The 71,918-nt window shown below is 41.7% G+C and overlaps 2 protein-coding genes across 4 annotated transcripts; both read right to left on the bottom strand.

The window, feature by feature from the left end:
- Positions 1-41,795: 41,795 nt before the first annotated feature.
- LHX9 (LIM homeobox 9) lies at positions 41,796-61,359 on the bottom strand. 3 transcript variants are annotated; one of them, XM_059414071.1, is made up of 6 exons: positions 61,332-61,359; positions 56,019-56,137; positions 53,820-54,022; positions 52,330-52,685; positions 46,308-46,510; positions 44,758-45,015 (listed from the first exon to the last, which is right to left on the bottom strand). In XM_059414071.1, the coding sequence occupies exons 1-6, from the start codon at positions 61,357-61,359 to the stop codon at positions 44,758-44,760; spliced, it is 1,167 nt and encodes a 388-aa protein (XP_059270054.1). The 3 variants fall into 3 exon arrangements, with proteins under 3 accessions (XP_059270055.1, XP_059270054.1, XP_059270053.1); XM_059414072.1 differs by lacking the exons at positions 44,758-45,015; positions 61,332-61,359 and adding an exon at positions 41,796-42,085 and having other exon boundaries at positions 56,019-56,192; XM_059414070.1 differs by lacking the exon at positions 61,332-61,359 and having other exon boundaries at positions 56,019-56,192.
- Positions 61,360-66,603: 5,244 nt separating this feature from the next.
- C10H1orf53 (chromosome 10 C1orf53 homolog) lies at positions 66,604-71,486 on the bottom strand. Its single transcript, XM_059414069.1, has 3 exons — positions 71,169-71,486; positions 68,109-68,210; positions 66,604-66,824 (listed from the first exon to the last, which is right to left on the bottom strand). Exons 1-3 carry the CDS (start codon positions 71,430-71,432, stop codon positions 66,753-66,755), a joined length of 438 nt encoding a protein of 145 aa, XP_059270052.1. The 5' UTR covers positions 71,433-71,486; the 3' UTR covers positions 66,604-66,752.
- Positions 71,487-71,918: the final 432 nt, after the last annotated feature.

The following is a 71,918-nucleotide window of genomic DNA, read 5'->3' as shown; positions in this document are numbered from 1 at the left end:
CTGTTCCGGAGTCTTTTCATGAAAGCTTCTATCACGACTACAAGAGAGCACTCCTTTCCAAACCACTGTTAAGAAAAAGGTTATTCATGAGAAACTTCTCATACTTTATTTAAAGTTTTCATGGGATTATAAATAACTTCAGAACAAGAATGCTTCAAAAGAACACATTCCTGTTTAACTCTAATTGGAAGAAACTCTATTGAAATATTTCTCACCATTTCATCCATTTTGATGCAGTGAAATTCAAGGGCAAGTATATGGGCTTAGGAGTTCAAACTCAGAATCTAGCTCTCTACCACGCAATCTGGGATAAGTTACTTAAGCTCTAGAACCTTAGTTTCTTTACCTGTAAGTTGGGAGATAATGAGACCAATTTTATATATTGGCTAAGAGGAGTAAATAAAATAATACTGGCAAAGCAGCAATCACAGTGCCTGACATACAGCATGCATTAACAACTAGAATTAACATTATAAATTTAATGAAAATATTGCATAGTTACAATGATTTAGGTTAGACTTTCAAAATTGTAAAAGATACTTATAAGAGAATACTCTTAAGGACTCTAGGTTAGGTCTATCAATTTATTCATAGATTTCTTTATATCATTATCACCATTATGACTTTCATGTAAAAAATGTATAAAATAAAAACAAAACTATTCATGTAAACTGACTCTTAAATCAAAATGGTTCATATTAGAAGGGATCATATGGACAGAAATATATTCAGTAATTCAAGTTAAATGTCACTGTCAGGCAGGTACTCCAGAAGCAGACGCTGCCCTGAGATGAAAAAGAATATGACAGGGATAAAATGGGGAAGCACTCCCAGAAGAAACCAGTAACAGAGAGAGGAGGCTAGATAGGAAAAGGAAGAAGTGAAGCAAGGAGCCACTTCAAGACAAATCCCAGCCTTCCTGGGTCCTGTAAGGAAGCTCTAGAGTACAAATTACATACCAGGATTGTGTTTATACTTGCTCACAGCAAGAATGCTGGACTTGGCACCCTTTTGTCTTTAGCAAAGAGCTGTAGATTGGAAGTGGGAAGAGTGCAGAATGTAAACTCCAAGCACTTCAGACCCTGTGGCAAATAGATCAAGCAGCTCCAGTAGGCCAAAGGCAGTCCTCCAGAGAGAATGGCAGGTAGGTTATAAAAACCTCAAACACACAGAAGTAGGGGGAGGGTGGTGGGAAGAGGCAGCACTCAGCAACAGTTCAAGGGATAAAGGTAATCTGAGTGGAGCACTGATAGTTTCCACTACCTTCACACACCTTACAATACACCAATTAACCCAATTTCTTTTTTTTTTTTTTTTTAAGATTTTATTTATTTATTTGATAGAGAGAGAGAGAGATCACAAGCAGGCAGAGAGGTAGGGGGATGCAGGCTCCCTGCTGAGCAGAGAGCCCAATACGGGGCTCGATCCCAGGACCCTGAAATCATGACCTGAGCCGAAGGCAGAGGCTTAACCCACTGAGCCAACCAGGCAGCCCAAACCTAATTTCATAAGAGAAAATATTTGCAAATTCATGAGATTAAATGTTTAGAAGTAAAATAAAGAAATAAATTAGCATATGTCTCCGAGCTGCCTGCTTTGCAGTCTTTCAGGAATGCCTTCACTTAAAGAAAAGGCTAAAAATTAAGCAAGTCCCTGAACTCACTCTGGCCCCAATTTGCCCCACTCTGTTTCCATTCCATTCAAAAAATGTAAGTCAAAGTATACTATAAAGCTCCAGTGGTTGACCATAGAGATTTCAATTCTAATGCACTTTGCAGTTTATAAGTCATTATCAATGTGTTATCTCACTATCAACAACACCATGAAATAGGAATAACAAGTACTAAAAACTACCTCACTCTCCACCTTATGAATGAAAAACTGAGGCTTAGAAGTTGAATGGCATGCCCAAGGTCATACAACAAATGGAAGAACTGGAATTCAATCCCAAATTTGCTAATTCCAGTGCTCTGTCCATCAGTTGTCTCAGCTGTCATCAGTTGTCTATGGAAGTAGCCAAAGTGCCCCTTGATAGATAAATGGATAAAGAAGAGGTGTACACACACACACACACACACACACACACACACACACACAGAGGAATATTATTCAGCCATAAAAAAGAATGAACTCTTACCATTTGCGAAAGCATGGTTGGAACTGGAGAGTATAATGATAAGTGAAATAAATCAGAGAAAAACAAATACCATATGATCTCACTCATATGTGGAATCTAAGAAACAAAACAAATGAGAAAAGGAGAAACAAGGAGACACAAACCAAGAAACAGACTCTTAACTATAGAGAATAATCTGGTGGTTATCAGAGGGGAGTAGGAGGAGATAAGGGAAATAAGGGATAAGGATTAAAGAGCATACTTATCATAATAAAAAAATTAATACAATAATAATAATTTTTTAAAAATAAATCATCCTGTCCTCTTAAGGGAGCATGTCCATGAAGAGTACAATGCTAAAAATTTGAGATAAACTTGGTTTTCACCTCTCAATGAATGAATTCTTTCTATAAGAAGTTACTACTCATGGTTTTCAGATGACAATTCCTGATAAGGAGAGTGCTAAGGGATTTTTGATACACATTTCTACAGAGTGAGATAAACATCTCTACATAATCAATCCTAAGCCACATTTTCATCTCAGCAAACAACAAAGTTTGCCACTTTCAACAGAATGCCATGGTTCTACATCCTTCTACTGTTATAGACATTAGTACTCTGATTTTTCAGATACTAAATACTTGTTATAAAATTTATAAGAATAGATTTAAAAAAAAATCCATTCAATCTAACCACCTAGTTAAACACTAAGGTGCATTTACATGTGACTTAAAGTAACTTCTCACTGAGAATTGGGCTCCTAGATGGTCAGATTCCTGTCCTGGCCATCTGTGTGTCCCTGGTGCCCAGCACTGGGTTTTGACCCCAAATGCTCATTGGTTGAGTGGACAAATAAATTAATGAGAGCCAAAAAAATACAATTATAACATGTTTCTTCAATAATTTTCTTTAGTTGAGAAATTAGAACAGATAGTATCTCTGCAATTCCTTTTAGTTAAATGGTCTTAATTTTGCTGAACATACTTATATAATAAACACCAGAACTCTAAAGTGGACAGGGGGTTGGGAGTGAGGGCCAATATCATGCACATTATGATCCAAACCCAGGCCTGTTTGTATGTTCATTTTCAAGGAAAGGAATAATTTTGTTTTAGCTAAGTTCCCATTAGACGTCAACTTTTTTATTTTACCAATGTTTTATTTTGAAAATTTTTAAACCTATAAAGGTGTTGAAATAATATAATGAACCTTCCTATATTGCTCACCTAGAGTTACCAGTTTTTACCATATTGGTATTTTTGTTGTACTTCTTTCTCAAATACCTGTGTGCATTATATACATATAACATACACATATTATATATATTAATAAATATCTATCATATATATTTCAATTTTTTCTCAACTATTTGAAAATAAGTTACAAACATAATAAGCCAATCTAAATTACTCAGCATGTATCTTCTAAGACCAAGGATATTCTCCTTCATAACCTTTTATCATATCATATCATCATACTAAATAAATGTAATATTACACAATAACACTTTAAAATATGAACCCACATTCAAATTTCTTCAATTGTCATCAAAATGTTCTTTATAGCTGTGCTGTGTGTGTGTGTGTACAGGTGTGTGTATGTGGTGTCCAGAATACAATCAAGGAATACACCTAACTTTCAGCTAACGTGTCTCTTTTTTAAAGACTTCTTTGGGGGTGCCTAGTTGGCTCAGTAATTCAAGCAACCAACTCTTGGTTTCTGTTCAGGTCATTATCTCAGGGTTGAGAGATCGGGTCCTACATCCAGCTCCATGCTCAGCTCAGAGTCTGCTTGAGATTCTCTTCCTCTCTCCCTACCCCTTTCCCATGCATGTGCACATGCACAAATAAAATCCTTTAAAAAATAAAGACTTTACCTATAATAGTTTCCCTGTCTCATATTGTCTTTTATGATATTGATGTTTTTGAAGAATCCAGCTAATTGTCTTGCAGATGTCAAAAGTTTAATGATCTGGACTTCTCTGATTTTACTTCATGATTATATTCAGGTTGTGCATTCTTTGAAAGAGTACTACACAGGTGATGGAATGTCCTTTCCAGGGCATCACATCAGGAGACATGTGATGTGAATTTATCCTATCACTGATGACCATACATTTGATGTCTTCTTTAATATGGTATCTGCCAGATTTATCCACTGTAAAGGTACCTTTTTCCTGTTTGTATTTAATACATAATCTGTAGGCAATAACTTAAGGTGACGTGACTATCTTGTTCCATCACAAATGTTTACCTAATGAGTTTTATACCCCATTGATAATCCTTGCATGACTTGATTATATAGGTGGTTGTGGAGTAGTGATTTTTTTTAAGTTCTATTATTCCTTTTACATTTATAAACCAGTGTTGTTCTGAAGAGAATTCCCATTCGCTCTCTTAAAAATATCCTTATGCATTCACACATTCTTGTTTATTTATGGTTATCATACATGCCTTTTATTTTCTTTAGGGATGTTCTTTATGGATGTCTTATATTTGTCTTGTTGGATACTTTCCATGCAGCTCCTGTGTCCTTTTGACAAACACCCATCATTCTTTGTGTACTCTCTTGCTCTCTGAAACAAACAACAGAATGTTCCAGACTTACACTGTATTTTTCCTTGCCCCAGGAATGAAATCAGCATGGAATCTCAATGGAGCCTATTTCCTTTAAGAGTGCAGAATGGAATTTGGAAACCAAGATCTGCTGATTTGCTTACTGCTATAATTTAACGTCTTAAAAACAGAGAAGGTTTCTAGCTTATTTTCTGTCACCAGTGCGTAAGCACATGATCCTGCTCAGTGTAGGTGCTCAATAAACACATGTTGAATGTCGACGTCCTGTGAAATGCATGCACTTACAGAAATTACTTTGTATTTTTTAAGGGTATTAGAATTTGGAATATCTTTCATCCACAGGGTCTCCACTCACATTTTATTATGTCATATTGGATATCCCAGACTTGGGCTTGGAATGGAATCTTAAACAAACTTATTATTTTCGTTTAGGAAAACTGACCTAGTCATAAGTGCACTCTCATTTTTAGGTGTCATTTTTGATAAGGATAACTATAACTGTGTGTGTGTGTGTGTGTGTGTGTCCATTCATGCAGAGGACCACATATGCAGCATATGTGCAGCAAAAAGAAATTTGAGATTTAGTGTTAAATGTTTTTCCCCCAAATTTACAAGTCCTATAATTTCAAGGTTGCCCACTCCTTAGTTGTTTGCTGATTCTCAGTGTGTCCAGACACAAGTGGAAGAAGGGTATCCATACCTCTTCACTATGAGAGGAGCTGAGTTTTTTACACTGTATTTGGATGGCACTGCAGACGCTGTGATTTGGACTCTACTTCTACCAAACATTGAGTTTTAAAATAGGAATTAGGCATCTTTCTTGCTCACCCTACTTATTTTTTTTTCCTGAACTAACATTAGTTCCAAGGAGGTGAATTAAATGGCTTACTAGATTTTTTTTTCCTCTTCTTTCAAAAGCTACAATTTTCCGAAATGGCAGCCTGCCAGTAAGAGTAGAGTCGTGCGGCGCCTCTCTTGTGAATTTAATCTGTGGCTGCTGGCTAAAAGCTGAAAGGGCCATTTTTCAAGCAGCACTTAGGTTTTAGGAGCCAAGAGGGTCCTAAAATCTAAAGTGTCTCTACTTTTACTGGGGGGAAAAAAAGTTAATTTTTTTTTGAAACCAGGAGAGAGTCAATGTTTTCACTAGTTTTTCTCTTTCACAGCCATCGTAATTAAGAAAACCGTTTACCCAAGAGCTCTTCCTAGCACACATTGGCATACAATATATTTTCCTGAAAGCATCAGTAGTGTAGAAGCCACCTTCACTATTCCTATCTGAAACCTGGATAGGGATGTTTCAAATATGCATCTTTTATGATTTTGTTTATGTAATTAACATTTTCTATCCATCTTCAGTAAATAAATTTAATACACAGTTACATGCTTATATGGGCCTTTATTTGTAAGCCAATGAACTAGACATTGCTCATATTATAAAAGCATTTTGTTTACATAAGGAAAGGTGCAGCACGTTATGCTACAGCAACATATTTTAAATAATTTTTTTGCTATAATTTATCACCCATAACACTGAAGGCAACCCCCTAGGACTTCCATACCTAATGAAAGGAGAAAAGGAACTTCAACATTTTCTAAAGAAAACAAAGAGAGGACTCTAATTCTAGGTGAAATACTCTAATAGCAGAATTATTTGAAGAAATCATTGAACAAATATGTGATTTATAAATAAATTCCAATAAGTCTTCCTTGGCAGCTTAGGTATTCCTGGTGCTGATTCCAGGCATTGCCTGGTCAGAGATGGCTCAGGGTTAAAAAGCCCTCATTCTTTTTGCTGAGGAACTTTTCTCTCTGGGTTCAAGTTTCTGTTATCAGAAATGGCCCCTTCTAAAAGGATAGATCCCAGGACAGCTTTTTCTTGACCTTCACCTCTTCATACACGCTTAAAATAATTCTAACAGTCAATAGTCAGAATAAATTTATTGATTGTCAACAGGACGCACTGTGCTCGCACCAGGTTGCCTGTTACTTTGATGCCTTTTTTTTTTTTTTAAACTGCCACTAGAAAAACTAGCCTCTCTCTTTGCTTTAGCCAGCTGCACTTTGCAGTTGCTAGAAGTCAAACACCACTCATTTAAGGAAAGTTTAGTTTGAGTCTTAATTATAATCTACAGCAGCACTTGACTAAAGGTGAAATTTTTCATCACAATTTGTTAAAAAGGAGATAATGTTCATTAATTATATTCAGTCCATTTAGATCCATAAAAACAATCTAATGCATGGTATAGGTAGATGATTTAAAGGAAATTACTTAATGAAAACTCAGTTGGTTCATTTTCTGTGAGGTATAGAAATTATATGAAACAAGCATTCTAGGGACTGAATAAGGAATGTCTAGGAATTATGCCAAATGAAATGTTGTCATTAATGCCCAAAATATTTGATAAGTTATTCATTTGACATCCTTTGTAAGAAAAGCATAGTTAAAAATTAAAATGTCCACTCATGGTTAATTGCTAACTGATAACCTATTGATAAGAGATTGATTAATGAATAATGGGCTACCATGCACTCCACTAAAAATAGCTCACTATAAATTGACTTTTTCAAGATACATTTTCTATTAAAAAATGCAATTTGTTAACCAGTATGTATCACATGATCTCATGTCTGATATTACCTATATGTATATATAATTATGATATATATTTTTTAAATACGAAATCAAGTCTACAACCAATACATATATGTATGCATACTTTCCATACACACACACACACACACACACACGCACGCACATATAATGAACATGTATCAATTTTACACTCAGAGGAAAAAAGCATTTTTTAAATAAAGAGGACTCTTTAGTGATATGGTAAAATACTGACAAAGTACAAAACTTAGAGAAAAAAGTCACAAAGCAGCCTTATCGTGGTGATCCCAACATTATTAAAGAAATGTGCATACTCTCATGCATTCAAAGGAAGCATATATAGTTGCATGGAGAAAAAAAAAAAAAAACTGAAATAGTCACCAAAATGTGGAAAGTGCCTATTTTTTGAAGGTAGAGTATGGTCGTTTTCTTTTTCCTTCTGTTATTTTCTTCATTATCCTTTTCTTTATATATTCCATCCTTTAGCAAATAGCAACTATTTTTCAATCAAGCACTTTTTAAAAGAAAAAGACTGTACATAAGAGAATTTATTGAAGTACTGTTTGTAACAGTACTTGGAAATATGGAAATATTTCCAAATGGAAAGATACACACAGACAGTTAACATTGCTTACCCTGAATGTGGGTGGGGATGGGGACAGAAAGATAGGAATGAAGAAGTGTAGAGCTTATATAATGCATATGAGTGTGTGTCTGTGCATAGTGTGTATACAGGTATGTATGTGAGTAACAGAAGACAGGAATGCCTTGAGGCCATCCTCAGGTATTGTCTTGGATTATCTTCCTAAATTAAAAAATTAAGAACCATGCTGTTGCCATTCTCTTGCTTCAAGGATCAACTCTGCCAGGAAGTTGTATTTCTATACCAGTTACCTACCTCAGTTGTTTCTCTTGGCCTTAAATCCTTCTGCTGTGGCTTCTCCCTTTTTCCCATCTCCCTGTCACTGAGGTCTCAACTGTCCAAATCTTGGCACCAAAAGCCTTTCCCATTATAAAATGTTTATTATGACAATTTTGTACCACATGGACTCTACCATCTTATAAATTACCACATGTTACCTCTTCCACCTACTTTGGATTTTAACATTAGTTTCCAGTTCATCATTTCCCAAACTGTATTCCATAGAACGCTAGTATATTGAAAGATGTGGAAGATGTTTCTTTAATATGAATGGTGAATATGTCTACTATTTGGTTAACAGACAGTATTTCTTAACACACAGGACTAGAGGAAAGAGAACTGTCCTGGGATCCACCTCTAGCTTTATTATAATTTTCCAGATGATCATAGGCATCCTTCTCTCTCTTCAGTCTCCAGTTGTTCACTACAAAATAACAACTTAAACAAGAGCATCTCTGAGGTCATATCCAACCACGAATCTACAAACATTCAAGTAATGTCCAGGATGAGAGTCTTTAAGTTATTTTCAGATAAAGAAACTTTTTCAAAAAGCTAGTTCCCACAAAGCTGCAACAGAGTGCACTAAGTATCAAATAAGAAATCTGATTTTTTAAAGAATACATCCTTGCAGTTAAGTAACCAAAAGAAATCTGAAAAAGGAGTAACCAAAGCAAAATTTTGTTTCCCTTTAGATATTTACATTAGTCTGTGAACTTACACATAATAAATAATAGATGCTTGGTCAAACTCCTAAATTTTCTGAGAATTGTGATGTTTTAAAACAGCATTTCTTTCTTAATCTCATATATTAATACTATATTCAATTTTGTATCCTAAATACCAATTTGAAAAGATCTATCCAGATTTATTCACTCATTCGTTTCTGAATTAGAAATGTGAAGGTATCAGAACTGAGTTTAACTCATAAGTTCTTATGCTTGGGAAACTCCATTAAATCCTCTCCACTTTAAGGGTGCCTGGGTGGCTCAGTCATTAGGCATCTGCCTTCAGCTCAGGTCATGGTCCCAGGGTCCTGGGATCAAGTCCTGCATTGGGCTCCCTTCTTTGGCAGGAAACCTGCTTCTCTCTCTCCCACTCCCTCTGATTGAGTTCCCTCTCTCGCTGTGTATCTCTCTGTCAAATAAATGAATAAAATCTTAAAAAAAAAAAATCCTCTCCACTTTAATTTCTTCTTTGGCAGGAGAAACAAGGTCAATACCTGGCACACAGTGGCTGAGCAGTAATTGGCACTTTTTAAAAAGATGTTTCTTTAAAGAAAAATGAAGAGATTCAGACATACATAATTATGTGAAAGTCTCTCTGAACTTGTACAGAATTTGTTGACCCAGTGATTTTCAAACATATTTATAAGTAATAACTTTTCTTTAGTGCATCTCTATTAATACTTATATGTAACACAAATATTTCTTGGGTATTCTAAACCTACCTTGAAATAAAACACAGTTATGATTTTATCACTTAAACTGCCATTTAATCTCTTTCAATGAGATTTTAATGTCTTATATTTTAGAGTCAACGTAGGACTGATAATATAATGTGTACTCAATGAATATTTGTTAAATTAATCTTAAAAGAACATATAAGGAATATGGGCAGGCTTAAGTTTTAGCAGATGTGGTACTCAATATGCTAGCATCTAAACTGGCCCAAGAATATTTGCAAAGAACAAAGAAGATGTTTCTGAGGCTACTGAGACTGCCAAGGGAGCCCAGATTGACTGACCCCTTCTGTGTTTGCCATTTAGTCAGTAGGGATATGCTGCAGGACACAGTGACTTCCCATTCAGCAAGACCAACTATATAATTTGTAGGGTCCAGAGGAAGATGAAAATGCAGATCCTTTGCTCAGAAATTATTAAGAAAACAGTAAAAGCAGAGCATCAGACCAACAGTAAGATGCAGTGTGAGGCGCAGTGTGTTTATACAGATGACATGCCCATGAATGCCCAAGTTTGAGAGGAAAGTCAAAGAGAATAATAGAAACTGGGAAACTGTTCAGTGAGGAAATGATAGTGTACTAACTAAGAAGAATCTGGAGAGTCCTTTACCTAGGACTGGTTTCCTTCTGAATCCTTTCTCCAGACCATAAGGCAGGCAGAAATACTTGAGGTCCTCATGGAAAAGGGAAAAGAGAAGTTCAATCCACGAATGAATGTACACTCTCTGCTTATTCAAAGTGTCACAAGAAGGCTAGCTGATCCCACGGTGACCACTGTTCATGTAAGGAAGGAGGGTGGTCAGTATAAAGATGGAGGGAGGTAGTTTGGGATTCAGAAGGAGCATTTGTAGGAACAACAATGTTGCTACAGTGAAGCAGTTTCTTTTTAATATAGATAGGAGCTTATAAACATATAAATGAAAAAGAAATTTTAAAAGAACACTATGGGGGCGCCTGGGTGGCTCAGTAGGTTAAGCCTCTGCATTCAGCTCAGGTCATCATGGATGGAGCCCCGCATCGGGCTCTCTGCTCAGTGGGGAGCCTGCTTCCCCCTCTCTCTCTGCCTGCCTCTCTGCCTATTTGTGATCTTTCTCTCTGTCAAATAAATAAATAAATAAAGAGCTTTTAAAAAAATAAATAAATAAAATAAAATAATAATAATAATAATAATAAATAAAAAACACTATGTATCTTGGAACACTCAAAAAATAAAATAAAATTTTTAAAAATTAAAAAAAAAATTAAACTGCTAAAAACCAAAACAAACAAACCAAAAAACCCCATTGTTATCAAAGAGGTAGGTTAACACATGAAGATACAGTATTATTTCTAAATAACCCAAAGGAATTGTGTTGTCACTTATTCTAAAATAATGACAACATATAAGAAACAACAGTCTACAAGTCAGTTCCCCTTTCAGCACAACAGTGTCAGGACTTTCAAGGACCCACTCCTAGCAAAACTGGTGAAAATTATTTAAAGAAAAAAAACACAGGACAATTTACTGGGAATAGTCTTAAAGTCACATAGCAAATGAAGAAACATTTACTCAAGAAAATCTACAAAAACTCGGTAAGAAAAATGAGAAGTCGGTAGTATTTGATGAAGACCTACTCTTTTCTTCCCTATTCCCAGCTCATTGACTGAAACTTTACTCCAGATTGGGGCAGCCAGGAACTAGAGCGCCCTCTCCCCTCTGTTCCGAAAGGCCTATATTTTTAGTAAGGAGATGGGGCAGGAGAGAACCAATATATCAACATTTAACATCCTGTCCCCAACTACCAGTTGCTGAGTCTAATTTCCTGACAAGTGCAGCAATATGCTTCCACCCCATATAGCAGTCATAAGCTGGAAGCTCTGTCTTGGGAATGGCACTGCTAAACATTCTGGAACACCAATTGCTCTTGCCCAAGCTTATAAAATAGAGGTTCTACATTGGAGAAGCAAGCAAGGAGGGCAAGCAAGAAAATCAGAACCTACTGATCTCCCATCCACAAAGCACTCAGTTTCTAAAGTGAAGATGTAATTAAGAGAGAAGCATGCCATTGTCCCAATCCCTAGGTTCAGAGTCATGGCTCAGAGATTTGGCAGGGATGTGGGAGGGCATGGGAGGAGAAGCAAACTGTAAAACACAGAACTCTGTATCTCTTTCCATAATTGGGAAGAGATTGGAAGATTCATTGGAGATGTCAGCTACACTACTGGCTTTCTAGTTTTCTGAAGATATCTGAGGAATGAGACAGCTAGGAGGAGCCCTCCTGAGGTCAGAACAAATCTCAAACCCTAACCACAAGGATTACTCTGTCAAAGGAGCCTGAATTTGACTGGATTCAACCCTGTAACAATTTATGCCTGGGGACATTGTTGAAAACAATGGAAGAGCGGGCTGCAGAGGAGTTTAACAGCTGGTGTGCTTCAGGAAAAGAGTCAAAGAAACTTGACAAAACCACCATCATCCAAAGGTGACTATGGGCATACTCAAGGCTGCACCCTTGAAGAGAAACATCAAAATCTTCATGAAGTAGATGGAAATAGACTTCTCTATAATAATTCAACTAGTCGCTACAAATTTAAAAAAAAAAAAGTCAGTAACAAGCCCCTAGGTGAGTGGAAACCAGTACCCAGAATTGCTATATTAGCTAAAATCCCTAGTTTTCAACAAAAAAAAATTATTAGACACGCAAAGAATCAGGAAAGTATGACCAATGCATTGAGGCCAGAGGGGATGCAGAAGCAGGCACCAGAAACTACTTATCAGAGTGATCATATATTGGATTTGACAGATAAATATTTCAAAGTAGTCATTACAAATATGTTCAATAAAGTGAGGAAACCATGATTAAAGAAATAAAGGAAAATATAATGATAATGTCACATCAAATAGAAAATATCAATAAAGAAATAGAAATCATACAAAAGAATCAAATGGAAATTCTGGAGCTATGTCTATGGGAACTGATTTTCTATAAGGGTGCTAAGACAATTCAATGGGGAAAGAACAGTTTCTTCAAAAATGGTGCTGGAGTGGGTGCCTGGGTGGCTCAGTCATTAAGCATCTGCCTTCCGTTTAGGTCATGATCCCAGGGTTCTGGGATCAAACCACGCATGAGGCTCCCTGCTCAGTCGGTAGCCTGCTTCTCCTTCTCCCCCTGCCCCTGTTCGTGTTCCCTCTCTTGCTGCCCTACTCTGTCAAATAAATAAATCTTTCTTAAAAATTAAAAATAAAAATAAATTAAAAAGGATTAATCATCTTCAAGTGGTTGTCAGGTTGTTACGAGAAATGTCAGGGTTGTGCAGTCCAAAGACCATAGGAGGGACTTTGTACTCAGGGGGTAGGATGTGAGTAGGTATTGTAGTATTCCTTCATAATCACAAGCTGACCAGAGAACCACTAGGTTTCTCAACAGTGACACCTGCCTGCCTTTGCATCACCTTGAGATTGAATGGCTGTGGCAGATCAAATATCTATCATGTATCTTGCATGTACACTCAATAAAAGTCTGACTAATTAAACTGTCTATCATCTTCTACACGTATTTTGAGCACAAATAAAATATTATTTCGGGGGGTAAAAACAAAAAACTCAGGCAACACAAACTAAAACTTACACTAACAACTATTTTCAAAAAACACTTGAAAATGAAAATTATTATGTCAAAAACCAAACAAAATAACAACAAAAACACCATTATCATTAAATAGTCCATATTGGTTAAGAATATCATCATTCATTCTTCATCCCATTGCCCAAACTGGAAATCCCAACATCATCCCTAGCTCCCCGGCTCCATCTAAAAAACCATCTCTCCCTATAGATACTGCTTTAGTGATCTCCATGTCCATCATTGCTTTTCTAGACCAGACACTCATCCTTCATTCCTCCCTGAATTATCATTAAGGCTTCTCTAATAAACCGCAGTATTTCTTCCCCTCCAACTCCCATTTTCCACACACATCTAACCTAATCATGTCACCACGATGCTTACAAACCTGCCTACAGCATCCAAACTCCATGCCTAAAAGGCTCTTCAAAATCTGCTCCTCTTTTGACTCCCCAGTCTTATTTCCCATCATCTACCAGCAGCACCCTCTTCTGGCTTGTTCCAGCAGCTTACCTCCATTCACTCTTCTATAACAAGCACTGTCTGTGTTTTCCTGCCCCCGGGCCTCTTGCCACTGCCTAATAGGATATTTCTCTTTCTCAGTCCCTCTCCCCTGCTCAGTTCTACTTTGACAGTAGTACTCACCTTACTCATCATTTCTCATTTCCTACCTGCAGTGCCCTCTCCTCCCCCTCCCTCAGGCAGAATTAATTTCCTCCTCATCTGTATTCTCATGGCCTCGTATACTTCCTTACTTATCACTTTGTGTTATGGTTATGTCGCTTACATGTCAATAAAATTTTTAAAGGAAAGGACTTATTTAGTATTATATTTTGGCACTGAGCCTGGTATAGAGTAGATACAGATTTTGTTGAATGAAACTTCCAGTGAAAACAATTCAGGCATTATGATCTTTGAACTTCAAGTTCTAAAGTTTCTTTTGAGAGATACTAAGAGTTAATACAGTAATAGGTAAGAGGTCAAACCTGTGCAGACAGCATAGACTCGAGTCATGGTTTATGTCACTCAAGGACTTGTTTAACTTCTCTGGGACTCAATCTCCTCTGCTATGCATTGCTGATGATGGTACTATCAACTTCAAAAAACTGTCCCTAGGAATAAAGAAAATTACCCATGTCAAGCACGTTCAATAATATCGAGTACACATTAAGTGTTAAATAAATGTTAGCTATATAAAACTTATGTGATATTGATGTGAAGACTCTGCATTACATATTTTTATTTCAAAATATAAGACTTCTAATATAATCAGGACATTTAAGGGCATTTAAGATTAAGATTAGGGCTCTTACAAAACTTAGGTATGAGTTACCCCCTGATAGTATAAGTAGGAAAAATCAACATTTGAAGGGGTAATTTTTGAGTCAGACAGAACTGGTTTCGAATCCCAACTCAGTCAAATTAAGCTATGCAAACTTTGGCAAGTCATTTAACCTCGTCTAGCTTTGGTTTCTTGACTTCTAAAATGGGTGTTATAATACATAGTCCACAGACCCACAAAAGATAACATGAGCCTGGTGGTATATTATATAGGCTCAAAAAAAATGGCAGTAATTATTACCATGAGATCAGCCATCTGTGAAAGAAGCCCATCTTGAAATATGATCTAAGAGTAGATTGTTGAGAAACACTTAGAACCCCCAAGTCAATCAATCTTACTAGACACTTAGCTACAGGAAAATAAGATTGGAAAAAAAAACAGCAATGATTTACTAAAAGAATGTGTTAACAGAAGGGCTGCAATCTGCATAGAATGTGAAATGCACGGAAACACAAGATTCAAGATTTTGACAGTGTTTATCCAACTCTGAGTCAGAAAGGAAAAAAAGAGACACTGAGTCTAGAAGATGAGTCACAACAGAAGTATACCCTGTGGAGAAGCAGAGAAAATTCACCAGGATTTACCATGGCATCATTAAAATATCATTCAAAGTAATCCAACTCCTTTTGCTCTGATTCCACAATCACCAAGCAATATTCCATTTATTAATACATCCTCTCTTGTAACTTCATTCCAGAAACTACCTCCTTGAGTGGCAGAAACAAATACCTGGATATTGGAAGGGTATATTCTCTGGAAATTAATAAATTATTGCTTTTAATAAAATTAGATGCTTGTTGTTACTGTTGTTGTTCATAGAGTTAACATGAACCAGGCTTGATGAGCCAAATGAAGTCTGAGGACACAGCCAAAAATCAGGATGCTTTGCTTTCAACAAGGGGCAAAGTTCCCTGGGTAAGAAAACCCTACCACAGGACTACTGCCCTGAGAAAACCTGTCTAGCTGTCCAGCCCACTTACCTCCATGATATCTCTACTCTGACAGTATGTCTCTAACATCAACCACTAAAGTGTAGTATAAATGACTCAGTTTGAGGATTTTCAGCTCTGAAAAGGACAACCATTAGATGCCATTCTCTTTCTCACACAAAGAATAAGAAGACTCTCAAAATAACATTGGGTATCTTGCTGAAGTCCACACATCAAGTGTTAACAGAAAAGGGGTGAAAATCCTTTGTACCATCCTAGACTCTGATATTATCTCAAGCCCACCTTTATACAGATAGTAATTTTCTCTTATAAAATATTATTTACTATTGCTAAAAGACCAATAACATGAAAGATTATATAAATATTACCTAAATAGGTATATTGATCTTGGTATACTACAATAATCTACATATGTCCTAAAGCAACCTACAAGTCCCTAAAACTTCATTAGTAAAATAAAAGAAAGACTATCCTTTATCTTTCCACTCTGGTTTTTACTAAGATGTTTCTAACAACTCACCCACAAAAGATATTTTAAAGTTCTTTAAGTAAAAATGGAAACTAGCATTCTATTTTTAAAATACAGTCATATCAACACCACCAAACACAAGCTAAATGCTTCCCAAGTATTTTAAATTAAAGAATTACAGAGAATTTCACAGTTTACTTCTTGGTTAAGGATGGCATCTCAAAATATGGACCATTGGTTTTTAAAAGCTTCTCTGCAAGACAAATCTATGAGCCAAAAGGCATGCAAAACTGGGGAAAGAAAAATGAGCCCTATATTTTATTTCCCAAATCTATTAAATGAAAACATATATCCTCTTAAGAAAAGAGAGAGACACTCCCCTCCCCATTTTACTCTTAAAACTAAGGATGTGTGAAGTATTACAGCCCCGTGAGAGCAATATTTGACTCACAACAGACTACATGGTTTCACACCTTTGTTACTACAGTAATCCAAACAGTTGCAGAAATACACAGCCACTCATTCAGTAGAGTTTCTAGGTTACATATGAAATCCAGAAATCTGGGGCACCTGGGGGGCTCAGTGGGTTAAAGCCTCTGCCTTCCATTTGGGTCATGATCTCAGGGTCCTGGGATCGAGCCCCAAATCAGGCTCCCTGCTCATCGGGGAGCCTGCTTCGCCCCCCACCAAGCCCTACTTGAGATCTCTGTCTGTCAAATAAATAAAATCTTTAAAAAAAAAAAAAACGGAAAGAAAGAAATCCAGAAATCTCCCCTAAAAACGCAAATTTCCCTTCTGTTTATCATGTGCCTACCACAAAAACATGCTACTAAATGGGCCTGTGGTCAAATCTGTTGAAAATCTTTTATACTGCCACTTCTTCAAATATTTTTAAATGTAATGAAATAGACACATTAAAAAAATTTAGTAAATTAGTGTTAATGTGATCAGAGGTTAAAGAAAAACGAACTCCCCCTTAGTATAATCCATGACTCCAAGTCAAGGCACTAGAGAGAGAGAAGGGTCCAGAAGGCATCTAGACCCTTGTTGGCTCGTGGTGAGCTCCACACGTTCACACCGCGTCACCGAGGCTTGTGAATACGGCAGGACGGCGACGCCCTGGAAAGAAGAGCCAGACTGAGGTAGCCATTAACGATGACAGACCAGATGCCCCCAAACTGGCCAAGTCTCAGGAGAGAAATGTTCGACGTGTCACCAGGAACACAGTCGTACAAACACCTGAGCCACTATGCAAGCTCGCCAATGCCCAAGTCCCGTTTAAATCACGCCCGTGTACAAAGTCTTCCTCGTTCCTCAGTCCTGGGGCGTTGGCGCAGCCCACTGCCTTCTCAGAGACCTTCGGGTGCCCACCCCCGTCCACGGGAACACATGGCCTTCTGGTCGGTACCCTATGACCCTGCCCGCCCTGGCACGGCCCTGACCGCGTGCGGCTGTCAGAATCGCTCTCCAGGAGTTCGGAATGTTGAGAGGAAAACCAGTCAGCCGCCCTGACCTGTGCTCGCTACGGGGCAGCCATGTTGGTCACGTACGGCGCCACAGAAGTCCCACAGCGGGGAGGAAGGAGAAGAGGAAGGCGGAGGAGAAGGGTGAGGAGAAAAGAGGGAAGCTGAGGCAAACAAAAACAAACCAACCAACCCTGTGATGGCTGTGGGGCCGAGGAGGGGAGGGCAGGGTAAGAGAGACCCATACCGGCTCCCAGTATCATTCGGCGTCCTCTTTCGAGTCCCTCACCTTCGGCGGCGTTTATTTCCTCAGGTTGGACTTTCCCTCGGGCGGGTTTGAGCGAGTCCTGCAGCTTAGTCTAGTCTAGCTCGTGTACCCGCCTCGTGGAGTTGCCCAAGCGCGTCCCGCCTTCTCCCCGCCGCGTGGCTCGAACCGCCTGGAAATCGCGCGCTTCTTCCCTCCCAGCTGCTTCCTGCTCGCAGAAGGCTCTCGAACTCTTCCCGTGGGTGTCGCTTGCTGCCCTAAAGGAGGCAAGTTTCAAATAATCAATCTTTTGTTCTCACTTTGCTCTCGAATTTGGGACTTTGAGGCTCCTTTACGAAAAAGTCTTTCCTTTTAAAATCTCCTTACGGGTGATCAGAACCAGAAACAGGCAACCAACAGGCTGCGACCACCGCCCGGCTGCACCAGCAACGCCTTGCTTTGCCTTCGCTTTGATTTCTGGTTAGTCTGTCTGGGGTGCTTGTTTCCAGGCTTAAAAAAGAAAAAGAAAGAAAGAAAAGACCTCCTATCTGACTTTCCATATTTTTTAATGATTTAGCACATTGACCTGCCAAAAAGCCCAAGGCTCAAAAACTGTAATAAGGCCTTATAATAATAGAGTTTCTCCTCAGAACAAACTTCCCCTCAAGAGCACCTGAGTCAGCTGCTTCACTCTGTAACAAGCCCCCTAACGAGCTGTGCGGCTACAGATTCCTGCAAAACCGGAGTGGAGGGTGGTGTTCTGGAGCAGGCAACCAGAGGATTCCGGGTACAGTTCAGGCCGATGCAAAGACCCAGCAGAGAGCTCCCAGCTCTGACACAATACGGATTATTTTTTATAAATATATCAATTAAAAATAGAGTTTTGGAAATTTGAGTCTTACCTTTTATTCGAATTGGGGTTCACAATTTTTCTGAAAGAGATTTCATGCTATTCTTGAAAATACACATGAAGGTCATGCAGGTCTTCCCCCCCACCCCCACCAATGTGAAAAAGTGAGACTTTTTCATGTCCGTGAACTGTAAGGAATTTTCTCCTGGGCCTTTTGCCATGAGAGATCTTTCTTTGTCTCCCTGCGAGGTGAAAACCTTCTGCCAGGTGACCCACTGGACACACCAAACTCTCTCTGGAAATTGCCTTCCAGTGTTTAAGGGCTACCGAAGAGGTGATTTTTGACCTGTTCTTCTCTCCCCTAAAGGAAAAAAAAAAAAAAGAAAAATTAAAGTACACAGGCTTAAGTTCAATACAAATGTTTTGCAGAAGAGCTATAACCTGATAAAGAGTTCTAGAGCAGAGAGAGGATTGAATTAGCTCAGTGGTAGCATTTCCTCTCCCAAGTGTTCAGACCTGTTGGGAGAAAGTGAGGTGATCTGAACTAGGACTTCTTGAAGTTGCTTCCAGTCATATAGTTTTATTATTACTTCCCAAAATACGCTAACAAATAGTCACAAATAGAAGTCACGGCTCCAGGGAACTCAGCCTTTATTTAAAACTCATATTAATTAATGGATTTCTACCTGTTCGTCAGAGGCCCTTCTGTAAATTGGATTTTGAGGAGTCAGGCTATAAGACGCAATCTCCATTTTAAGGCTCTCCCTGTCTGGTCTCCTCCTCCTGTCACCCCAGCTCACTTCCTCTGGTACCATGACTCCAGCAACACTTCATGGAGCTAGGGAACCTCAATCTGTTGATCCTGCCACCTTTTAAAGGTCCTCAGCCTCCTCATGTCATCACTCCTCCTCTATAGCAGCTCAGCTTTCCTTGTCCATCATGATAATTGCTCCCTTGGTTAGGCCTTCACTCCCAGGACCCTCTCACTTTGTCTTCCTTGCTTGGCAAACCTCCAGCTCCTGCCTAATCCTCGCCTGCACCTGCTCAGCTGATTGTGGCTGGAGACAGGCTGGGCTCTGTTTAAATTCACCACCAGAACCTTAAAGGGGCCCTTACGGCTGGCAAGCAGCTCTGCCATCAGTCCCTAGTCCATTGTTCAGTCTCGACTTTTCGTCAAACACCCAACACCTCCTCACCTATTGTCAGCTGGTCACCTCACTGCCTTTTCCACTGAGAAAATGGAAGTAATCACTGGAGAATTCTAACTCCCCTCCCCAGCCCCCTCTCCCTACTTTCACCATCACATTCACCCACCACTTGTGCCACCAACTCTACCTTTTTCTTATTATTTTGAAGGAATTGTCTATGTCCCTTGGGGGCACTCAGTCTCTGCTCACCTACCGGAATAATATTCACCCCATGCCAGCACATATCCCCCTGTCCATTGCTGCTATCAGGTTCCCATCTCTGCCACATTCCTCCCCACCAGCAAGCACATATAACGTCATTTACTCCATTTTATCCAAAGAATGGCAGTTATTCCATCATAACGCACCATCTCCACTTGAAACCCTAAAGAGTACCTCAAACTTAACTTTTCTAAATCTAAGATCCTGATATCCCATCCCCCCACCCCAAACCTTTTCTCCCATAGCTTTCCCATATCAACCAATGACATCTCCATTCTTCTAGTTATTGAGATTAAAGGTTTTTGAGTAGTTGTTTGTTTTTGCGTTTGTTTGTTTTCTTTTGTTTTGTTTTGACACAGAGGGAGGGAGACAGTGAGAGAGGGAACACAAGCAGGGAGAGTGGTAGGGGGATAAGCAATCCTCCTACTGATCAGGGAGCCTGATGCAGGGCTCGATCCCAGGACCTCAGTTGAAGGCAGATGCTTAACAAATGAGCCACCTAGGCACCCCTTTTGAGTAGTTCTTAACTCCTTCCTTTTATGTTCCATATCCAATCTGTCAACAAATCCTTTAAATATATCCAAACTTGATTGCTTCTTGCCATCATCATTGTTCTAGGCTGCTTAAACCCACTGTTTTCTCAGCTGGTCTATCATAATGGTCTCCTAACAAGCCCCTTAGCGCCCTTCAGGTTTATTTCGACATAACAGAACAAGTTATCGTGACGTTAAACATAGCATGTCATACCTGAGCTGCTAGCCCCTCCAGTGACTTCCCATCTCACACACAGTTAAAAGTAGAATCCAGAGGTGCCTGGGTGGCTCAGTGGGTTAAGCCTCTGCCTTCAGCTCAGATCATGATCGCGGGGTCCTGGGATCAAGGCCAGCATTGGGCTCTCTTCTCAGCAGGGAGCCTATCCCCCTCTCTTTTCCTGCCTCTCTGCCTATTTGTGATCTTTCTCTCTCTGTTAAATAAATAAATGGAATCTTTGCGTTGGGGAGAAAGAGAAGAATAGAAAAGAAAAGAAAAAAGAGAAAAGAAAATCGAGACTTAAAAAAAAAAAAGAATCCTTTGTGGGATGCCTGGGTGGCTCAGTCACCTAAGCATCTGCTTTCAGCTCAGGTTATGATCCCAGGGTCCTGGGTTCAAGACTTGTATTGGGCTCTTTGCTCAGCAGGGAGCCTGCTTCCCCCTCTGCCACTACCCTTGTCTGTGTTCTCCCTCTCTCTGTCAAATAAATAAATAAAATCTTTTTTATTCCCCTATAAGACTAATGATTGGCATTCCCTCCACCCAGTTGGATCTGAGCATAAGGCCTTTGGCTCTCCTGCTCCTGTCATGCTGGCCTCCCTCTGTTCTTCCAGCACACTCTGGTCACTCAGGCCTGGACCTGCCTTTCCCCAGTTAGCCCCATGGCTCCCTTCCTCCCCTGTTTTTGGTCTTATTCAAGTCAGCAACCTCAGCATCTGAAATCCTGACTCCTTCCAGCACTCCCCTCCTCTCCTGCTTTGCTGCGTTCTTCTCCATAGCACTCCATCAGCACCCACCACTGTTTCTGTAGAGAACTTATGTCTCTGCTTCTGCTTTCTTTCACCATAACAGACAATGAGCTGGAATGCAAGCCTCATGAAGGCAAGGCTATTGTCTGCTTGCTGCTTTCTTCCCAGAGAGCCTGTCACAAGGTAAGCCCTGGAAAACTGTTCAGTGAATCAAGGATTATGTTAAGTGATACGACTCTAGTTTGCAGCACATCTGTGTCTTAGGTAGTGCCCCCATATTGCCTTTAAAGCAAGAATGGCGAAAAGTCACTCTTACCATCTCTCCTCTTTGGATGGATATAATTATGATTTTCCTTCCTGATAGGATGATTATGGGTCAATTTAATGCTCAAATTTGTTACAACATCTCATTCACCAAAACAAAATAAAAACACTATCCAGTGATAAGAGTCTCAAGGCTCTACCCATGATCTGATACTTTAGTAGTAAATAAATGGTCCAAGATTAGCAAGTGGTCTTTCTTACTCCACTAATCCTTCTACTAACATTTATTATGCTCAGGCACAAAGATACAGTTCACAAAGACCACAGAAGATACTGTAACACTGTCTCTGGGTTTAAGAAGCCTGTATTCTTAGAGAGGAGAAATGAATTACATAGAGCACAGTGGTAAAATTATTACAAGACATGATAAAGTGGCAAATACGGTATCATAGACAGTATATGCTGTAGAATTAGAGATTTTCTGTGCCATTTGAACTAAGTGAAGCCTCTTGATGGCATTTCTGTGTATGAAAGTAGTGTTGGCTTTTATAATCTCAGTCAACTTTGATCAAATATGCCACGTAAACTTCAAAAACAAACCAAAAGAAAACAGTCGTGATCAGGATTGCAGAAACATCCCACAATACTACGTCTTATTAACCAGGGAGAAACAGGTAACTGCTCTTTGGACACTGAAAGATTTTAAGGAAGAAGGGGAAAAGGGCTGGGTACTGGTAAGAATGCCTTTGATTATATATACTCACTGTGTTTTAAATCTGGACAAGATTGTCAGTCCCGGAGGGAATTGACACAGGAGGCAAACTGTTATCTTGTAAAGTAAATGTGTGAGAGGGCAGAATGTTTCCTTAAATATTGCTTTCACGCTTGTGAACGGGCAATAGAGTTTTTGAGGTCTTTTGGGGGAAAAAAATTTTTCCTGTCTAATTTACTGGAATAAATACAAAACATTTGGCAAATTTCATAACATATTTACTGCGTAACCTACATGAACATAAGAAATAAAATGCTCAAATTATCTGGCCATGTAGAAAGAACCTTAGTCTTATTTAATTCAATTCTGTATCCATTGAGTGTTCATTACACAAAGGAAGTGATCCAAAATTTTTGATATTTCATGACACTGAAAAAAAATCATGTTTTTAAAGTGTTATCTTCTAAAACTAAGAGTTCCCTGCATATCAGTCCAACAGCTGTATTTCCTTTTTCTTTTTCTTTTAAAGATTTTATTTATTTATTTGAGAGAGAGAGAGAGAGCTGGCATGCACAAAAAAGGGGGAGGAGCAGAAGGAGATGGAGAAACAGGTTCCCGCCGATCCCAGAACCCTGGGATCATGACCTGTGCTGAAGGCAGACCCTTAACCAGCTGAGGCACCCAGGCACTCCTAACAGCTGTATTTCTAAAGACATTAATGACCAATGGGAATGTCAGGTTTGACACCCTGTCACCCGGTTGTGATTATGTGTGAACAGCTGGCCCATTTCTAGGCCCAGTACTTCCTCATGACTTTTAAGTCCTCACGTCCTGAGCCACATACATTCTACAATAGCCCTGGGAATTTTGCAATTTATCTCTGAAAATGGTTTGATACAACAATAGCTGTCAAATCTACTCAGACAATAGTGAGGTTTTTAGCACCTTTCATAAAAAAGTAGAATCTTAATGGTTTGTAGTAACTTCTACCAGGATCTGCTTTTATCACCTGAAAACCAAGCATTACAAAAATGTCGACACTTTGGTTCCTACAATGTAGCTCTATGGATATCATATTAGAGACTGTGGTGGCAGAAGGGAGTGTGGACTGGTTCACAGTACCCTCTGTCTTCCAGGAGGAGCCTCTCCTTTTCCCCAGGACCATTCTTCCTCTATCAGTGAGGCAGGCAGTAGAGAATGAAAAATCAATATGGACATAATTTGGCTCCCCCCCACACAAATGTTACTAACCCACCTTCTCTTATCTTAAGCCGCTCTCACTCAGTGCCCTATTTTCTCTCCACTTTCTGGCAATTTTATGTTCTTCCTTCCAGCCTGTTCTCTATACCTCCAGGTACCTCTTCTCCGCGGTATTCTTATTATAACCAGCCCCCTTTCTGATATTTTTCATCCTGCTCCACCCTCAGAATTCAGCTCTTCAACCCTTTCTAAATTCCTATAAAGCTAATTTTAAATCCTATGAACTATTTTTATAATAATTTCAGTTTGAAATGATTCTTCTATTTCATAAACACCCATAGCCATTATTGGCCATAAAATTGAAGTAGCAATCAACAATAGATAATAGATCATGATGTGTTTTTTCTATTTCTGGCTCCCATGATTTTTAAATACTGTATTTTTTTACTCAAATTTCTCTTATCTATTATGTGCACTTGCACAAAATTATAAATTTCTTGAAGACAGGAACCATGTCTCAATCGTGTATTTAATTCCCCAAAGCAGTGGTCCTCAAATTGTGGTTCCTGGGCCAGCAACATGAGTATTACCTTGGAATTGTTAGAAATGTAAATTCTTATGTGACACCAGGACCTTCTGAATCAGAAATTCTGGAGTAGAGGCCTACCAATCTGAGCTTTAACAAGCCTTCAGGTTATTCTGATGCTAAAGTTTAAGAACCAGTGCCCTAGAGCATCTAAAACAGTGCCCTGAACATACCATTATTTATTCAATCCACACTCACTCAATGAATATTTATGGGGTGCCTACTACATGCCAGGCATTTTGCTGGGGATATAGTGTAAAAGCAGAAATATCCCTGCCCTCATGAGTTTGTAGGCTACTTAGGAAGGCAGACATAATTAAGTAATCTCACAAATAAATATAAAATGGCAGCTGTCATAAGTTGTATAAAGGAAAGGCTATGAGGCTATGAAACCTTATAGTAGAGAATTGATCTTGTCTAGGCTGTGCTTCTGGAAAAGTGTCCCTTACACTAGAAATGAAGGATGAATATGTGTCTAACAGGTGCAGAGGGACTAATGCACATTCCAGACTGAAGGAACAGAATGTGTGCAAAGGCCTGTATTGAGGGAAAATGTAGCCCGTGTGACTGGAGCACAGAAAGTCAAGAAGAGCATGATGAAAGTGGGAGCTTCCATCCCAAGTTAAAAATTGGTCTTTGAAAAAAAAGAAGAAGAAGAAGCAATTTAAAGGAAGTGTAACCAAGAAGATGGGGGGAATGAGGGTGATGATGTGATTAGACCACAGAGGTGGCAAAGGTGCAGGTGGAGATGAAAAATATTTTGGAATAAAAAGTGATGCAACATGATGATGGGTTGGAGATGAGAGATGAAGAAAGCTAAGTGTGAGGATTAATCTAGGGTTTCTGGCTTGCATAATGGGTAAATGATAGTGCCATTCCCTAAAATTTAAAAAAAAAAAAAAAGCAGATCAGTTGACATACAAGAGAGAAGATGAATAAATTACTATGGATGACTCCTGAAAACACTGGAGAGTCCATGGAATTCTTCTACAGATGGAAGAATTATATATAGGATAGGTAAACCTCCTTTACAGGGGAGGAATAAGCTGGCATTCTGATGTGGCTAGGTCTGTCTGTTTTAGCGAGAGTTGATGTAGTCCTGTCTGATAGATTATATTTCTTAAGAAATGAACCAGGTCATCTGCATACAAAGAGTAAGATGTGCAGATGGGTGGTGTCATGGAGGAGGTGATATAGAGGTTTGACAAGACTGGAGCAGATCTGAATTGTTTCAGAGGGTAAGAGATTCGTTTATCAGAGGAATCCTTGGACTACCAGGAACCAGTGAGGTTTCCATTGTGAATTTATCACAAAATCTATCTGACCTAGTATGCAAATCTCTCCAACAGAGCTCAGCTGTTTTATTGTGGCCATGGGAAAAAAAGCATAGTGAGGCTCATCCAAGTCTGAATGTTTGTCACTCAAATGTGATGAAAAGACGGAGTGAAGGAACTTAGAGTATTAACAAAAGTGTATGGATGAGCTAATGAATGAATGATGAGTGATGAAAGAATTCTATTCCATAAATATTTTAAATTTAGTTCCTTGAACATTTGCGTATGAAAAGAATCATAACCAGACCATATTTCATGTGCTTGTGTATCATAGTAACCTTACACTACTTCATCTAACCTTGCTTGAAGGCAGCCCTCATCTAACTATTCCAACATTTGCTTAGGATTTTGGCTGTCACCTCCCCTCTTCCTATATTCCATCTGATGAGCCAAAATTGCAGTGAACTTGACTTTAACATCAGGGGCTGACCCTGGGGAAAGGTTCCAGGATCTCATTACTGGTGACCTGATTGGGAATGAAAGGGCTGGAGTTATGCCAGTGGCATTGATAGAAGCCACCATGCCTTTTCTTGTGCTGCCTGTATTTCAGCAGGGGTTGCAACCAGCCTCTCTATCAGCCTCACCTGGGTGATATGTATCTTCACGCTGAGTGAATAAAAACAGGAATATGGCCCTGGGAAAGTCAGGAAGAAAGAATGGAGGGAAGTCAAGGAGGAAAGAAAGAAGGGAGGGAGGGGAGAGATCAGGAACTCAACAGGCCAGAAATCATACAAAAATTCATTAAGAAATTACATGAAAGGGGCACCTGGGTGGCTCAGTGGGTTAAAGCCGCTGCCTTCCGCTCGGGTCATGATCTCAGGGTCCTGGGATCGAGCCCCGCGTCAAGCTCTCTGCTCAGCGGGGAGCCTGCTTCCTCCTCTCTCTCTGCCTGCCTCTCTGCCTACTTGTGATCTCTGTCTGTCAAATAAATAAATAAAATCTTAAAAAAAAAATTACATGAAAGTACAAAAATGCAAGTTTTTTTGTATGCTCAGTTCTTCTGTCCTTTTCCTTTTTCTGATTTCTGCATTGTGAATATCCAAGTAAGAATTATTTTTAACAGAGAGAGAAGGAAGAATAGCCCAAGTAGTGAGGCATTTTCAAGTAAATGCAGAAATTTGGTTGGGGGGAGGGAGCATTCGGCATTCATGTTATGGTTTCCAGACTCTGCAAAAGCCATCACAAACTGGACCCTCATTTCATGACCACTGGGCCCTGCTAATCCAAATTGCACAGTGATCTGGGCACATCCTGACTCATCTTCAGGAGTAGAAACATCACAAGGTAGGATTATCCAGAAAAAACCTCATCCTCCTTCTCCATGAGAATCTCCCAACCTCAGTGACTATGACACCTGCTCTCCCTACATCCTCATTTGGGGAATACAAAAGGGTGGTGGGTGTTATCTCTTTTCTCAACTCTTGGATCTCTGGTCTTGCTTACCACCCTCATCTCAGTCTCCAAACTTCTTCTTCATCCCTACATTTCATTTTTACTTACTGGAGATCTAATCATTATCATACCATTTTGTTCTTATGTAGATTTCCTAAAGAATGCTTTTCATTGAAACAAAACTCAGAAAAAATTTCTATGAAAGGGTATCATGTCATAGCTTCAAAAACCAAAATATAAGAACTCAAAGAGTACTACAGGTATTATAGGATGATCACTTTTCAAATTCCTGGTGGACATTCATGTAACCAAATGGGGACAGAACAGCAGGAAGTTTGAGACAGAAACAACAATTAACTTGCTTGAAAAGGAAATTTCACTATTTTATAACCTTTAGAATACCTGTTCTCAAACATTTGGTCTCACACTTAGACTCTCTTTTTAAAGAGATTTTATTTATTTATTTGTTTGTTTCAGAGAGAGAGAGAATGAGTGGGGGGAGGGGCAGAGGGACAAGCAAACTCCCTGCTGAATGCAGATACCAACAAGGGGCTCCACTCTGGGCTCTATCGCACAACCATGAGATCATGACCTGAACTGAAGTCAGACATCTAACTGACTGAACCATCCAGGCACCGCTCAGTCTTAGACTCAATATTTGCTGAGGAACCCAAAGAACTTTGATTTTTACAGGTTATTGATATCAATATTTACTGTATTCGAAATGAAAATGGATTTTCATAACTGCTTCTGTTTTCAGTCTGTTACAATGTGTTGTTTTGCTTACAGTATATGAAGAAAATATGATCTTATTAGGGTATGTAATTGGAAAAGAGAGGAATATTTTAATTGTTTTTCAAATCATTATGAATAGCCTGATAACACCAGAGCTTGACAATGGTAGTTTCTTAAAAGTTAGCTGCAATAGGGGATCTGGAAACGTGACCATGAACTTCTCATACTCTGTACACTCATGAGAAAATAAAAGTGAAAATGGCAAGTAACATCTTAGTAGTATTATGCAAATAATGGTGACCTTGTGGAAGCCCTGAGACTCCCTTGGGAACCTCCAGTGGTCCTAGCACCATACTCTGAGAACAGTTGTTTTAGAATCTCCACAAGGAGATTTTATGACACTGAATGGAATAGATAGATTTAACTGTAATATAATGTGTATTATCACCTCCATCTCTGAAAGACATGCGTTTCACTGCCTGGAAACTGTAATAGTTTTGCAGAGCATTAAAATCAAAAGGAACATTGGGAGATCATCCCAGTGAGATAATTTGTCTTTAGGATGAGGAAACTGTTAAAGAAGTCAAGGCTAAGTTAAATGGTAAACCTGAAGCCACTCTGGTATTTGGGGAGAGACAAACAAACAAACCATCTCCTTTGTGAATTGCGGAAAGAAAACTGGGAACCTTGATTGTATAGAGTATTTTCATTGCCTCAGTTACTCTTATCTCACATCCCAAAGAGAAAACAACACACCTTTATGTTACTACCATTCTTTAAATCCTAGAGGAGCAAAAATCCTTTTTTTTTTTTTAATTCATCTCATTTTCCAGCCAGACCCATTGATTTTATTTTTTTTAAGATTTTATGTATTTATTTGACAAAGAGACATTACAAGTAGATGGGGAGGCAGGCAGAGAGAGAGAGAGAGAGAGAAGCAGGCTCCCTGCTGAGCAGAGAGCCCCATGTGGGACTCAATCCCAGGACCCTGAGATCATGACCTGAGCAGAAGACAGCGGCTTAACCCACTGAGCCACCCAGGCACCCTGTATGTCTGATTTTTTTTTTTTTAAGATTTTATTTATTTATCAGAGAGCGGGGGGAGAGAGTGAGCACAGGCAGACAGAATGGCAGGCAGAGGCAGAGGGAGAAGCAGGCTCCCTGCTGAGCAAGGAGCCCGATGTATGTCTGATTTTAAAAGAAACTATCTTAGATTTATGAATGGCAGACAAACTAAAGGGAAAATATGAGAAAAAAAATAAGCAGAACAGTTTTTAATAATCATTTTAGTCTCTGAAAATACTGCCTTTGGACTTGTACAGTCCACAGCCTGTGTAGCCATATGTGGCATTCCTGTCTAAGCTTCCAACAACGATAAAATGTTTATGAAAAAGCACAATGCAAAATTACCCCTTCCAGATGATCACAATGTTTTGAAAACATAACATTCCTATATGTTTTGTCCAGCAGAGACTCATTCCCAGTCTTACTTCTCTGAGTCTCTTAACCCACCATATTTGAGGAAACAATCCCATCACACCATTAGTTTATAGTGAGTCCATTGGAATTAAAACTGATCACGTTTCTTTCACATTTACTGCTGCTTAGCTGTGTTCAGTCTTCCCATTTCTTTCTCCTCAGACTCCCCCCAAACTCCCAGAGTCCAAGAGTTTTCAGACCGTGTTTTACCAAAACTATGTTTGCCAAAACACAGATGCTTTGGGGAGAGGAGGCAAGGAATAGAAAGGGAGTCCCCCATTCTTCCACTCCCACGTCAACCAGAACAGATTTTATCTTATATACGAGGGATTCTGGTAAGATTCTATTTGATGGAAGTATTATATGGTAAAATAAATTTAAACATAACCACCATAGTTTGTAATTGTGCAGGACGATATTAGGACCTACATGTGGCTTTTTATCTTCTTTCTACTACATTTTATCTCTTGGGTTAAAACCAACCTTCCAATCTCTAAGGATCTTTTCAATTCTGATTTTCCCATGGACTGTACTTTCTGTCCCTCCCAGCTTTGTGCCATCTGCAAGTGTGATTAGCTTGACAGCTCTGTCCTCAAACTAATTCAGTAATATAAATGTTGAAAAGAACAGTCTTTGAAAAAGCCCCTAGCCACCTCCCTTGGGGTATATTAATTCATTAATTGGTACTCTCTGGGACTGGATTTTTTAAATCAGTTATCAATCTGCATGGCTATATATAATGGCTCTCCCACCTTGAGCCCAAATTGAGATTCAAATATGTTGAATCATGTCTGGCAAAAGGCATAGGGCTAATAAGAGTAGATTTGCTGGAGTTAGTTGTCTAAGGACTTCTGTTTGGGGCTGAAGGGGGAAGAAGGATTGTGTCCAGATGCCTGGGAGTAAAGGGGGAGGGGGTTAATATGAAAATGGTATCCCCCCCCCCCACAGTCCTGTGTCCTGGTATCAAGGTCAGGCCAGAAGAGGCCACAGGCAGAAACGGAGGGAAAGACTGTACAAGGGGGTTCCTATAGCACTAGTCAAGTCCCAAGTGACAAGTGCACCAGTGAGTGGGGAGGAAGACATTCTCCTCCTTTGGAAACATTCAGGAAATTGCGCCTTTGACACAAATGTCCTGTTCTCATGGTGGGTACGCTTGCATGGCTTTATAAACAGAAGACACCCAAGGAAACCAGAACAGAAGGGGAGAACATTAGTGCACCTCCTATTATGTACCCGACAGACTGATAAATTAATATGTCTAAAAACATCCCCTGGGGACTCCCAGATGTTTCTAGAAGGGGGTGTTAAGAGACCAGTAGAAGTCCTTTAGAAACACAATGTGGGTAAACATTGAGATTTGGATGTTTGAAGTTAATGTGATGTCTCCATAGCCCCAGACTGACGAGGCCTGGGCAGATGCAGAAATATACATTTCATTATTCAGTACACATTTCACCCCAAAGCATATTAATATTTTACTGAACCCCAAACGCATCCTTCCAATGTCCATCTTAGTTTTTGCTACATTCTAAAAGATTCCTGACAGCTGTTGAGGTGAGTTCTGTGGGAAGAAGCACCTCTATACAGTTGCTATTTCTTGCTTCTTGTTTAAGTTCCTGCCTTTCAGAGCTACTATACCCCTTACCAATCTACAGAAATGTCCCCATCACAGAAGTTATGGAACAAAGGTTGGTGGAATCCTAACAAAGGTTGGTGATGAACGTTATCGAAGAAAGTATCTAAGCCTGTGTTTTCTTTCCAAATTCACATGATCACTTGACAATAATTATGAAATAACAGATTTCAGACCTCTTGCATGGAGTGAGGATGGGATCAAACCTTCCCCTCCTTTTTTAGCAAGGTCTCCAGGTGAGCCTTATGATCAGGTAAGTTTAGAAACAGAGTGGCCTTTCTTTCTTACAGCTGTTGAAACTAATACCAGCTCTGTTCAAGTGATTCATGCAGGGTCACATATTCACTTAACATTTCCCTCCTTCCAACTGCCACAGAGAATCACTTTTGTACCTCTCCACACTTAACAAAATCTGTAACAGGATCTCAGGACTGGAGCCAAAATTGTGGTTTTCGAATCCCCCAGATCCCATGGCAAGGCTCAGGGTTGTTGTGTCCGAAGAGGTTGGAGACCATGACAGAACTACAAACTCCCATATACCTTCTTTTTGCCACCCAAACAAGCCTTGTTCTTACTTGTTTTATGTACTCAGTTCTGTGAAAAACCTTAACAAGAAAGCTTTTGATGCCTAAAAGAATTTGAGAGTAACTGATTTAAAATATTCCCATCTGCAAACTTGATCATACTTTTTTTTTAGAAAACACAGAAATTGATCATACTTTTAAAAATTTCACCTACCACCTTGAGGCACGTGGGTGGCTCAACTGATTGAGTGTCTGACTCTTGGTTTCAACTCAGGTAGTGATCTCAGGATGGTGGGGTCAGCCCCCAGGGGGCTTTGTGCTCTGTGCGGAGTCTGCTGGAATTATCTCCCTTTCCCTCTCCCTTCCCTCCTGCTCCTCCCCCTACCACTCCCCCTGTTCTCTGGCTCTCTCTATTTCTCTCTCTTTTAAATAAATAAATAAAATCTTAAAAAAAAAAAAGTTCATCTTCTAAAAAAAAGAAGAAATGCTTCAGAGCCTCTTATTTCAATGTTCATTAGCCTTTGTTGCTGATAACACCTACATATATTTCTCTAAAGTTCACATTTACTTTATTAATGGAAAAGTAACCAATAGTATACTGATCACTACTTAATCTCAAAAAGTTCATGTTTAATAAGGACTATTAGCGTGGATCTGGTAGAGGAAATTAATTTCTGTTTTCTATTGTGAAGAATACCAAAACCAACAGCCATCCTCGGAAAATAATAGAACCTATAAACACCAGAGAGCTGTGGCTTCTGGGAGAGGAAACAACATGCCACCGTCTTTACCATGGGGATTCTCAACCAGAATGAGGGAGCTGGTGGAGGCTAGGTTGCGAATACTGCAAAGGTTTGATGCCAAACCTGGATGTATGTGTAAAATCTGTTTTTGCTCTGCATCTATATATTGATAAGATGATGCTGGTGGTGGTTAGAGGTTTGTGAAGCCAGGTACACTTGGTGCCGGCAAGAGGAGAAAACGTAGCTTAACACTCATTTGGCACCAAAAAAAAAAAAAAATATATATATATATATGAAAATGCAGAATTTCCCTCAAGAATGTATAAGAAAGTCTGGTCAGGACAGTACACAATCCAAGACTCAGGCTAGAAGGATAGTCAAGTGAAGGGCGCAAAAACTAAATGACTTTGTCTCAGTGTAAGGCGTTATGATTCAGTAGTGTGATTGTGTTGTCATCATTAGTGATTAGTGCTCTTTAGGTTTTTTAATTCTTTTCAAGTGCACCTTCAAAAAGTAGGAGTGGTAAGTGCTCTTAATAAAATGGAAAGAACTTCTGTAGTAACATAACCAAATGGCTTAGGGCAAGGAGATCCTGTGCTTCCCAATCACGGCCCCAGGACTGGTCCCTTGAGTGCTCTCCGTTTCAGAAATGTATAATGATGATAGGTTGTTTGTTGTATGCTCCGCTATATGCCATACTATATGCTCATCATTCTGGAGAGGTCAACTCCAAGAAACACTTATTGATCTTAAAGAAGGAAAGTAAGACTTGAGCAACACCTGCTAGACCCACAGCTGTAACCCTTCCCCTGAATTCCATCATCAAGAATTAACAGTGCTGGTAGTAATTCATAGTTAAAGCTGCTTTGTCCTCTAGAGTTCAGGTCAAAATGACTTCATAAACCTATTCTATCCACTATGTGTACATCACAACTCAATTTTAAAAAACACTTACCAAACAATTGCTATTTTCCTAGCACCTTTAGAAAGACAATGGAAATATAAGACATCATCCCTTTTCTGAAGAAAAGTATAATATTTGAGGGAGACATAAAAAATAAGTAGACATGCAATGTGTATATATTGAAGACCTAACATTACTCATGTCGAATGTATGAGACATACAGTGAGTTATACAGTGGTCAGACAGGAAGACATCAGTCACCACAAATGTTGGTGGGAATGCAGACTGGTGCAGCCACTATGAAAAAAAGTATGGAGATTTTTCAAAAAGTTAAAAATAGAATTACCCTATGATCCAGTTGTCACACTACTGGGTATTTACCCGCAAAACACAAAAACACCAATACAAAGGGATACATGGACCTTTATGTTTATAGCAGCATTGTTTAAAGCAGCCAAATTATGGAAGGAGCCCAAGTGAGTGTCCATCAATAGATGAATGGATAAAGATGTGGTACGTATAATGGAATATTATCCGGCCATAAAAAAAGAATGAAATCTTGCCATTTGTAATGACATGGATGGAGCTAGAGAGTGTAATACTGAGTGAAAAACATCAGAGAAAGATGAATACCATATGATTTCATTCATATGTGAAATTTAAGAAACAGAACAAATGAGCAAAGGAAAAAAGAGAGAAAAACAAACCAAGAAACAAACTCTTAACTATAGAGAACAAATTGATGGTTACTAGAGGGGAGGAGGTGGAGGGCTCGGTGAAACACGTGATAGGGCTTAAGGAGGGCACTTGTGATGAGCACTGGGTGTTGTATAGAATTGAGTCACTAAATTGTACACCTAATGCTAATATAACACTGCATGTTAGCTATACTGGAATTAAAAAAATAAATAAAGATTTTATTTATTTCACAGAGAGAGTAAAAGAGCAGGAGCGTGGGGAGGGGCAGAAGGAGAGGGAGAAATAGACTCCCTGCTGAGCAGGGAGCCCAGATAGGGCTTGATCTCAGGACCCTGAGATCATGACCCTAGCCAAAGGCAGACTCAACCAACTGAGCTACCCAGGCGCATCTGGAATTAAAATTTGTTAAATAAATTTTTTTAAAGTGCTAATGAAGACAATTTTCATGGAGATACAATTAGAATCATTTGAAGAAATGATAGTTTTGAGATTCAAAGCAGTTACCATTTATTAAGCGTTTCTCATGTCCCAGGTACCACACTATGAGCTTTAACGAAATTATTATAATTTTGCAAAAAATACCAGACTGGAAAAGAACATAGGAAAAAGTTTTGTAGATGTTATGTGATGCTTTGGGGATACTAGATGATTTTATTTCTTCTAAAATGTTGATTTATTGGTGTTATATATGAAATAAATAATGAAGAAAAAAGAATTTGTAAGATTTAAGCAGATAAGAAGTCACAAAAAATATTTTATGACTGGAGAAGATATGGTGTGCAAAACTGTGATGGTGAGAATACCCCTGCGATACTGACAATGAAGGATTAGTGTTGGGAAGGAATGAGAAGTAAACTGAGAAAGTATGACAGTCATATTATGAAGAATCTTAACTGTTTCCGTGAGTTTATATTTAATCATATATACCATGAGATCCATTAAAATTCCTGAGGAAGAAGGTGTCACGGAAAGATGATATTTTGAAAGATGACCCTTGTCACATATGGTAAGGATTCTGAGTAGAAAGAAGCAAGAAGCAAAGGGACCCACAAAGCTGTAATGGCAGTATCAGAAAGGTGGACAAATCGGGGCTTGGACTAGAATCTCGGGGGCAGAGGTAGACTATGAACTCAGGTCTGCCTGTCCAAAAACTGATTCTGCTTCTTCTTACACCTGTCACATATGGCTGGAACCAGAAAGAATCTTGGAGACTGTCTATGCTTCACAACTCCTCAAACTCTTCCATCTAGGTATTCCTAAGAAACTGGGGTCTACCTGCAGACCATAATGTTCTTTGAAGTAGATTTTATGTTCCCAATTCAAATAACACTTATTTTCTCCTGTTGTGTATCTCTTTGGTTTTAATATGCAATTCACATTTTAAAATGTTTTCAAGTAAAACTAATGATAGGTATATTCTATTCCAGTTACATGTGGACTGTGAAAGCTCTCCTCCAGATCCTCCAAATAAATGATAACAAGGCTCTTTTTAAATCCCCACAGAGAGAGTTCACCATCTTCTAGGTTATATGATTTTACATTAGTAAGAAAGTGATTTCAATAATTCATTTAAATATAATCTTTTTAAAAATCCCCAGCCTGGGGCGCCTGTGTAGCTCAGTGGGTTAAAGCCTCTGCCTTCGGCTCAGGTCATGATCCCAGGGTCCTGGGATAGAGCCCCGCATCAGGCTCTCTGCTCATCAGGGAGCCTACTTCCTCCTCTCTCTCTGCCTGCCTCTCTGCCTACTTGTCATCTCTGTCTGTCAAATCAATAAATAAAATATTTTAAAAATAATAATAATAAAAATAAAAATAAAATCCCCAGCCATTAGAAATACTCTTAGGGCACAGAAATGAGGAAGCAAAACAATAATTGAAATATCTTATGACCTCCTACAGAGAATATCTTCTCCCATGCTAAGAAAACGTAGTTCCAGTGAGTATAGTGGTGGAGGGTATGGCAAAAAGAGGTAGATCAAGAGGGTTGACCAAAGACATGCCATAAAGAAAGGATAAATAGGATTTGGTAACAGAATGGTATAAAATAATTTGTAAAGGAAAGTGCAATGGAAAAATCGCTAACTCGATGATTCTCAGCCTGCATGACCCACCGGGAGAAGAGTCCTATCATTACCAGAAATGGAAAAAGTCCGGAAGGACATTTGGCCAAAGAGAAGAAAATGTGTTCAATTTTATTTATGCTGGGCTGCAACGAACAGAACAGTCAGGTGGAAATAACCAAAGAAGTATATTTAGAGTCATCACTAAAAAGTTGAACCTTGAAGAAAGAATGCAGTTTTGAGAGAAGCAAGCAGAGGGGAGAGGCGGTGCTGGCCTGTGATGGGCTCGCTCTGAGTCAGCAGAGCCGGCGAGAGAAGCAGCAGGTGCGCTGCCTGTGGCAAGTGCCAATCAGGGACATCGTTTCAAGGACATGCAAGTAATAAGGGGTGTAAAAATCTGGCAGGAAAGCAAATGTGAATAAAGACAAGGAAAATGCCATGATTTGGATAAGAAAAAGATCATTGCTAACTTGAAGGAAAAGGGTTTCAATAGTGTCATGGGAATAGAACTGAGATGAAAGAGAATTTCAGAGGAACGAGTGTGAGCAACTGATGAGCTAAGGAGAAGCTGTGAACATTTATAGAAAATTCCATTAAGGGGGCGCCTGGGTGGCTCAGTGGGTTAAGCTTCTGCCTCTGGCTCAGATCATGATCTCAGGTCATGATCTCAGGGTCCAGGGATCAAGCCGTGAATTGGGCTCTCTGCTCAGCAGGAAGCCTGCTTCCCCCTCTCCCTCTGCCTGCCTTTCTGCCTACTTGTGATCTCTCTCTCTGTCAAATAAATAAATAAAACCTTTTAAAAAAGAGAAAGAAAGAAAGAAAATTCCATTAATTAAAAGCGGTCAGTGTTTTGTAACCTTTGTAATGTTTCTCCGCGGAATATAAATTTCACTAACAATGCAGCAGTGATAGATAAAAGGTTTTAGCAGTGGCCATATTGCTGCAATGATACATTTTAGCAATTGTTTTTTTCTTTAATAAATAAATAAATAGTAAAAAAGCAAATCTGCCGAGCTTTAAACTGAAACTCTTTTGAGGTCCATACTTTCCTGAGAAGGGCCCACAGTCGTCTGAACTAAAAAACGATACATGTCTGTCTGAGTGCTCTCTGTTTCAACTGAAAATAATAGTAATAAATGGAAATTTGAACCACACAACCTAGTAAGGCTCTTTCCAGCACAGAGAGTGATTCCGTGAGTTTATCCATATCTGAGCCAAAACGCAAACAAAAACAAAGCCCATGGTGATCATCTTTACTAGTAATACATTCCAATGCGAGGTACTCCAGAAAAAGAATACCAGAGTTGAAACCACATGCTTCATAGTGCAACACTTAATAGGTTTTCAGGCTACTGAAGGTGCATATACGGTGACAGGTCTTGGGAAGCCTCAGAATCTAGCTCAGTCCATGATATAACATGCATATTTAGCCTAGCATAGTATATGCTTGTGTGTACATATACACAGTAGATGGGCCGATTTATATTTCTTGTTCACTAATGAAATCAAGAGGGTTCAATCACCTTAACACACTAGTAAGCTCAATTTAAACCAAAACTTCCTCTTTGAATTGTAAAAGAAATGTTTGTTTCTAATGTGCCTCTTTTAATAAATGAAGAAAATTAAACTACTCATTCCAAGGAAATCTGCCCTTTGCTGCTGTTATGGTTGTTGATGTTGATATGCTAGCCTTTGTCAAACTTTGTTGAACAGAAAAGTTCAAAACAGCAACATGATTCTAGTAAAGAACAAAGTTATGGCCCAAGCTCTGTGAAGACAGAACCTACACAGAATCTAGAAAGATTATTGGGATTAGTGGGAATACTTCCAGGAGCATGGCTCCATGTTCAGTTAAAAAGAAGGCCTATTACAATATCTCCAACTGACAGAAAATTACCATTATTTTGATCTTTTGTTTTGCTTTTAATTAAGAATTGATTTACGAGAAATGAGCCTTCTTTCTTAAAAATATATATCTTTTCATGGCTGTTAGAAAATATACAAAACATACACAGACACTGACTGGTGATACTTAAGAAGAAAATTAAATTAAAAGCTATATTAGAACCCTTGGAGATACAAAGATCTCATTAAAATATCCAGAAGGAGACTGCATATGTATGCGTGCTGAAATAATAAAGTAACTACGTAGTTATATTTATAAAATAAGTTGTCCCAGATTATATCATAGAAAAATACCATCATTTAATTATTCACATCATAACATTTTGGAGGTTTTCATAGCTCTTTAAAATTCCTGCAGAGCCCCTAGGTCAATCTGGTAAGATGCTGCAAATATTATATTTAAGATAGTTCTCCACTCTATTTTCCTTCTGAAAAACCACTCCTGAATTCAAACAGCTTTAGCTGCTTGAAATGGTGAAATACCTCTGTGCTTTTCAAAAATCACATTTCATAAAGGGCATTTATTCTATAGAATTAAAGTTTACTGAATAATAAATATAACTTTAAATGATGCAAGCTGTCAAAACCCTTGAATGTCAAAGTTGAAGCAGATAGCCCCACATGATTTTTGCTACTTCAGAGAAGGAAAAGAAGCAGAATGGGAAATACATAAAAACAACTTCACCTTTGAATTTCTTCGTCTTTATATATTTGTCATAAATAACAATTTAAATATCCTTTGAGGTTAATATTTTCTGGTTCAGTGGGAAAGTACTGGAAAAAATTAATATATTCATGAATAATATGAGGCAACAGAGACTGGACCATCTTATTTGTAACAAATTTTATTTTCAAATAACCATAAAAGGTATCCAGTTACTCTTCAGATTAATTTATAAGATCATGCAAGATGTAAACAAGAAGTTCCAAAGGAAAAAAAATTGTTCCTGACAATTCTAATATGTGAAGAAAAAGTACACAGAAACGCACACCAGGAACTTTCTAATACCTGGATCCTTATTCTTGCCTGCTTTTTGTCATTTCAGCACAAGATAAATGTAGTGCAAAGAAGCAAAAATTAATAATCCAAGGGGAAAAAAACTTGTTAATGTGATGCAGGATAAAGGTGGGTTTACTATATTAATATTCACAAAGAAACGTTGGAAGTGGGAAGTAATATAGGATAAAAATAACTATTTTTCAGCACAGATAAAAAGAAATTTCATTGTGGTGATTATATTGCTACTTACATCATATTCATAGACTTTTCCTTGAGTACCATGCACAGTTCTGAGCTTTTTTTTTTTTTTTTTTTGCTTTTTCTTTCTTTTGCTTTGAAAACAGGTTAAATAAAAAGATAATTTTCCCAGAGGGCATTCAAAATAATATATTAACTTAGAATGATAATATATTTTTAAAATAAGGTAAATGGTAATATTACTCTGAAAAAAATGTTGGAAGGGCAGAGTAGGTAATATAAAAATGTTTCAGAATCAATGGCACACCATAAAGAAAATAACTTCTGTTTTCACATTGGCTGTAAAGCAAAGGACTGTGGCTTTACATCCGAGAGGTTTTATTTATTTGAATATTCAGAGTTGGTTCCCAATTGCTAAAAATATAAAATCCGAAAGGCCAATCCAGAGTTTATCTATGTATGGTTTCAAAGACCATATAATGCCGTTTCTCTAATTTGGAATAAGTCCCAGGGTCCTTATTTGATCCTTGTGTCTAGAGACGATACACGTAAAAAGTTTGGAATCACCTTGAGAGTACACAAACTCTCTACCAGTAAAGCTAGCTTTTGTTTAAAGCATAGTTGAACCCTAAATAACAAAACTCCATACCAAATTAGGTGTTTATATTTATCTTTTATGGCAACGGTATGCTCCCTAGTATTCTCCTTAAGAGCCTAGAATGACACGATTCCACGTTTCCATTCCAGAACTTCCCACTTCTAACACTTTTCTCCATGATGCTCTTTGCAAGCATGCTGAAACGGAAAATGAGATGATAGGAATATGTGGTTTATAAAATGCTTTGACTTCAAAGAAAAGTTATTGTAAAAGAATGTGCTGTGGAGTCTACAGGGGTTTTGTTAAATAAAGCTATCTATTTTTTAGGTGATGAAAAATCACCCAGGTCTTAAAAGTGTTTGCTTTGGGTCCTTTATTATGGAATTTTATCCTTATTTGAGGTATGAAAAGCCTACCTACTCTGTAAGTCAACATGAAGGGGGCCACTCAACCCAAACTGACAGATGCTAACTCTGTAAAGCTTTTTTTGCCCGAGATCAATTTGCCAGAAGTTAGACTAACCCAGGCACCTGGGAGGTAGAAACTATGAAAATTTAGTACCTTGCTCGCTTCTGAGAAGTCCACATCCTTCTCTTCCATGCCCAAAAATAAATGTGTGGTTTCCCAGAATGAAAAACCGTGGTACATCACAGGAAAGCATGACAGACCTTCCAACTCTCTCCATCGCAAGCTTTTCTTCTCTTCCCACTCACATAATGAGTGCTCCTTTCTTTTACTTTTTAAAAATGTGCCTGTTTCAAATTTGTATTATTTTTTTCAGATGTCTAATTGCAGTTATGTTCTTTCCCTTTTTGGTCTCCTCCTGCATTTCACATACCAGACAAATATTTAAAGGTCTGTAAAACCAGGCGAGTCTCCAAAATATTTCTAACCGAAACTACCATAGGTGATAGCACAGGGAGAGAAGGCAAAGCTGTAGGACAAGGATTTGAATAAACGCGGTGGAAATGTTTTGGAAAATCTATTTAAGTTGCTATTGCCATGGATGAGGTTTCAATGAGGCATAAACATTCAAGTTACTGACAAAACCAACATGTTTCATGATCCTTCAAAATAGTCTACTTGTCATGGTGCATTGCTTTTTTTCTTTTTTTATTATTGGTAAGTTGCTCTCTCTTTTTAAATTTTTTTCCCTTTTTTAGCATTCAGGAAGTGAAAGCATTTAAGAAAACATTCAAAGTTCTGAAAATACATGTAAGTGAAATATTTAATGTCTGTCATTCATAAAAGTTACATCATTTACATAGGGTTCATTTGTATATAATAAAAATTTCATCATACTGAAAAATTTTCTGGAAAGTTATATGTTAATTTGTTTAACATATGCTTTGGATATACAGCTAAATAAGAATCGTTAAAAAATTCTTTCTTCAAATATTCCCTTTAACAATTAAAAAAACCTCATTCTTACATATTTGTTTTTCTTTCCACTTGCTCCTTTGTTTGTAATATCATATGTAATTTGAACTATGCAAAGATTGGATCTTTTCATAGTTCAGGATATATTTGTATACTTCAATAAATTTGCTCATTGCATAGCAAACATGTAAACTTACAGAGGATCTATAAATTTTAACCTAATAATCTAAAAACATTGCTGAAATTTTATAGGATAGTTTACTCTAAGGTTTATTTTTTGTTGTAACTTATGTTTGCTTTTTTTTTTAATTTTTAATACATGGGTCAATTGAATACAACAAACAAAAAATCATGAAAAGTTAAAAACCAACTAGGTCCTTTTATCCTAGACTATCAGAATTTCGCTTCATTAGATTGTTTGGACTTTTTTTCCCTAAGTATCACAAGTTTGAAATGTACGTGCTGCCTCTTAAGACAGTATTCAAAAGGAATTTCAACAGTGTGTATTTAACATAAAGTTAACTATGTTTGCATCAAATAAAATGTTTATTAATGAAAGCTATTTATCATACAAGAAACAGCAAAGATAAGTCATCATACAGAGATGTACACTAGAAGTGACAGATGTAAAAGTGCATGCAGAGATTTCTGTTTAAAAAGGAAGGAATAAACAATAATACTAAAATTACTGGGTTTTGATCCTATACTCTCAAAGGAGTGATAGCTTTCTTCGAATTTACAATTAGAAAATGCCATAAACAGATAGGACTAGTACACATTAGCAAGCAAGTGAAATGGATGTTTTTGGACTTTATTTTACAATTACTGTGCTTGACAAATGTGTGGGATTTTTTTTTTTTTAGCAATAATAATTTTCTTCAAATATGGGGTGGGCATATTACCGCCAGGCTGCTCTCTGGTTTATACACGGCTTATCTAATTTTGTTTTAAACCACATAACTTTAAGCCTCCATTTGTGTTAGACACCATAAAGAACAGAATTTTTGTTAACATTCAGTAAATGACATTTAAGTCTCTCTCTCTCTCTCTCTCTCTCTTTTTTTTTTTTTGGCTCAATAGATTTTAAAATGTATGATTATCATAACCTAATATTGTCTTTGTCTTCACTGCAGTGGATTTCCGATCAAACTTTTCCCCTTCTTTTAATACTTTAGGGAATTTTCAAACGTCGGGATGTTTGGCTGTAATGCCCCAAGATTTGTTCTCCCTGAAAAAAATCATAGTGACAATTTATTAACTACAGAGCAACTTGGCTTTTAGGGGTCTGCAATTTCTATTTTGATTTACAAATATCCATTTGTGCTCAATAGACCTAATATTAAATCTTAATCATAGTTAAGTTTCTTTTCATGCAATTACTTTATCTGCTAATGATCTTGTTTTTAATTCTAAAAATTGGGCGGAGTCAAATCGGTGGGGCATTACTTTTTATTATAAGAAAATATATTTAAAGGCAATTCTAAGTTGAATTACATTGTATATGCAATGGTGTGTACATTTAAAATGAATCAGAAGCTTGGAAATCTGAAAACTATTTGTATGTTTGAATATTTAAAAATTGTTTGTATTACCATTTTAATAACTTTTACATACAGATATTGGAAACACACTAGTACAATTAAACCTTAAATAAAACTGATGGGAAATAAAACTCCTTAGATTCAAAACGGTTTATTCACACAAATTTAATAGGATATATCACAATTGTTTGGTCCATAAATATTTAGGGGAAATAGTTTCTATACAATGCATTTATCAATAAACAAAGAAACATGGACAATTTTGCTAGACCACTTACTGTACTATAAACACGAAGCTCAATATATAAGATTATTGAATTTATCAACTATATTTGAAAGAGTGCACAACTGCTTTCTATGACATGTTTGTCCCCTCTAACAGGATACACCATAAAAAGAGTTTCGGAAATAAGAGGTAAAACAGTACAAAACTAGTGAGGTGTCAAAAGGGCTTAAAACAGTTAATTTAACAAACAACACATATATCCTGATTTTTCACAAACTTACTTCCAAGTTATATCATAAGGCACATAGGAGAACTGAGTTATAATTAGTCTACTTAATAAAGTAGATCTATAGTACCATACATTGTTCTGTCAAAGAACAAAATTTATAAGTATCAATATTTTACCTGTAAAAGTGTATTAATAAGATCTCAGCCTTACCAAGGTTGTTTGGTCTGGTTAGTGGTAAATGCCCAAAATGTAATAGAAATATGAAAAGTCAAGATTTAAGCTCCATATAAGATGATAACCACACTTGCTAAATATATAATGGCAATCACACCTTTCTTCTGTTACAGTGTTAACTTATCTTCCACCATCTTTTTTTTTTTAAAAAATAAGCTACTTTCTGTGCTAATTTTCTAAAGACCCTGAGCAAAAGTTACAATAATGCACTTTAATGTGGGCAGTGAACTGTCAATATGTAACCACACATTTATACAGCCAGAAGGACACCTTTAAAATCTATTAAATAGCCACTTTGACCACCGAAGGAGATTTAAGGGGTCCAAAAAGTGGATAATATGTGCAAAGTTATTCTTAACAATCCACTAAAGCAAGACATATATCTTGACTTCTTTTTTATTTATTTATTTTTTTAGGAAATCCACAATCTAATTGGTATTTAACTACAACAGAAGCATATAGATGAACATTCACCACTGCCCAGACCATTAAGATTTTAGCTTAAATTAAAAGAAAAAAATGCTACTGTAAACTAGGAAATATATTCAGATCAGCATCCACAAGGCTTCTGAGTTTATCTACTTTAAGACTAATAACTTTAAATCTGTAATGTCAGAAAAGTCTTTTTTTCTGACAAATGTATCAACCTATGCTGAAGTAAAATAAAGCAAAACAAAACAAAGATTTCTTGTTGTTGATACTAGTCTACTAAGGTTTAAAAAAAAAAGAAACATTATTCATATAGAATGCCAGATACAATATCATGGTACAGCTGAAGCCAATTAATAGATCTATCAATTAAATTATACTGATTTTTTAACTTCTTAAAAAATTATATTTTGCTTATTTCCATTTTCCCTAGGAAAAAAATTAATTTAGAAACAATGGTTTTACAACTATCATTTTTAGCTTTTGGTTAAAAGTATAGAATTTCAAACTTTATACGGAATTTTCATAGATACAGAGGGAGTATAAGTATTTTCCAAATGTTGAGAAACAAGTAACTAACAAGTTTTGCTGGGATGTACATCCCGAAAAGAAGGAAAAGTCATATCCTTGGAACAGATTTCCCACCTAATTAATCTTAAGTATTTGGAGATGCTATAGATAATGTTTTGTTTAATCATATTCCTCATTTGTAAGAAAAAAGAATAATCAAAACATTTTTTTCAGTTTTAAAATTAAAAAAACAATGTGAAGTTTTCAAAATTCCATAAATACACATACAATCCCAAGATTTAAAAATGACTTTAATTATCTGATTATTTATTACCCTAATCATTTAACTGGGAATATAATTGTTTACCCATCATAATACCACTTTTTTTCCTTCGAGATTCTGGAAATAAGTAACATACAATTTTAAGAGGCACTTATTAGAATAATTCAAAAACTCCCCTTACCAACTGAAAAGATCTAATTAAAAAAAAACAAAAACAAAAACAAAAACAAATACACTTCATAGACAAAGAAAAAAAAACACTTTGTAGAGAAGACAATACTGTAAACTCATTTGCCAAGTGGCTGCAGATGCTAATAACACGAAGCTGTTGTTTTTATTTCCCAAATATCTTGTGGGTTAGGAAAAAAAAGGTATTGTAAATAATAAAATAATAATAATTAGAATAATAAAAGAGGAAGAATTAGGAAAAAAAAAAAAAAAACCAATGTTAGAAAAGGTTCGTTAAGGTAGTTTGTGAGGGGCTTCCGGATTCGTGGCTGTCCATGTTAGAGGTCACGGATGTCACTACAGAGATAGTGGGATTGGTCAGGTCTGTTAAAGTGGTCGCAGTGCCGGGTGGAGTAAGAGCGCCGCTGTCTGCTGAGGGCGGGGCCGGAAGCGACGTGCCATCAGCTTTATCAACACCCCCATTCTCCTGCCGCAAAAGGTTCCTTCTGAATTTGGCTCGTGCGTTTTGGAACCAAACCTGCAAACCAATCCCAATTGATTTCTTTACCGATGTTTATTTTATACTTCTTTTTTTTTCTCTCTCTCTCTCTTTCTTTCCTTGTTTTCTCTTCTCTCTCTCTCTCTCTCTCTTTTTTTTTTTTTTTTTTTTTTTGTTCTTGCTTGCTTGCTTTTCTTTCTTTATTTCTTTCCTTTTTTTTAAATGTATGTTTTCTTTTTAAATTGTTTATTTTTCTTGGGAGAGGAGGGTTTTTTGGGGGGGGGGGGATCTTCTTTTAGAATAGAGTAATTCAAGTAATGCTACAGATACTCTCTCAAGTGCATATATCCCGCCAGCATTAACAAGTACTACTTGGGACAACTGATACTTAAGTGGAGATACCCTGGAAATGAAGGCACAGAGATAAAGGGGAAAAATATATCCTGATTCCTTACCTGTTTGTTATCTTTTGAGAATGGGGGAGGGGCAGGATCACTGAAAGTTTTGCAAAGTAAGAATGATTCTTATGAAATGAACATCACTGAAACAGATTTCAAGCTATCCTTGAGTCTGGCACATGGTAAGTAGTCTTTGCATAGGAAAAACCCAGGGCCACAGAACACAAGCAGCCAGAAACTGGTTGGTGGAATTTTAAGTGTGTACAACTTGTCACTAAGAAGTAGCAGAGGATCACAGGTGACCCATAGCAACCCACAATTTCGTTAATTGTATATTCCTACCATTGTGAGTTTAGGAAAACAATTGGACAGCACATTTAACCCTCAAAGTTTAGTTTGGAGATATGGTTTGCTAAAATGGGAAAATACTTGCTACAGTTGGTTGCTGAGACACTATCTGTAGTTGTGGCTTTTCAGGAGTTGGAAAAAAAAAAAAAGGGTTGATCTGCATTTGGAAGGTACTGGCCTGTGAGTGGGGCTGCCAAGAGTTTGCTGAAATACAAAAGCCCCAGCAGGTCCCCCTGTCAACTCTGTACTGAGCCTAATGTGAATGGAACTCTCTAAAGCCACAAGGTGTACAAATAAGATCAGCCACATTACAGAGCAGTGAAGCAAGCTGTGCTGATTTTGGTGGCCCCATCTCTCCATCTACAGAGAGAAGGTGGGTGCACTTTAAAAGATCCTGGGTCTGTCTTGGGACACCCTCCAGGAAGCCCCTGCAAAATTTCTGCCTACACTCTAAGGAGATAACTAAAGTAAACTAACAAAAAGCAGTACAGGAAATATCTGTATTGCTCTAAACCGGGAAGAGAACTCTTTTTGCTGGCAAGGATAAGGGAGAGGTATACACAGCCAAGGATGGAGGTTTCTTACCTGCAAAACTCTTTTGGTGAGGCCTGTTTTCTGAGCAAGCTGCTTGAGATCCTTGGCATCTGGGTTGTGGTTGATGGCAAAGTAGGATTTCATGGTCCGGAGCTGGTGGTGCTTGAAGGAGGTTCGCATGCGCTTGGTCTTCTGCGAGGGTGGGTAAGGCTGCTGATCCCGATCCAAGTGGTCTGCCTCGTTCTCATTGCAACCTGTTGCAGTGACAGCAAACGAGCAAGTGCTCAGTGTCAAGTCAGGTATTAGGGGCAGTGGTGACGGGCTGTATAATGTTATGATAATAAAGCAACCAGGGGAAAGGCTGTCCCCCAAGATACAAATGGTATCTAGACCAAACAAAGAGGTTAATTGCCAATGTCAGCCAAACCAGTCTCTTAATATGGACACAACCAAAGTTTACGTAATAGAAAAGTATTAGATAAATCCTCTCTTTTGCATAATGGTTGCTAGAAAGCTCGGGAAGACAAGAAAGTCCTAAGTGTGAAAGAAACATCCGAGAGTGAAAAGGAAAAGCTCTAATATGTTTATGCATATCAGCACCTGCCCTTCCACACACACACACAGTTTTTAGAGACTCCGTATTTTGTCTCTTTGTGAAATGAAACATACTGTCTGAAGCTCTTTCAAATCTGAGAGTTTTTGAGAGCACACCAACTAAGGAAGAACCTAAAGTCAGTTCCCAATTTTTAGGTTTTTTTTTCCTGATATTCCTAGAGTCTTTGCAGTCAGGAAAAAGGTAGAAAGTGGCTGGAGAAAAGGAAGAATTTACAAGATAAGAACTTGTACATTTCCTATGTAATCCTAAGACTATTATTTTGGAGGGGTTTTAGCTATAACTGCTTAACACTAGGCAATCCCAGGAAGAAAATACTTTTCCCTTGGAGTTATTTTAATAACTATTTCTGAAAGAGAATGAGCCCAGACTTCTCTTCACTCAGTTCATGCCTGAAGCACTCCCCAGAGCTCACAGTTCAGAGACACTGATGGCGCTTATGTCTCAGCTCAGATCTTGGCCCTTTTTGCCGTGGATGTGTGAGTGGCATTTGAGCTATGCCCCCTAGCCGGCCTGGCAGAAAGAGGGTGACATCTCTCTCCTTGCAGAACCCAGCTCAGCATTGAGGGCAAAGCAAACTAGCCTTTGAAACCAACCTGAAAGTCATCCTCCCAGGATGTGAAGCTGCACGTTGAAAAGGCCATTTCTGATAACCTACTAGCTCTGCAAAGAAAATAGGATTACAAAATGAAATTTCTCCCTAAATATTGACTGATTCAGGGAACTTCTCAACTTACAGGGCATGGTATTTTTTTTCTTCAAACCCTGACTTCAAAAATAAATCAATAAATCCTTACTTCGGTGATTAACATGATGCATTGTCAGATCCGATCATCCTACGTTTTAGTACATTATAATAGAATATATAAAATCAACCTGATCGTGTCACTTGGCTGGGGGGCAGACAAAATCTGAATCTGTAGAAAGTAAGGCATTTCTTAATATTAGCTCTTCTGCCAGATTATTATTTGTCTGCTATGATCTGGTTAGAATTATGTTCTAAAACTTATTTTTAGTAAGTCAGCATATATACAGAAACAGTAGTTTGGGTCATCAACCAAGAGGTGTTCAGATTTCATCACAAAATCCATTTAATGAGAAATTCTCTCTAACGTAAGAAGACATTACATTAAGCATGAATTAATGTCTCCTTTGTTTATATTTCCATAAGGTGCATAAGTAGGAGGGCACATGTGGTAAAAGGGAGGATGAGGGAAAGATTATGTAACATTCACTTTGGGGCCCCCTAAGTCAAGTACAGGGCCAGGTCTCAAAAGCATTTTACCCAGATTTGGAATCTTTGCTCATCAATAAAATTGAGTGACTATTAATGAAAAATCAAGTCAACTCAAATGGAATCCAAAGTAGATATATACATATAAATGTTGAACACAGACTCCTTAAACTGCATCAGAAGAGTAACATGTACTCAGAGATAAGAGAAAGAATGTACTTTATGTTTTATACTATTTTAGCCCAGTGGGGATGTGTTGGGTTGAAATATTCTACAAAACTGTACTTTCCAATCCTCAAATGAAAGAGCATCTTATGACCTATGATAAAACTACACTTACTCTAATAAACTGAGCTATATTTCACAACAAGATTATAAATGTGCCCACAACAAAATGGTCAAAGAGGCACAATTCAGTCATTGGAGGCTTCTTCAAATACAATTTCATTCCTCTTATATGTGAGTAACATGTAACTTTTCCTGAACAGCACATCAAATTGAACATTACACTTGAGATAGAAGACTTAACTCGGTGTTTAAATAATGCCCTTAGCTATTACCCCACCCCAGGATAATATTTCTTAGAGTTGAGTATGATTCCTAACCTCACTATGTACTCCATTAGTCTTTAAAATGAAGTTTATGAAAAACAATTATAGAATAGTTTGATTAAACTGCTTTTCTGAGTATGTGTTCTCTATTCATTATAGCTGATTAAAAACTCAGCAGATAACTTTAGTTCATTAAATGTAATAATGGGACTTGTTTTCACACAGACCACAATCCAGTGTATAAAGAGATTGTTAGGCCTTTATTAAAGAGATATACTGTGTGTTTTTCCTGTGACAGTGTCATCATATTATTCAACTTAAAAGAGCAATCTGTTTCTTCCACAGAGTAACTCAGTGCATTATCCTAAATTGTTTGTGTTTAACAACAAATGCATTATATAAACTTGCAAGTGATTGTGTTTCCCCTGGGTCTACTTTGAAAGCTATATATGTTTTTCCCCCTGAATTATGAGATGAAATGATAACGCTCTTCAAACTGCTTTAACCATACACTTGTAAGTACACATCTGGCATTATAAAGTCAGTGAGAAGATCTAAATATTTCATTTTCCAGTCGCTTAGGAAGTGGTCACCTATACTAGAACGAGTTTTTGTTCTGAAGGTGTGTAACCTTCTGAGAACTAACTGATCCCTGGGAGACCACTAGGGGTCAGTGCCAGGCTAATTTAACAACCTCAGGAGCTTTTGAAGTTTGGAATCGTAGAAAAACCTAAGGAAGGGAGATTTTTAAAACTAGCAAAGATGTAGTCTCTACATTAATGCCAAATTACCCAAATTACAGCTGCCTATCCTAGACTAAATCTTCTCACCCCTGGAGGGCTGCATTTCAATCCAGCATTCCAAATAAACTCTGTCTCTTTCTAAAATATCTGCCGGGTATCTGCACAAGGAAGGATAAACCAAATTAGGAATATTTTCATTAAAGGCATTTGCCAGACATCAAGCACTAAGTTATCTTTACCAAGTTTCACATATTCTCTGGATGTCTTTTCTGTAAATGTTTTGAAAAATATACAAACGTATAAATTATATTTATTTTGTGTAAATGTCACTCTTTCGGAGACTAGTTTACATTTCAGCAGAGATGGCAATGTAAGATCCAGAGAAAGCTAAAATAATGAGTTAAAACTGGGGGTGCATTTTATTTTCTACTATTTAACATGTTTTAAATTTGCCAAAGCTTTTCTTTTGCTAGTTTTGTAACAAACTGGCATTAGAGTCATAAAGATTTTTTTTTTTTTTTTTAAATAGCGAGGTTGATTTCTGGTCCTGTACCTTTAACCCAATTCTCAAGATTATTTTCACCTGATTTTAAAGAAGTATATCCTCTTCATTTGTATCTCTAGGAAAAGTCCAGAAAGGATGGGGTGGATGCTAATTAAAAAGCATCCAGTCTGAAGTGGTGTGATCTACAAACTCAGGATCGGGAGGCCTCAGCAACCCTTTCCTCCGGCAGGAGCAGAACAGCATCACCTTTCTCAATAAACCTTGACTGCAGCACCAATCTGCAAACTAAAGACCTAAGTGGAAGGAGATTTTCTTTCGTTCTTTCTTTCTTTCTTTCTTTCTTTCTTTCTTTCTTTCTTTCTTTTAAGAAATAAATGTGCCCGCTCTAGAAGTAGGGGATACTAAATTCTACTGTTCTTAAAGTTCCCCAGATCTTTTTAACATAAAGACCCAAGACAAAATCAAATTTAGCTAGTTAGATTAAATAAATTAGCACAAAAATTAGTATTGCTGCTAGAAATCTCCATCCTTCTGCACACTTTCTCGGGGCTGAAGGATTCCCTCTCCAAAGGACTGGCTTGTTATGTGGGTCTCGGCCTCTTGGTCTCTGTCTCTGTCTCTCTCTAATTAGGGCATTAGGGCCTTGGTGAGCGCCTCGAGATTCCGATGTCATCTTCTATTAATAAAGAACAATTAGTGCCCTGCCTGTCCTGCTCCGGGGACCTCGCATCAAAGGAGATGAAATGAGCGCGCTGGGCAAAGTGGCCCCGAACCAAAAGCCCTTGCGGAAGCGCAGCAGGGGCGAGCACGAGGCCGCGACCCGCAGCCGGGGGTTGGCAAAACCCGGGGCTGCACCCGCTGCCTTAACAAAAACACGCCCGGGTGGGGTCTGTAGCGAGCCAGCCGGCTCTTTTCCCTTGGTTTAGCGACCCTGGCATGAACCCTCTAGGGACAAGGCAGTGGCGCTGAGCTCCCTGGTTCCTAATCTCCGTGGGATGCCACCCGCGGCGATGACCAGGAGGGGATTCCTTCCCCTCGGTTAAATAGGCAGTGAACACCAGGAGGGAACCGAGCAAAGGGCTAGGGGAGCCTGCTCTTCAGAGAGGCTTCCCCTAAAAACTCCCAGCTCAGAGCAGGACTATTAGTTCCAAATGGTTCACACTGGGCACTGAGAACTGGAAGAAAAAAAATCAGCAAGATCTGTGTTCTGGGATGTCCGTGCTTTGGCTGGTATCTGGGTGCTCATGGTATCAGAGTGGGGTTGCTCCAGGGAGGTCCCCAAGGTCCCTTCCAATAGAATGGACTCCCTCTAGCCCGAGTCTCCTGCCTCTGAGATTCCCATCCAGGACGGGGCGTGGCATGGGAAACCAGTCCTTAGTTTCCCAAATGTTAACCTTGGGCTTTCCAGACCCCTTTTCCCAGTGTCTGGAACTCGAAGAAGAGCTTCAAGAAGAGCTTCCAAGCTTCCTGCTTGGAAGAAGATAGAATCTGCAATGTCCAACTCCATCCTCACCTGGGGGATGGAGAGAGAGCCTGGCAGACACCAGCCCTGGAAAGCGGCGAATGAGAGAGACTGATAAATGATAGGTGTCCCCCAAAGCAGGGAAGAAAGTGTGTTGTCAGGCCTGTTGCCTGCATTTTGTTTTTAATTAAGAGGGAAGGCCGGTGGAGGACAGAAGAGCAGCCTGTCACACAACTAAGACTCCTCAGTGGGCCTGACCTGGAGCTTCTTTCATTTTTCCAAAGGGTCTGGTTGTCCGGATGGTTTATCATACAGGGAATGAGCTGGTTCGATGAGTAGCCTGACCTACAGAAGGGGCAGGCCAGCTCAGCTGTGGAGACTAATTCCTACCCCCACAGCTGCTTTTCACCCAGATACAGGGATTTGGTTTTCAACACTCTTGCCAACTGTGTTCCTGATTAACTCTGGGCTGGTGACCACAGTCTCTGCCCTCTCTAGGCAGACTGGAGTTGCGCTCTGAAGACTTTTTTTTCCTTCAGTATATAGGAAAACCTCCTCCAGGATCTATAATTTGGCTTCCACACAGGAATTGCCCTGGGGCTGTTTTGCTCCAACTGGGAGCCAGAAACTAATGGGCTCATTAACTAATGGGCAACAAGGATTTGGCTCTGCCTATTTGGGGGAAGTCATTGCAGCCTCATGGTCATGAACTGTGTTTTCTGCCACAACCTAAATAAAGGTCTTTCTCTCCCTTCTCTATGTCTCCTTCTTTCCCCCTCTCCTTCTCTCTCTTCTCTCCTTCTCTCTCTCCCCTTCTTTTGGGTGAAAGGGAGTTATACTGACGAAAGAGGCATGTTAAGCAAAACCCCCTTTTGCTCTTGAATGGGAAAGGACTCTATGGAATCCTTCTCAGGACAGCCCCAGGCCAGGGCTGAATGGGGGAGGGGGGAGTAGTAAGGGCCCACCTGAGTTGTAATTGACGATGTCCACTCCCAGCGCTGGGCTCTTCCGCTTCCGGGGCCGCCCTTTCTGCACCGTGCCAGTGCCATTGAAGTAAGGCAGGGCCAAGCCGCCGCTCTTGGCCGCCAGCTCGGTGTAGCTCAACTGCGGTGGATACTCCCCTTGCAAGAGGGTCTCGAAGTGGGCGCGGCAGTACACCAGGCTGTCCTTCATGCCAAAATGGTCGCCGGTGGTCAGGGTCTTGTTGCAAGTGGAGCAGGTGAAACAGCTCAGGTGATAGACAGAGTCTCGGGCGCGCATGACCATCTCAGAGGCGGAGATGCCAAGGTGGCAGCGGGCACATCTCTGCACAGAGAACCTTCTGGAAAGAAAAAAAAAAAGTCAGGTCAGGGAGCAGGGTGAGGCAAAGGCAAGCCATTTCCCACCCATGACACCTGGGGTTTGGTCAGCAGTGGTCCTAGACTGACACCTAGGAGGGCTCCCCGGGAGAAGAAGGCTCCGGGAGAAGAGGACGCTGGTCCGTCCATTTGATCATTAAATTTATTTCCTCATTGACCTGTTCTGGTGAACCAGAACAAAGAACCCTTATGTTAAAATGAGAAGAATAGGGTAACATCTTTAGTTTCCTTCTCTGTAAAGTTAAGACTTAAAAAAACAAACTAAAGTCAAAAAAGGGGAAAAAAAAAAAAAGCCCAACAATCAAACAAACCCATACTAGCTAACTCAAACGCTATGTAAAGAATATTTAATTGCAATGCCAAGGAGAGGGTTTCATCTGTTACAAAACATTCTCCGAAGGGTTGTATTATTATTATTTAGGGATGTGTGAGTGTGGATGAAATCATTCAGACAGACGTTTTTGCAGAAGAAATCTAATTCTTTTTTAATCGCCTCTCTCCCTTTGGTTGAGAGCAGAGCTAGGTCACTTGCACATAGTTCTCTTTCCCACTCCAGAAAGAAAAATTGCTGGGAAGCACGAAAAAACATCCCTAGAGGTTACTCTCCAGGCTAGCCTGCATGGTTCTAACTAGCAGCAAGGGGAACTCAGAACTGAGTGGCTTGGGTTTCACCAACGACGATTATTTCTTTTCATGGTCATTTACGTGGTCTCCCGCCACCCTCACGAAAACCTAATACCCGCTCCCCGCCGCCCAGGACATCAGTTCAGTTCCAAGGTGCGGTCTCGCCCAGTTCGCAGTAAACGGAAAAAAAGAAAAAACCGCTTTAGTCTCCAGATTCCCTCTACTGAGCTGTGAAGGTGCCGGGAGTGGGTGATAGTCCCTGGTAGCTCTTGAACTTGGTGTTCCACCCACCCACCGTCACCGCCCTTCGCGGGTGGCTCGGCTTGAAGGCGTGTGCAATGGACTTCCCCGGTCTCGGGACTGATAACCGTACCCCGAAGGGGCGAAAGCTGGGGGACGGAGAGGAGGCTCCCGGGCTGGGGTGGGTGACCCCGCCAGGTGTACCGAGGCGTAAAGGATGGGGTCGGGGATACCTGTAGTAATCCTCCTTGCAGTAAATGCTACCGTCCTTGGCGAAGCAGGTGAGCTCGGACTCGAGGGCCAGCTTACATTCACAGCACTTCAGGCACCGCAGGTGCCACTGTTTGTCCACAGCCAGCAGGTAGTACCTGTCCGAGATCTTGCCCCCGCAGCCGGCGCACAGAGCAGGCTTCTCCGGGCTTAGCGGGGGCATGACCTGCAAGGCAAGCACATCGCACCGCTGAGGATGGAGCGAGCCCCGGGCGCGGCGCGCACGCACAACCCGGAGTTCCCTCCCCGCAGCGCGAATTCCAGTCGTCTGGGGAGCGCGGCAAGGGTCAGGGGCCACAGCGCAAAGGCAAAAGGCGTCGAGGAAAAGTTAGCGATTTTTCCTTCTGCAAGTCATTCCCTTTCTGCAGTGTCTGCCTGAACCCCGCGTTCGCGTTCTCCCGAGACTATTATTAACCTAAGACGGGCAGGCCATCTTCACCCTCTTTTAAAACCTTAAAGACAAGCCGTCCACCTCGAGCCTCTTTTAAAAAGGCTAGGAGCGCACTGAGTATGGTTCGGCGGATGCTCCCGAAGTTGAATATACATGCTAAAAACTGTGGCTTTCAACGCACACAAAATAAAACAACGGAAATTTTTACCTGGGAATGGAAAGGAGATTTGAACGAACACAGGTTGTTTTGAAACCATTCCATTTCTCTAAATTCTTATATGCAGCGTTAACTTAAAAGGAAGGAAGAGATTATGATACCTGTGGTCGACACTGTTTTGACCGGGGTATATTTGGCTGTTCTTTAATTTTCGGGGATATTGATCCTATAAATATTGGTGCCTGTTCCCAGGAAGAGTCTGTTGTCCAGTCCCTTCTGCACAGTCCCCCTTTCCCCATTACTAACATAGCGGGGAGAACTGTGTCCTGAAAATCTGTTTGGTGCCCAGGTTAAGCTTTCCGCGTGCTTATCCCCCGACCCGGCTGAAGATGAGGAAACCTCACAGTGACGAGCACAACCTCGCCACGAGATTCGGATTTGGGTTGCTTTTTTGGCTTTAAACAGGATAGCCACAACAAGGAAAAAGGAAAAGAAGAAAGTAACCACTAATCCTTTCCCCTCAAGACTAGCAGAAATGGGTTGGACTTCCCCCACAAAACTTTGGAGGGCCTGGGAAAGTAAAGTTTCTTCCTTTTCCTGAGACCTGGGGCCCTCCACACTGCATTTGTGTTGCAAATGTGGAAACCTCCACCTACTCGGCTCCTGGGTGGAACCCAAAATACCACTGACCGCCCGGGGCAGTCTCCCGGGTTGGTTTGCACTACAATGCCCGGTGTGAAGCCGTAGGATCGACACAGCTCTGTTTGGCTGAAATCATTTCCGGAGACTTCTGTAGTTTTCCCCCTCTGGCTCGTTAGAGGGAAAGGGAAGCGCATAGATTATCAATTGGTTTTCTTTATTAATCGGACGAGACTTTTATTAATATGAATAGTAGTAACAGTGGTAGCTGGTTACATCGTTTAAGGGTTAGAAAGTTCTCGCGCTTAGACTGGGTGCCCCGCTCCTCCGGATTTTTATTAGATTTCCCCCTACCCGTTACACCCGCCCGGCCCGGAAGTTGAACGCAGTCCTGTTTCGCTAGAGGGACCGGGCCGGGCTGCCCGAAACCCCGAAAATCGCTGGGTTAGGCAGTGCCGAGCTCCAAGCGTCCCGAGACGCTCCAGCCCAGTCAAGTCTGAGATTTCTCCAAATACCCCGTCATCACACCCAGACTAGAGCCACCTGGGCTGCCGCTTGGCGGGGGCGCCACGGCCGCGCGCGCCTCCGCGCATCGTCCGCACCCAGCTCGCCCTCCCTGCCGCGATCCTCGCCCGGGAGGCGCCCGGCGACCGGAGTTTGAGGTCTGCAGAAGAGGACATCCCCATCCTCTCACTCGTGGCCCTCCCTGCTGCGGCAGCGAGTGGAGAGCTCGGGGTCTCGGTTGCAGAGACATTTCAAAGAGCTCGGGGGTCTCGGTTGCAGAGACATTTCAAGTCAGAAAGGGGGTTTTCTTAGCCCCCGCAGGCAGTCAGACCGGAGAAAACCCGCCCGGCGGCCTGGAAAGGACGTCTCTAGGACCCTCCATCCTCAGCTCGGAAATCCAGGGAATGGAGGCTCGGTTTCGCAAAGCGCGCAGGGGCGCCAGGCTACCGCCGCCGAGGGGCCCTTCCTTACCGCATCGCGGCCGTTGAGCTGAGCGCCTTTGGCCAGGCGGGCCTCGGTCTTAGATCTGCGCTCCATCTCCTCCATGATGCCTTGGATGTGGCCTCCGGAGATCCCGTGGAAGAGCATGGCTGGGGGACGGAAAGGACACGAGTTGTCTTCGGCTCGGCACCCCACTATTTCCATATACACACGCCCGCGGCTCTCAGCTCATCCGAGGGAAGCAGCAGAAGGGACGGAGAGCTGCGTGTTGGAGGAGTGCAGAGACGCGCGGGGACGGACGGCAAGAGGAAGAGAGGGAAGAAGAAAGAGGCAGACAGAGTGGAAATTGGTCTGCTTGGAAAAGGGGAAAAGAAAAAAAGGAAGAAGAAAAAAGAAGGGGGGAAACCCCAGCGGCTCCCTGAAGGAGATGTGCAGAAAACAAACAAACAGGGGCGGAGGGGGAAGGCGGCGAAGAAGGCGAATCTTACTGCTCCGAGAGACCGAGAGATCGAGTTACTAATGGGAAACAACTGCAGCGGAGGGAGGAAAACAAAATCTGGTGGAGAAAGAAAACAGTTTTGAACACAAAGAAAGAAAAAGAAGTGCTATTTTCAGCGGTCCCTGGCTGCTTGCAAGTTCCCAGTGCCTGTAGGTTGGGTTGGGGACTGCTCCTGCCGTAGCTGTGTCCAATTTGTTAAGAGACTAAAGCCAGCCCATTTTTGATAATTTAGTAGGAGGAGTTCTCTCCCTGGAGCTGCCACGGATTTTTATTCAGACAACAAAGACCTGTCATACTCCTCTCAACCCCCTGGTGATGGGCAGGCAGGGACAAACATTACAAAGGGGAGGGGGCCGAAGGGGGGGTTAGTAGGAGGGGGCATTTACTTCCCCTACACACGCGCTCACGCGCACACACACACACACACACACACACCCTTCCAAGAGTTCTCAGTAATCATGTTTTAAAGGAGGAGAAGGAGCCCTTATTGTCCCCGCCCTGGTGCAGGAGGCGGAAAGGGGCCTATTTGATCCAAGTTCAAGATCAGACCCCAGCTCAAGGCATACAGGATGTCAGCTCCAAACTTTGGGTTTCCTCCTTGGGGACTTTATGGTCCCTAACTTACAGGGGACCCCAAATAAGCTAATGTTAAACAGATATTCCTCCCGTCCCCTCTTCCTCAACTCACTTTCTAGAAGCAAGCCACCTCACCTCCCCTAGAGGCCCTCCACCCTACCAGGGCCTGGAACATCACCCAATGTGAAAAAGATTCTGAAGTTTAGTTTTGGCAAAAAGGTTTTTTTTGAAAAATGAATGTAGAGGACAGGGTATGGGGGGGGGCGTGGTCCTCTACTGAACCATGACACAGGATGAGATATCTTTTACCCCAGTTCAGGTTTGAAGGTAAACAGCTGGTGATCCTAGTGTCCCACTTGAAACTTCTGGATATGAGCCTCTGTGGCAGGACCCCTGCAGGACGAGGTGCACGGCCTATTGCGTGCTGTTCCCACCACCCTGGCAGGACAGGGGACTTGTAAAACTGGATGCGCCGCACATTTAAGAGGATGTGAAAGGGGCTCCTCGCTGCGGAGGAGGGGAAGGTGAGAGTTGACAAGCAGAATGGCAGACCTGAGCCTCACAAGACGCAGGATTGTTCTGTCTCCCTCTGTTCCCGCTAGCGGTGGCCCCTCCTTGGCCCTATTAAAAAGTGTCCACAATACTCCGATATTGTCGATTCATTCAAACCAGCAGAAGCCCCCTAGGGGCCCGAAGCATAGAGCAGCGGCAGGAACCAACCCAGCTTTAAGCAGAGAAAGGAAAAAGCCAGGGCTCCGCTCCTCTCCTTCCCCCCTGCCTGCCCTGTGTGCCACCGCTCCCCACCATCGGCTCTCCCAGGAAAGGCTCGTGTCTCGACACATCCTGGATACCTCAGAGGAGTATCCTCGTGGCAGACTTGCTTCTCTCTAGGGGAACAGTGGTCAAAGCTGCAACGATGAAGGAAGAGAGGAGGAAGAGAAAGAGGAAGGAAGGACGAAGGAGGAATAAATGGGGAAGGGAAGAAATAAGAGAATGAGAATGAAATAGAAAGGAAGGAAGGAAGAAGAAAGGGAGGGAGGGGGGAGGGAGAAGGGGGCTAAGGCTGGGAGGGAGAAGGAAGGAGAATAAGGAAGGGAGGCGAAAAGGAGGGAGGGAGGGAGGAAAGGCAGACAAGGAACGCCGGGAGGAAGGAAACTACTTGTGCAACAGTCCGACTTCCTGTCCCAAAGCATTGCCTTCTGAAGCTGCTGGAGTCACCTCTTCCATGAAACCCAAGACGCCACTGCTTCCCCTTGCTCTTTTCTCAGGGTCAAAAATAATGTTATTCGCAGACTGGACGCTGTTACAGTCCTCCGGGTGCCAGAATACAGCTCATAAAACACAATTTCACACAAAAATGAAGCCAATCAAGTGAACTAAGCTGGAGATCTCCCCCCCCCCCTCACTTTGGCAGCCCTACCGGACAGCAGGGCTGCTATTTACTGTAAGTAATGTAATTAGCCCCTTTGGATGGAAATCAATGAGCTTTTCAAACCCACGTGCACAAACGAAGGGCCCCAAGGAGGGGCTGGGAGTAGCAACCCTTTCAGAGACAGCAGGTCCTCTTACAAAGGGGCAGATTGCCTTCCCACAAGTCAGCAGCTAAATGGACTCAGACCCTAAGGAGAAGGAGGAAGAGGAAGAAGAAGAGGAGAAGGAGGAGAAAGAGGAGAGACTCTGAGAAGAAAATCAGTCAGTTAACCCATGGAAGCTCCAAGGAAAATGTAAATTTGGGACCTCAATCCAGGGACGAGCTTTGTCTCATTTCTAGACTAAACTACCACTCTCCCAATCAACTGCCTACCAAATGGGGGTGTTGGAACTGGGTTTGGCTGTTGTTGAATTTTGGTCCTCCTCAGCCCAAACAACAAAGAACCCAAGAACATAACCCTGTTCTCATAAGAGACAGACTTTGGAGATTTAATGAAGTGAAAATTTAACAAACAACTCCAGGAAAACGCCAGAGTTCTGTGAAGACTCCAAGGAAGCCAATCATAGAAGTCCTGTAAACCATCCTTCATCCATTAATCTGTTCCACAAGTATTTGTTAACCGTCTATCAGGTACAGGCAGCGCAGAGCACTTTCTACAGTCAGCTTTGGGGTTGGATCCTGGCTATTCCCGCTTTTTCTTATAAAACTCAGCCTGTAAATTCCCGCACCCAATGGGTGTTGCTACTTTCCATAAAGAAGTGTACTGCCAGCAGTCTCAGCCAAAGCAGGAAGTTTGCAGAAAGCTAGGGGGTGCTGCTGGAGTTTGGGAGGTCCTTTCTAGTTTTGCAGAAATTGCTCCCCACCCGCCCAGCTCTGCCTCCTCTCCCTGTTCCTTAAAGAGGATGCCCATGATGGGGAGGAGATATTCCAAGAATTGGGTGTGTAATCTGGGCTATCCTTTTTGTCTCGGAGCCCCAAAAGTTTACCTAAGAGGGCCCACCTCACTCAGGAAGGGCAGTAAGCACTTTAAGGAGAGCATCTTTGTAGCTCTGTCTTCTTTCACCTCTTGGAGAAGAGGTACTGGAGACCGGTGTCCCTCAGGATAGCACAGAGTGCTCTATAAAAGTTAGAGTGCTCCCTGGTTCATTTCCTGGGGCTCTGCCTCTCTAAATGGGACAGGTGCAAGGGGCTCTCCCCTCCTCTGTGGCCCATAGTAGGATCGCAACGCTCCTCCCTCAACTCAAAGCTCAATTCAGAGCAGTGGGGCAGAACCCTGGCCGGGTGGCAACCCTCCTCACGATTGGGCACACACAGTCCCTTCTCTTCTTTGCTCTGCGATCCGTCCATCTGGCTACAGTTGCCGCTTTCAGAAAAGCTGGCGGCTGGTTTCTAGCTGGGCAGAGCAGTAGGGGATTGATGGTTCAAGGTCCTGGAATCTCCACGAAGGAGGCAAGTTTGTCCAAGCTCTGGCCCTGAAAAACTCCCCAGAGGGCAGGAGAGGGGAAATAAAGGGAATGCATGGCTTTACCCAGGGAGAAGAAGAGGCTTTTCCAGAGAGGAAAATAACCCAGCAGACCCATCTCTTGAAAGCTCTGGCAACTTAAGTTCTCTTTATATCTGACTTTTGGAAGTCAAGGTCCTGTACCCGCGGTTTGCCCTACAAAGGGTAGAGGTCATCCTTCCTCCTGACCCTGTTAAACTGGTTGGGGAAAGATGCAGCTCTTGAAGCCGTGTCTGGCTTTTGGCACCGTCGTGAGCAGCCCAGGGCTCGGCGAACTTGACATCTTCTGGGGCTGGGAACCGAGCGTTCAGTCCTGGTCTTCCCGGCTCCATTGGGCACGAGGTGAGCGGATGGCCCGGAGCCGCCAGGCCTTTCTCTAGTCGGTGGGCATAGGGAATCTCTATGTTCAAAGAGGTCCAGACTGGCACTGCCGCCCGGGCGCATCTCTGATTCAGTCCTGCTGGGAAGGCCTCCCTCCAGACGGATGGGAGCAGGACGAATGCGAGCCGAGCTGGGGGCGGGGAGAGCCCTCCGCACCGAGGGGAAACTCGGGGCCGCGCCCCGACTGCGCGCCGCTAGCGCCCCAGGGCCTTACCTTTCCACGCGCCCTGACCTACGCACATCTCTGTACCCTTAAAGCCACCCGACTGTCACTTGCTCCCTTCAAATCTCTGTCCTCCGTGCTCCCTGGCTTCTTGGGTGGGGGGCGGTTGCCACATCCGAAATCCGAAGCCCCTTTACCTGACATTTGCTGCGCCGTGGGCCCTCAGCCGCCTGGGGAATAAAGGGAGACGTCCCGCACAGCGTCCTCTGAGGTCGCGCTTAGGAATGGCTGCGCGGGGTTTGCATAGAACAAAAAATGCGGGGGAAGCCAGTTTCCAGTTAAGCCCTGCACAGATGAGAAACGGTGTCAGCCCTGCCCACCCCCCCCCCATCCCTTCCTGTAGGGAGACGCCCCCAGCAGCACCACGGAGGATCCAGGGCGCATCCCTCGTGCTGCCGACAACTCTCGGCTCAGCGGCACGATGACCTCCACCTCCCCCTCTCCATCCTCAAAGAAGTCAAAGACATTCAAGAGAAAGGCAAAAGGAGGGAAACGCAGCTTTCAGGAATCCTGGCAGGAGACTGAACGAGACTGCATTTTTAGAGCCTTCGAAGCGCGGTGTAATTTCTAACACACACACACACACATACACACACACACACACACACCCTTCTTTCTTTCACCTAATGAAGGCGCGCACACGCGTGTGCGCACACACACACACCCCAGTGTGCACACCAGCCCAAGAAAAAGGGCAGAGGAAACGAGAAGGAACCTGGCGTGTAACTCACCTGCCTCTAGAGTGGTGCCGTTCAGCATTCTTAGAGCAAAAGGAGCTGATCACGCCGTAATGGTGGCCGCACTAACAGAGAAAAGCCGCGCGTCAGCGGGGCGGTGCGGGCCCGGGGCCCCCAGCGTCTCCTACCACCCCGCTGGGGCGCGTCCGAACTGCTCCTCCCGCCGAGACCTCGGAGCCTGGGCAGCTTCGAATGAAGCCCAGCCTGCCTCCGCTAGCGCTTGAGACGCTCTTGGGGTGCCCGGCCGTCCGGGCGCACGCCCAGGCCAGGAAACCGCTCCGACGAGACAACCCGCGTGGGATCTTACCTTGAGGTCCAGACGTTTTCCCCAAGAACCCGGTCCTCGGCGAGGGAGGGCGGGGGGCGGCGGCCAGAGGTGCGGGCTGGTCTCCAGGTGTTGCCGAGGGTTCCTCTGTTAATACAAATAAATAAACCGTTGGATGGAAATCTCTCTCTCTCTCTCTCTCTCTCTCTCTCGGAATTGACCCGAATTCCTCACCTCTGACCCGCAGCTCCTTCCACCTGTCTTTTATTTTCAGTTTATGCTTTCAAATCGGGAGGAGGAGGAGGGGGTGGGGAGAGGGCACAGACGTGGGCTGGTGCGCGGAGACGCGCTCTGAGACTGCGTTCAGCCCTTCCAGCTTCTCAATAATCAGGGGAGGTGTTAATGGAGGACTCGGCCGTAACTGAACCTCATAAAGCCCAGAACATCTTGAGGCTTGGGCGCAGCGGGGGTGCTGGGGTCCCGCAGCGCGCCCTGGGCTCCCGGCCCCCCAGCCGGCCTTTGCCTTCCTGGAGCTTGTACCTAAAAGATGCTGCCGCCAGCTGGTGCCTGCGTAGACCGCGAATGGGCGGTAGCTCCTGCGGGAAGCTGGGCTAAGCCATTGATTGCTCCCCCGCCACGTCCCCGCCTTCCCCTCCCGGTCCTTCACTCTCGGCGCTCCCGGGCGAGGCGCCAGGAACCCAGCACTTCGGGATGCACTCCGCGCGCCATCGCGGCGTTCCCAGACGGGTCAGCGCGGGGGCTGGAGGTGTCGCTCCCACCGACCCCTGCTAGGAGGTGGGGATGGCGATCAACCGGGAGAAAACCGACTCAGACCTTAGGAGATGAGCATTCTCGGGAACACAGACAGACACCCAGACCCGGGACGGGGCGGGGGCCAGGTTACCTGGTCTCAGGTTCCCGAGGGGCTGCGTCGCCCCAGCAGCCCCGGGCGCAGTCAGGCCGCAGGGAAGCAGAGCGAGAACCAGGAAGCCGGGCCTCTGGCCAATTATTTACTCACTCCCCCATCCAGAGCGCTCCTCGCAGTCGGAGATGGGGGGCGGAGGATTGCTGGGAGGCTCTTGCGCTGATGCGGGAAGGGGGTGTGAGCCGCGAGATTGGCCGCTCCGGGTTGCGAGTCCGCGTGCGGCGGCGGCCCTCCCTCTCCGCCCCTCCCCGCTGTGCCACCTGAGCTGTTACTCTGCGGTGCGTGGGCTGAGGGCGCTGAGGACTGTGGCGCCCGCGCTCCTACCAGCCTCCAGAGGAATCAGCGTGGGATGGGGGGCGCCTGGGGCTGCGCCGAGCAGGACGCGGGGCAGTGCATCTCTTAGCCAGCCCCGCAAGCTCCGCCACACAGTTTGGCAAGGGATCCAGCAGGAACCACGAATCCAAGCCCTCCGTCTTTCTCTTTCCATCCCAAATCCCGAATGTGGCTCTGAGAACCCAGGACAGAGACCCTCGTTCCTCCCGGATACTTGGCTTCACCAGCCAGTCCCACCAGACGACTAGTTCCACTAGTTCACCTCCTATCCCCTCACCGCCCCCCCCCTTCCCGTTCTGGCCTCCTTAGCTCTTTCTCTCCTGGAGAACCCCTATGTGTCGGTCCGTTTTCGCAGCCAGAGAGGGGACAAGCCTCGCAGGTTTAGCTTCTATGCTCGCCAGCGAGGCCGTCGCACAGATGGACGGCAATACGGATGGAAGCGCTTAGGTGCTTTCATTCACTCCTGTCCGAAGCAGACGTTTTTATCCTCTTTGGGGTCACGAACCGTTTTAGATATTTGAACAAAATAAAACAAACAAACAAAAAAGGGCATTCCTTCCACGCGCGTGCGCGAGGTGCGCGCACCTTGAAGTGCACGGAGGAACTCACACTTTGGCACAAATTTCGAGTGGGAAGATATGGTCGTCACCAATCTCCCGATCCCTCTACAGCCTATGATTCCCCCGGTTTACACTCTTTTTTACACGCAGTCTCAAAAAACAGGGGGCCGTGAGTTCTGGAGATTTTGTGTCATGAGCCCAACCTTGAAACTATTTGTAGAGACGAGGGTCACTCTGCTCTCAGCGCCCAGGGTGCTCTGTCCAGACACGCAACAGGGTGTCCAGAGACCCTTGGTAGGCGGGGAGTCCCAGGAATGACTCAACGTTTAGGTAAAGGTATCTGTGGGTTCCTCTCCAACCTTTTGTCAGAAATCAAGCTCTCACAGAGGCGTGCAAGAGGGTCTTGACAATCCCCTCCCCCTTCTACACACGCACACACACTTGAACATGACTTTTTTTTTCTTTGTTTTTGAGGAAAGAGGATAGTTTTGGCACCCGGAAGTACCTTTTAAGTGTTGCAGGATGGTGAAAAATAGCACCGACTTTTAAATCTTCCAACATGAGCAGACATCCAGGAACTCAAGCCTCTGGTCCAATGTAGAGAAGATTAAATGGCAGGTGTTGGTCTGGAGTGGAGGGGGAGGTTCCTTCTGGGCCAGCCACCGACTGTGAGGTCTCAAAGTGCTTGCAGGAAAGCAGCGTGATGATTGTCTTTTGCCTGGTAGTGAGCCCACTTCCCTAGCTTTGTCTGGAGGTTCATTGAAGCGGACTGATTTCTGGCAGTGGAAAAGGGTGTGCGGAATGGACTTTGCAAATGCCTTGGATAAGGGGCACTGCGGTGGAACAAAGGTTTGAGCAGCGCCCGGTAGCATCTCCCCTTCTCTTGGTCCTTCTTGTCCAAACACACCAGGGCTGGGATTGGCAAGTTTCAGGGAGGGGAGTCCTTCTCTTCCTTGCGCTGCAAAATTAATGGGGCCAGTGTGTCTTCCAGAGAGAGGAAGTGTGCATTGCAATCCACCTGCAGAGAGGACTGCCAGGACAGGGCCCTTTCCCTAGAGAAGAGAAGCACCAGTGCTTCAGGAATCGATGCCCATCCTCCCCCCGGGGAAACCCCATAAGAAGCTTCCCCAGTTTCCACTGGGTCTTTCTGTGTTGGAAACAATCTAGAAATCAGTGCCCCTTGATTTATGGTGACTTGCAACAGGAGTCTCCAGAAACCATGAAAGTGGAGCAGCACCAGGGTTGATTTAAGCTGGGAAGTTTCTATTTCTCAGCATCCACATGTGTTTGTATACACACACCCAATAAGAAACCTGAATTTTTACTTTACAATGTGTGAATACAATATAGCTTGAAGCTCTTGCAGTGAGGCCCGTTTATGTGGCCATATTGTGTTTCATGTGGGAGCACCGACCCACCGCTACCCCTGATGTGTGGTTCATAAGCATCTCCACAGAACCACAGCAGAGAACTTCAGGCCTTGGCTCCCGAGCTCCAGAGGTGGGAGAGAGTAAGAGAACCCCCCACCCCTCAACAGCGGCTCCTTTGCTGCTGCCCACAAGGCTTCAAGTTCTGCCAGGAAGAGTCCCACAGGAGTATCATCTGGGATGGGACATGGAGTCCTTTCTCTTGGGCCAGTTCCCTACCTCAGGAAGTGCACTAGGAGGAGGAAAAAGCTGCCTCTAGGAAGGAGGAATCCCATAAGTTATTTCCTTCTGTCAAAGGGCTTTCTCAAAACTCTGCCTTAAATCGGGGCCCCTTTTCAGAATGAACTTTCTTTCCTCTCTCTTTTTTCTCCAGACAGATGACCTTTACAGGCTCTGTTTCTTTCTCTTCTCTCTCTTGGGACCGCTGAAGAAAGTACCATCCAGCCCTCACCCAGAAAATGGCCTTGGTAATCTTCAAATCTAGTGGAAAACTTTGAACTATCTGGCTGCTTCTTGACCTGAGGATAGAGAGGAAATTGGCTCCCAGGAGTCCATAAACCTGTCTGGAAAGTCTAACTGCCTCCACAACCATAATGTTGACCCCCTTCTCCTATTCACCTCCTCAAAACGATTTCTAGAGAGGACAACACCAGGTCACGAAGACGGGTTTTTGTTTTGTTTTGTTTTTAATACCCAAGGCAGTTGCCCACATCTCACAGGGTTGCTTATGGCACCACAGTGTGAGGACTAGCAAAACTGGGGCACTAAAATGCCAAAAATTGGGGGAAACAATCTAATATTTGACATACAAATAACAACATAAATCACAATCAAGGGGAAAATCAGAGCCTTACTGGGCTTTTCACTTATTTCACAGTTTAGAATAGCTTTTACTTTAAATTGAATATGTGAGAAGACATCAGAATCTTTTGGTTGCCTCAGATCTCTAAAACTCTTATTGAGGCCACAGGCAGAGAGTAAGGAAGACCCCTGAGATGTTTGAGAACCTTTCAGATTCTGTTGGGAGAAAAGGCTGAAGGTTAGCTCTGGGCAGAGTGACAATGGACAGCAGCCTCATTTTACTGAACAGCCCCCACTGGCAAGGAAAAGGCTTTCTGGGGCCCTTATCTTCAGAAGGAAGCAGAGGAGAAAGTGTAGGAACAATAGTCCCTGTGAGCCCCTAACCCAGGTTGGATACTGATGCCCGGAGGCATCACTGCAGTGAATGGAATGGGTATAAAGATGATAAAATGTCCTAAGATAGATTTGCCTGGGAAGTGTCATAAGACATGGAGAAGGAAGCTGTGGGGGGAGAGAAGTGAGAATGGTCTAATTAGAGGCATCTTAAGCGGCCTGACCTCCAAGTCAGAATGATTTAGAGTTTTTATTGAGAGAACAGATGGAAGATGAGAGCATTTCTTGATGCAGAATGGCGCTTCTTGGGCACTCATATGCTGCACAATATAGCATTATATCAATCTTCTTATAGTTCAAGATATAAATAAAATGAAGAATGTATTCAAACTCTTCTATTTGCCAGCAACCTCCCTTGGGTTGCTAACACAGAGGAGAAAACAGTAGGAGAACGGAGGCTATAGGAAAAATTGAGAGCGACTAATGTGACCCGATTGCTACTATTTATTTAATGGAACAGTCATTATTTTCTTTCTTCAACATATGTGTCTGATAATGAAGCAAAAAGAAAGGAAAATAACTATCAATGTGCCACTTCAGAAACACACAAACATTTGCTAGCTTTTTCATTTTATGGATGTTCTTTTAATATATGTACTTATAATTAAACTAGTGTTCAAGGACTAACAGCACAGACAGAAATTCTGGATTAGGGTATTTTTTTTTTTTAATACAGGCTCAATTAGATGGAGAACAGAGATGAAATTGTTGTCAAACATAAAAATATGAATTGAATTTCTTCCTTTTAGATGGATCTTTAACATTGACTTGACCATATGGACACTGCAAAAGAAATAAAACAAACCATTATTAAATTATTTCACAGGGATCTTGAAAAAGTACAACACTCCTCATGGTGGAAAAGGAGACTGCTAATCACGTTATACAGATCATTTGATCTACTGGGTCCTGCAGACTAAGAGTAGAATAATGGCAACCTCCGGCAAATGGTCCTAATTAGGGTCCAAGAATCACTTCCTAAATGCATCCTTCCAACTTAAAGAATTCTACTGTCAAAAACTCACTCTCAGAAAATTCTCAAGTCCTCAATGTATGCAAAGCTCTTAATGCTTTTGATTAGAAACAGCTAATGGCACAGGTAGGAACATACATAAAAGTGAAGGCTTAATTTTTCAATACTGGTTCCAGCCAATATATGCATTTAGTGTTTAGTCCTTAACTGTAAAGTGCATCAGTTAAAGGAAATAATGCCTTCTTGCTCCCAAACATAAAGTCCAAGTGGTCTGTAAATAGAGGTCGTTACCTGTTTATAATCTTAACACTGTAACAATTTACCTTACTAGTATGCTTTTAAAAAGTTACAGTGATAAACCCAATCTCATTTATTTTTCTTGCTCAGCATAGGGAAGGATTAGCTAGTTCATCTTAATCAGTGAACATAGAGATACATTCACTGAAATACACATTGTAGGAAATGTACAGCACTAAGTTTGGGGTAGATAGCTTCATGGTTATTTTTAAGATAGAGTACAAAACAGCCACGGAAGAAAATGAGAGAGAGAGAGAGAGAGAGAGAGAGAGAGAAGGAAGGGAAGAAAAGAAAGGAAGGGAGGGAAGAACAGGAGAGGAAAAGGGTGGGAGGGAGAGAGGAAGGGAGAGAGGAATCATTATCATTTAAAGGAAACCCACTTCACGATGCTGGTCAAATTGCTATTTATTCAGCGAATAAGGAAGGCAAAAACCCTGTCTGCGATCTAGTTTGTAATATTCTGGATTTCTTTTCCTGCCTTCTTTGTACTTGCCTAGTGAACGTGACTTATTTGAAACCTCATGAAAAGTTTCCTTGTAATAAAGAACTCCCATGAATTTCAAATCCCAACATTTCAAGGAACTGATGCTCACAAAGAAATGTTACAAAATTCCATTAACTTTAAAGGTCCTATGTTGGTCCTAAGGACTTCATTGTCCTTGGCTAAAGTAGCTTGTGAAAAGTGCACTCCAGGTCTATTTAGCTTTTTTATTTGACTTGTTTTTCAAATAAGAGGTATTTACGAAGTTACAGAAGCACCGAAAGCTGCTGCTGTAATGCGAGAATTTGCTACTCACGTGTCTGCAGGCAGAGCCACAGCATTTACCTCTCTGCAAGTGGGCGAGCTGTGTGAGCACAGTATAGCCAGTAGCCGGATCCACGTAGTTTAACTGGCCAGTCTGAAGAATAATGAAATAAAACAATTCATTAATCTCAATACTCACCATAGTTCCTCACCATACTTCCTACTCATAAAATACTGCAAAATTTTCTTTAAACAATATTAAACTTCTTCCCAGCAATTTTGGTGGCACCTGCAATTAAAGACTGAATGCATTCCAACATTATATGCAATCCAACGTTTGTGACATAAGGAGAAAATATACAGTTTGAGAAAAATGAGAAGTTGATGGAAAAACAAGAACTCCTCTATACCCAATAACGATGTAGCCACTGCTCAGGTATTTTTCATTCAGTTTCTAGGTAACAAGTTTAATAACAGGTGATTTAGATGACTTTAAGAGCTTAAGAGGCTGAAAATGAACTTTCACTCAGAAGTTGCAGTTGCAATTTCAGTACTTAAAATATGTGGATAATGATTTAAACTTACAGAAAAGGTGCTAATCAAAACCAACAGTCCTTACAGAAAAGTATAACCTTGCTATTATTGAACACTTTTCTTTACCTTCATGATGTGTTACTCCATTGCACATTTTACACTATTTTCTTTTTTTGGGGAGGGTTGTTAGTTCTGTTTTTAAGTGAAAAAAGTATTGTTTTAACATATTAACACTCACTGCTTTCACGAGTTTGATCAAAAGAAACTTTTACTACACCACTTCAGATGTCAAGAAAGCATACTCTACCAACATTCAAACATGGTTTTTAAAGTGTCCCAAGTACATTGTATGAAGTCAAAGAAAGTAATGCAGCCTATTCTATGGATTTGGGCCACGTGGGTGGTGATGATTTATCCTCGAGATTCTGTAGAGGAACTTTCTCCTGGGCTTCTTATATAACCCTTTTACTCGGCATCATTCTTGTATAGAATAGAACCTTTTCATTAAAATATGTGTGACATATGAATGTCTTCTAGCATATTTTAGTATGTGCCACAAGTTACTTCTTCAGAGTATCTTCCTTCATAGCTAAATATTTTAATCTGGTCAAGAATTTAACCAATAATAATCTGGTGAGAATTTAACCATGAATAAGGCATAAAGCAAAAAGACACAGAGTTCAAGTCTAGTTCTACTCTAAGGTATTCTAGCCGAGCCAGAACCTGGCAGCAGAAATCCAGCAAACAAGTCTTAAGGCCAGTCTAAAGGGCCTCTCAAATCTTTTGGGACCACAGAAGTAAATAACATGAAACCAAGAACACTAAACTTTAATGACCAATTGTCAAGACCTTCAGAATGACCAATTGTCAAGACCTCACTTCTTTAAGAAACCCCTGTTTGAAGACTTGGAAGAAAAACAAAAACAAACAATCAAACAAACACTGGGAGCTCTGTTAGCTGTCTTCTTCTCACTTTTCATAGTTTCTGGAGGTCTTCTGAAGGCAATTATGGAGCAACTTGGAAGCCTAACAAACAGATTGCTTCTGCATTTGTGCCTGTTCTCCTGCTTTCCATGTTGACTGCGAAACTTTGAGCTTATTGGCTACTCACACAAACTTAATTGTCCACAGTAAAGGAAACCTCAGGTGTAGTGGCAAGAGACAAAGGTGTGACAGGAGTGCGAACAGTGGCTGGAAAACAAGATATTCAGTCTTGCAGATCACCCCAGAAAGAAAGAAAGAGACCCATCTGCCTGGAGGTGTGAGAAAGGGACAACTGAGAGGGGACTTCTGATTTGTTGAAAAAGAAAAACAACAAACTTGTTTTGGGGATTTACTCTTGGTCACCTGGACAACCATTTCACCTGTGATACTGACACTCATTGATGAAACAAGTGTGGGTTTCCTAAGTCAGAAAAAGTCCTTCTCCTTTCCCAGGCTGACTGACCTGTATTGACAAGTGACTGCTCTTTGCTCTAAAAAGAATGAAACCTCTGCTTATATTTACCATATTTATATGGTGAAATGTGGCAACAAATTATACATGTTATTTTTATTTTTTAATGGAGTATAAGCAAGATCAATCAAAAGCTGTCAGTCATTTCCTGATGAATTTTTATGCAGAAGCGTCAACACTTGAATGAGCCAGTGAATTCCCAGGGCCTACTAACTAGCAGTGGGAAAAACAGTCTATTTTAGAAAATCATCGAGGTTTTCTTTTCTACTCCCGTTGCTCAAGCAACACCAGGTAAGTAACTCTCCACCGGACATCCAGTACTAGTAACACAGATTATATTAAACAGGTTACTTTTACATTGTTTTTGCCTTTTTCACGTTAGAACTCCTTTGCTCCTCAAGATATTAAAAATATAAATATGCTCCCTTTAAACTTATGTAGTCGGAGGTGTCAGAAACTGAACGAAGATGGTAAGTTGTTATACTGGTACTCATGAGTGATTCCCTAAATCCTGCAAACAGAAGAAGACATAGCTCAAAATTGGGAAGAATGTAAACGCCTGATTACAGTCTCCTTTACAATTGTGCTCCGTTAGGGCGGAGAGAAAAGAGGAAATGATAGTAGCAAAAACTATTTTTTTTTAAGTTTTGCATTATTAGTATTGTTGGATGGCAAAGTGTTTAACTGGTAACACAGATAAACACACAGCCTATTTTTCCTGTGACTTCTCAGCTCCTCTCTACCTCCTCCATCCATGCCTTAACAAACACCCCCAACACACACACACAGAGTCAGGATGGGTCCCAAACTGCCACCAGTTTAGCTCGGACGCTGATCAGAAAGGACCCAAGCTTAATGCAAATATAGGTTAACTTTTTGCGCATAACAGGGAACTGGCTAGTTTTCACGCGAAAGGGTCGGAGCGGTAAGCCAGCGTGCTTGTCAGAAGCCAGACAGAGCAAGGACCGCGCGGGCTTCCAGCGACCTCCCCGTCAGCCGAGGGCGCGCAGGCGCACGGATCCCGGGGCTGGGCCCGGGTTGGGTTGGGTTGGGTTGGGTTGGATTGGGTGGGGCGGGACGGGGCGGGGCAAGGCGGGGCCGGGCGGGCAGGAGGGGCCTCACCGCGCAGGCGGCCGCGTGCAGGTCCACGATCCGCCGCTCGGCCGCTGTTAACCCTTCGCTCTCCGGACGCCTGCCGTCTCCCTTCAGCCCGCCTTGCAAGCGGGGCCCGGAGCCTCTGCGGTCTTCCTCAGCGGCGGAGGAGAGGGTTAAGCCGAGGTGCTGCGGGAACCCTCCTACCACCGGGAGAAGTCGAGGTGGCCGGGAAGCTTGGGGTAGCCTTCCGAGGGCGGCGAGCGCGGACGCTGGGATCTGCCTGGCCGCCATGGCCGCCGCGGGCCGGGAGAGGCGGAGCGCCCGACACAGGGGCCCGGCGGGGCGGCCACGCGGGCCGGGGCGCCGGCGCGCGGATCCAGGGCTGCGCGCTGGGACGGAGGCCGGCGGGGGCCTGGGGGCTCGGGCCGGGCCTTCCGCAAACGCCGCCGGCTCTGCTGCGGAGATAAAACGGACTTTCTAGGCGGCGGGTGAAGCAAGATGCGGGGACACGGGAGCGCGCGCGGGCCGTTTCTTTGGGCCTGCATTCTAAGTATTCCATCTCTCCTCGGTGGTGGAAAGTGGACATTTTATTTTCTCACATCGTGCGTGGCTGGGGATCATTCCGCATAATCCCCAGCCTGGGTTTCGAAGAGTAGTCGTTCGGTTACGTGTTCTGCAGTTTTGAAGGACTGAGGGCGGGACTGATCCCTGAGGGCGAGAGGGGGACGACAGGAGTTGCACCGAAGTTTGACGAAGCCCCCACAGGGCCATCACCAT

This window comes from Mustela nigripes, chromosome 10 (genome assembly GCF_022355385.1).
Source record: "Mustela nigripes isolate SB6536 chromosome 10, MUSNIG.SB6536, whole genome shotgun sequence".
Lineage (NCBI taxonomy): Eukaryota > Metazoa > Chordata > Mammalia > Carnivora > Mustelidae > Mustela > Mustela nigripes.
The sequence above is the reverse complement of the archived record's forward strand: the minus strand, read 5'-3'. Positions and strand labels throughout refer to the sequence as shown.

Bases quoted from the DNA above. Each gene is read 5' to 3' on its own strand.
- C10H1orf53 (XM_059414069.1), bottom strand. From the start codon at position 71,432: ATGGCGGCCAGGCAGATCCCAGCGTCCGCGCTCGCCGCCCTCGGAAGG. The intron at 68,211-71,168 runs GTGAGGCCCCTC...ATTATTCTTCAG, and splicing joins TGCACGCGGCCGCCTGCGCG to ACTGGCCAGTTAAACTACGT. The intron at 66,825-68,108 runs GTGAGTAGCAAA...TTTCTTTTGCAG, and splicing joins GTGGCTCTGCCTGCAGACAC to TGTCCATATGGTCAAGTCAA.
- LHX9 (XM_059414070.1), bottom strand. From the start codon at position 56,192: ATGGAAATAGTGGGGTGCCGAGCCGAAGACAACTCGTGTCCTTTCCGT. The intron at 46,511-52,329 runs GTGGGCCCTTAC...TCACTGCAACAG, and splicing joins CATCGTCAATTACAACTCAG to GTTGCAATGAGAACGAGGCA. The intron at 45,016-46,307 runs GTAAGAAACCTC...ATTGGTTTGCAG, and splicing joins TCACCAAAAGAGTTTTGCAG to GTTTGGTTCCAAAACGCACG.